This window comes from Morus notabilis, unplaced genomic scaffold (assembly GCF_000414095.1).
Source record: "Morus notabilis unplaced genomic scaffold, ASM41409v2 Scaffold281, whole genome shotgun sequence".
Lineage (NCBI taxonomy): Eukaryota > Viridiplantae > Streptophyta > Magnoliopsida > Rosales > Moraceae > Morus > Morus notabilis.
This window is the reverse complement of record NW_010357693.1, coordinates 203,465-266,670: the sequence shown is the minus strand read 5'-3', so window position 1 is coordinate 266,670 and position 63,206 is coordinate 203,465. Positions and strand designations below refer to the sequence as shown.

Below are 63,206 nucleotides of genomic sequence, written 5' to 3'. Positions count from 1 at the left end.
AAAAAAAAAAAAAAAAAAAAAAAAAAAAAAAATGATAAAGAAAAAAGCTAAATGCTATTAAATGCTCCAAAACTTCTACACCCACGGCCAAAAAATCGTTTGTTTCACAATCACAACTTTGAACTACAATTTAAACCTTTCTATTACAATATTTTCTCTCATAAAATTTTACATTTCTGTTTAAATTTTCTGGTTTCAACCTATGAACCAAATAGTATAATTGTTTCTCTTGTTAGATTGAAAAAAAAGAAAAAAAAAAGAAAAAAAAGACTGAGACTACGTTGATACATCATACATGTATAACAAAATTTATACTTATTTATATGGAGATTTCTACTGTAGTATCCTTAAAGATACTCATGTATATTTCTGAATATTGAATTTGGGGCAACATCATAAGTTCATAACATGAGAAATCAAATACAAAATGCAAAAAAGTGTTCAAAAGATCACAGTTTTAAACAACGTTATTGATACTATGCCGTAGCATTCTTGTATTACTGGAGTATTATCTGAGTCTAACCAGTGGCGGAGCTGCATTAGGCCACTCATTTTACAACTTGGCCACAAATGATATAATTTTTTACATCTTTTCCCTTATTTGTCCTCACTCCAATTTTTTTTTAAAGAAAATTTCAGTTACACCTTGAGTTTTGTTTTCTCAATATATCTTATTTCAAACTTAAGTCTAAAATAAATTAAAAATCAACTACATTATCATATAAAAGCACAAGGTTTTACACTTTAAATATTAAAATTTAACTAAAACAATGAACTCTAGAGGCAGACAATCAATATCATGTATTACTTCCTCTGGCTTAACAAATTGAGTTTATTAAATTAGGGACCACCAAATTCGGTTCTTCACAAACTAGTGTTACGTTGATGTGCATATTCTACTGTTGTGTATGTTAGTTAGTAGGACTTAAAGAGATGTGAGTGAGAATCCCTCAAGCCTATTCTGCTAAAGTTCAGATATCTCATCCACGCGGATCGGTTAAAAGCCATGCTTGCTGCCGAAGAAATTGTATGTGCTTTTTCAAAAAAAAAAAAAAAAAAATTATTTTAAAAAAAAAAAAAAAAAAAAAAAAAAAAAAAAAAAGAGCACAGAAGACTTAAAAGTGAAAAAACACATGGCCTTTCTGATTCAAAGATATATTATGATGATTTCGCCTGTTGTACCTTCTTGAACACACCACTTTGGGGCCATCAGCAAGTTTCCACCAAAACAAAACCATGCAGATCTTTTTTACCAAAAGTTTTGTTGTGTTCCAAAATGTTGACCCACAAACACGCACGCACATATTAATTTACAGATCACTTTCATTCGTCTTCATAAGTTAAAATCCTGCTACTCACATAATATGAGTCCCATTAAAAAAGCGAGTGAGACCTAATCTAATAGGATCCACCTTTTTATAAATGATCAAAGGAATTTATCCCTATAAAGACGAACACCAATGTTCTTATCTATAACTTTATTATAAATCATAATCCATGACTCAACAAGGCAATCTTCCTAATGCATGGCCTTAACAACTAATTAACCATAGTGAGTGATAACCACCCCTCTTCTCTTAATTTATGGAAAGCCGAATCTATTTTAGAGAGGTTAGAGTATCTTGGGTGTCGTGACAAACGATTATGTGTCAATGCTAAAGTCTAACATTTGGGTGCAAAATCTCTTCTCCAAATAGTGTTGTTTTTACAATATTTGACATATGTTATACTTTGGCTTCATACTTGATGTCTAACTCTAATTTGACACCAAATATAGATTATATTTTGAGATTGACTTGTTGACTTTTCAACAATTAAGTGAAGACCAATTATTTTTGTGTCGTTAATTTTTTTTTTTTTTTTTTTGACAAAGTGGTGCATTAACATTGACATATTTGCAATGAAGATGGACTTAATCCTCAACATGAAACTTTGGCTGCGTTTGATTTTATTTTATTTTTTGTATGAAAATGAAAACGTAAACGTTTTCAATCTCAAACAGAAATTATTTTTAAAAATGTATTTAGTAGTTTTATTAAGAGATTATTTTCAGTATAAAAAAACCCATTAATGTCTCTCTCTGCTCGAGAAATGAGAAAACAAAAATAAAAAAGAAAAAATGACCATTTTACACTAAATTAAAAAATTATTTTTATTTTTTTTTATTTTTAATTGTGTCAAACACTATTTTAAAATCGTTTTCATTTTTTTTTCTCAAAAAATATAAAAAACAAAAACAAAAATAATTTTAAACACCGCGTTTGTCTTTTTTCTTTTTCAGAATTCTAAACACACAAGAAACTGAAAAGGTACTGAGAGACAATGTTGATATGAGTACACATTAAGCCATCATTAAGGCAGAGACTATAAAAATGGTGGGCAAGCAAAAGTTATTGGAGTTCTTTCTTCCCTTTTGTTTTTGGCCTTTCTTTCTAGTCCCTACCCTTTTTGTGGTGGTCAAAGTCATGGTGATCTATCATCATTGGGATCTCAACAACTTTTCATGAACTGTTTCACACCAACAGACTGATTTTCTTCCCTTAATCATGTCCATTGTCCACCAAGTTAATTTCAAAGCTTTAAGAAACTTGAGAAGCACGTGGGCAGCACGTGTGTCATCTCTTCTCGTTGGTGCCACAAAATGATAATGAGCCCGCCTAGCTATCTTTCGGTTTGCAACTTCTTTTCCTTTTTAGCAGTGGTGAATAAGCTTCAATTATGAGTCACGTCATATGTTTTTATAGATATTTGTACGTGGTGGAAGGCAATACTCCAATTCAAGTTGTTTGTTCAATGAATGATATTTGTAACTTACAAGATTTTGATGCTATCTAACACATAACATTACATATATATACACACACACACACACACGTATTGGAAATGTCTTCAGTGCGGTCGCTAAATCAGTCCGGCAAATGTAACATTTTATATTCACTTGTGTAAGATTGTGTGCTCGTGTCACACTTATGTATGTGCAGCTGCCTGACTTAGAGTATGTTTGGTAGGAGAGAAAAGTAGAAGGAAGGAAGAAGGTGGAGAGATTTTGGGAGAGAAAATGGAATTATAGGTTGTTTGGTAGAAGAGAAAAGAGAGAGGAAGAGAAAATGGAGTGAAAAATAATACATGTGGGTCCCACTATTTTTCTTCTTTCTACAAATGGGCGGAAAATGGAGTGAAAAATGGGGACAACTAATTAAAGTGGGCAAAGTTACTAAACTACCATTTTCTCCATCAACATCTAAGCAAAAAATTTAAGGGTATAAAAGTAATTTACGAGTAAAATTTTTTCTTTCCTCCCAATTTAACTTCCAATACCAAACAAGTGAAGGTAAGCTCATTTTCTTTTCATCTTCTTGTACCAAACAACATAAAAGAAAATCAATTTCCTTTCTATCATTGTTATTTTCTATCACTTCTATATTTTCTTTCTATCTTATTTTCTTTCATTTCTACCCAACATAAGGACGATGCCATATATATACTATACATATATTCAAGTTGTTTGTTCAATGAATGATATTTGTAACTTACTAGATTTCGCGATGCTATGTAAGACATAATATTACATATGTACTACATATACATAAACATATATATATATATATATTTATGTCTTATTACTGTTGCATGAATTTTAAGAAAAAATCCATCAATCATTAATGAGACGTTTGGCTCATGAGTTCAGAATTATGATTCATGATTCTAATTTTTAAAATTTAAATTTTTTATAAAAGAAAAATACTATAGAAAATAAAAAACTATTATTCAGAACTATAGACGAACCTTTCAACCAAATATCCCATAATAACGAGAAAACGTGCGCCATGCAGATGAACGTTTTGTGAAATTGTGATATAAAAATTATATATAAATATATATTAGAAAAGTTGTAGTTAGTAAACAACATTTAATATCGGAAAATCATGGCAATAGTTGTTACGTATTGTCTCAAATCATAACTTTGACTACAACCACCATAACTACCATAAAAGCAAGGCAATATAAAGAAACGCCAAATTAACGTGTCAAAGGATGGTATATATCTAAATAAATAATAAATACTAGAAGCAAGTGGTATAGGCTTAAGTTACTTGTAGTATATATTTAATTATATGTGTGTGCCAATTGACCTTCGAAACTTCACATGGTACGCTTTATAATAAAAGTAAACGAGCTGCTTTTGCTTAATATCGGGAAGACATATTATTTTCATGAACTGTTTCACACCAACAGACTGATTTTCTTCCCTTAATCATGTCCATTGTCCACCAAGTTAATTTCAAAGCTTTAAGAAACTTGAGAAGCACGTGGGCAGCACGTGTGTCATCTCTTCTCGTTGGTGCCACAAAATGATAATGAGCCCGCCTAGCTATCTTTCGGTTTGCAACTTCTTTTCCTTTTTAGCAGTGGTGAATAAGCTTCAATTATGAGTCACGTCATATGTTTTTATAGATATTTGTACGTGGTGGAAGGCAATACTCCAATTCAAGTTGTTTGTTCAATGAATGATATTTGTAACTTACAAGATTTTGATGCTATCTAACACATAACATTACATATATATACACACACACACACACACGTATTGGAAATGTCTTCAGTGCGGTCGCTAAATCAGTCCGGCAAATGTAACATTTTATATTCACTTGTGTAAGATTGTGTGCTCGTGTCACACTTATGTATGTGCAGCTGCCTGACTTAGAGTATGTTTGGTAGGAGAGAAAAGTAGAAGGAAGGAAGAAGGTGGAGAGATTTTGGGAGAGAAAATGGAATTATAGGTTGTTTGGTAGAAGAGAAAAGAGAGAGGAAGAGAAAATGGAGTGAAAAATAATACATGTGGGTCCCACTATTTTTCTTCTTTCTACAAATGGGCGGAAAATGGAGTGAAAAATGGGGACAACTAATTAAAGTGGGCAAAGTTACTAAACTACCATTTTCTCCATCAACATCTAAGCAAAAAATTTAAGGGTATAAAAGTAATTTACGAGTAAAATTTTTTCTTTCCTCCCAATTTAACTTCCAATACCAAACAAGTGAAGGTAAGCTCATTTTCTTTTCATCTTCTTGTACCAAACAACATAAAAGAAAATCAATTTCCTTTCTATCATTGTTATTTTCTATCACTTCTATATTTTCTTTCTATCTTATTTTCTTTCATTTCTACCCAACATAAGGACGATGCCATATATATACTATACATATATTCAAGTTGTTTGTTCAATGAATGATATTTGTAACTTACTAGATTTCGCGATGCTATGTAAGACATAATATTACATATGTACTACATATACATAAACATATATATATATATATATATATATTTATGTCTTATTACTGTTGCATGAATTTTAAGAAAAAATCCATCAATCATTAATGAGACGTTTGGCTCATGAGTTCAGAATTATGATTCATGATTCTAATTTTTAAAATTTAAATTTTTTATAAAATATATATATATATATATATTTATGTCTTATTACTGTTGCATGAATTTTAAGAAAAAATCCATCAATCATTAATGAGACGTTTGGCTCATGAGTTCAGAATTATGATTCATGATTCTAATTTTTAAAATTTAAATTTTTTATAAAAGAAAAATACTATAGAAAATAAAAAACTATTATTCAGAACTATAGACGAACCTTTCAACCAAATATCCCATAATAACGAGAAAACGTGCGCCATGCAGATGAACGTTTTGTGAAATTGTGATATAAAAATTATATATAAATATATATTAGAAAAGTTGTAGTTAGTAAACAACATTTAATATCGGAAAATCATGGCAATAGTTGTTACGTATTGTCTCAAATCATAACTTTGACTACAACCACCATAACTACCATAAAAGCAAGGCAATATAAAGAAACGCCAAATTAACGTGTCAAAGGATGGTATATATCTAAATAAATAATAAATACTAGAAGCAAGTGGTATAGGCTTAAGTTACTTGTAGTATATATTTAATTATATGTGTGTGCCAATTGACCTTCGAAACTTCACATGGTACGCTTTATAATAAAAGTAAACGAGCTGCTTTTGCTTAATATCGGGAAGACATATTACAGAACACATTTAAGGGACTGTTTGTTCCCCAACAAATATAATTACTGGATGAATGGTAATGGGATTTTTATTTATTCCTATAATTGGGCTGTGGTGGACACGAAAACTGAGAGATCCTTTTATTTTCTTTGTAATCCGTATAGTATTACAATCTACCTCTTAAACTTGTCATATCTTAGAGGCATCAGCAGTGAGTCGGCTCAAGGCGATAGCACTCTTGGAACCAGAAGGGCGACCCAGCTGCTTGCTGATGAAATCCCCTGCCTTCAAGAGCTTTGTCAGATCCACATTAGTCTTCACTCCAAGTCCATTAAGCATGTACACAACATCCTCAGTGGCAACATTCCCTGAAGCTCCTTTCGCGTATGGACAACCCCCTAAGCCCGCGATTGAGGAATCAATCGTGCTGATCCCCATCTGTTCAAGAAATAAAATACGATTACTACTGCTATCATGGTGTAGTTCGTCCAAAATCAAGGTAAATATAAAGTAATTCTGGGTAAACACAAAAGAATTCTCCTAGAGGAATTCTACTGGCCCCAAAACTATCGACTATATGTTGGCTTCTAGTGGAGTTTTAATTTGAATAACTAAGTTTAGGAATGTCTTAGCTAGCCATTTACAAGTTTATGAAGAATTCTTTGAACCATGTGTAGATTTGGATAAAGACGTTGGGCTTCTAAGAAGGCTCACTTGGAGGGATACTAAAATATTTGGAAGAGATTGTCCGTAAGTGTCGTGGAAGTGGACCGCCAGCTTCTCAACAGGAACAACAGCCATTACAGCCTCAAGCATGGGAACAACAGTCCCTGTTTCAAAGCAAGGGAAGAGGAAAACAGACACAAATTAGCCAATAACAAAGCAACCCGTGTGAACAACAGATAAGAAAACGTTTAGGAGCATAGTGAAAGATCTGCCTAGTTTTGGGGAAGAATTTACCAGGTGTTCCAACCCCAATTGTGTCAGCAAGAGAAATTTCAAAGCAACCCATGTCATAGAGTTCTTTTGCCACATATGCGACTTTGGATGGTGCGATTGCTCCTTCCACGGGACATCCAACAACACATGATATGTACCTATAGAAGTCAGCTAATTCATCCATGTCAGACGCTATGTGAGGGAACATATATTCCAACACTATGTACTCATCATGCACGCTAGGGATACAGCCTAAAATAATTGTTAACTACATGACACCCCTAAATCACGGAAGCCAATCATAATAGCTAACTTCAAAAAAGTTTTCAGTTGTCAATACAAAGCCTAATGTACATATGATACAATTTTTTGTCGGCTCAGGAAATTTGAGAGGTAGGGAAAGAGAGTTTAAATGGAAGCATACCCTCGGACAGGAATTGAGAGTTCTTTCGCAGCATGAGTAACAGCGCGATAACGAGCAAGACTTTCTTCAATGCTGCAATTAATGTTTGACTTTGAAAATGACTCAGAAGCAGACGCAAAAACTGCTACTTCCTTTGCACCAGCTGCAACAGCAGCTTCAAAACCCTGGAAGAATTAAGAATTAGATATGGCATGTTAAAAATGCACAAACATATCTTTAAGAACCCTGATTTTCCAAGAGATTCTACCCACTTTCAAGTTGGGTGTCAAAACAGGCAATCTGGCACCCTCCAGATTCTGAACTGCTCCCATTACATCCTTTGCATCTGCCAGCTACAGACAAAAAGGGGACAAAGTTAAAAAAAAATATAATATATATACATATATTATGTAATTATTTAACTCCTAAAACAAAAGGCGGGATGTAGGAGATTTGCACAAATGTACAGCTGAAACAACTAAACAAATTCTGAATGATATTGACAAAGAAATTCAATAAGAATAACAAATCAATGATCTATGACAGAAAAGAGAGAAGAAAGGCTCAACAAAATGACCGGAAAGAAAGTACAAGTTCTTTAACTGAATAACCAAACATGAACACTATAATACGAACCATAGGCTACACTATAAAAGTAAAATGAAGCTCCTTTTATTGCAAGATATCATCAAAGGTCAGCAAATAAGTTGCTCAATTATTATTACCACCATCTTTATGTTTCAAGGTATGCATTTTGAGCATTAGCCACTATTGTCTGCTAAATTAGCAAGCCACCTAAGTTCATTTCCTAGTGATTTCAAAGAAGTCTTATAAAATGAAGATTTGATTCATTCAACAATTAAGTCCGTAAAATTATTCTCCCAACCATCAAAGTTTGGGTTTCAAGAACCTAAGCAATAATAGAAATCCGGCTTCAGAGTTCACAGGTTCAAACCTTTTATTTTTCATAAGAACACAGAAACATTCACACATATATAAAACAAAAGGGAAAGATCACAAATAAAACGGACATGATGTCCACCAACAACCAAAAAAAAAAAACAAAGACTACATCAAAGAAATCCAATCCTTCAATAAAACATAGATCCCTGATATCTTTATCAATATTTGACAGGTCCAACTATTGACAAATTGTGCATATTTTTAAGTATTCATGGAAGCCTCGGGAACAATCTTAACTTTGAGCTTAACAAGTCAAGTACATACAAACAAATTACCTGAGGAACCCATTTTGGTGATACAAAACTTGTGGCTTCGACAACAGGCAATCCACAGGAGACTAGCCTGTGAATCAATTCAATCTTTACAGCCGTAGGCACAATATTCTTCTCATTTTGCAGTCCATCCCTTGGACCAACTTCAACTATCTTCACAAACTTTGGCATACTTTTCAAAAACTGGTATTTTATAAACAAGATTAGACAAGGTAACTGTAATAAGCCAGTGTTGTATCAAAAGTTTTTGTATTAAAAACAATTATAATCTTAGATTTAAAAAATTTCCAGCAGACAGAAACGGTAGTTACCAAACTCTTTAAGCATTCCTTCAGAAAATGTCTTGTTCATAGATAAAACAAAACTACCACTCAATCAAAATGCGTGTGCGGTGTAAAAGCCGAAGGCCTAAATATAGTGTGTAGTGAACTTAACGTAACGTATGCAAAGCTATTCCACAGACGAAGCACATAAAAATTGATAGAAGGAATATATTCTATATAAACGCATATTGTTACAACAGTTGTTGAATGAAAAAAGCATAAGACATATAGTTATATTCGGCCTATTCAATCACCTTATTTGTTACGTCCTGTTTGTCTCTGTCATTGGACTTGGGTTTATATTGATGGTCTGAAGAATACCATGAAGAGCACCCAGTTCCAGTGACTTGATTCCTCCCCAGGCTGGAAGTCCTTCTGTTTAAAGTGTCACCCTGAGAGAAGTCTCTCGTATGCCTTACCCATGGAAATATCTCAGTTTCACGTCCTTCATAATCATCACTGCAAAACAACAAATTTTCAGGTTATATAATCAATTAAAGATAAAATGTAATTTAAAATGTTTACAGAAAACATCGGACAATGAGCCAAAGACGGAATGATGCACATATAATGAAGGTAACTATCAGTTTGCAAAACATGAATAAATTATTTCCATAATTTAAGAAGATCTCAGGGCAAATCCAGGTCGTTGTTACTATTCTTAATTAAAAAGTTTCTGGTGATGCCTTCTTTATAGTTAGCTATAAGAATCAGATCAAGATACTGTAGTGTGTGTGGTAGACCCTTATTTTCGTCTTGTACTGGAATATGACCCAACTAATAATAAAAAAACTGAAAAAAGGAAAAAAAAATAAATCAACTGATGTGACAAAGGCATTACATAGTATATTCAGCACCTACGCTTATGGTTTCTCTCCTTTTCCAAATGTGACATGTTCAATGGATGCTGCAAGCAATAATGGCTCATATAAAGAATAGAAAAGAACATAAGACATAGGAAATTTGATTCAGTTGTCAATGGACTAAAATATGTGCTTAAGAGAAGCGTTCTACCATGTGCAACAACGATCATCGGAATAACCTATGAACAAAAGATCAGAAACATAATGACACCTAACTTACCTGCAACTATTGGATGTGCTACAACTTCTTCCTTCAATCCAGCAGTTGCCGAAGCCCATGTTATCCTCTCTCGGCCGGCAAGCACCAGATGAGAACCTCTGGATCCTATCAATAGTACTCATGCTTGGCACCTTGTCAAAACCAAGTGGCTCCTCCAAACTTGACATGATGAAAAGAAGATGCAAAAGGCTGAAAATAACAAATGCACAACAAAACTAAGTTCTCTGTCACAAACACTTTTTTCACCTTATTTTCTAAAACAAACAATGAAAGGATCCCATACTTGGAGTTTCCACTTCAATAGCCTTCAATTTTATCAATAACATAACTCGCACATGTAAGATAGACCCAAACAGTTTAAACGAACGTTCTATCTGAGGCTATATCTAAACGAACTGTAATACTTTACACAAGCAATCTTCCTTCATCCAATTTCTAAATGGTATTTCTTAGACACAAAATTTGATCTTCTTTTTCCTTTGCATTAGATCCCAACATCCTCATTCAGCAAAAGCAAGCAAACAATCCACGTTTTACTTGATTTATTTAACATTCCAATATTGACGAATGATTCATAATAAAGAACTTCTTCATATCTTCCATTCTTTTTAGCAGGGACTTGTTGATCATAAATGCCTAAAAAATAAGTATTCAATCTCCACTGAATTGTCAGTGCCAAATATTCTTATAATCTGCTGGTCATTCTGGAACTGCTAGTGCAAAAGCAATAATAATCAACTCTGATATATGATCATTTACTTACTACAATGTGTAAAATTGGCGAGCTAAGTTAGAGTTTAGTAAAAGAGAAAAGATGATGAGCAAAAAACTGGCTAATAATTTCCATCATAAACAAGTTATTACCATCTCAAAACTTGAATTTATATATGTAATTCAACAGGCATTGCACAACATAGTCCAGTTACACGCCAACAAAACTTCATTCCAACTTTTCCACCTTTTTTTTTTTTAACCAAACAGCAAAAAATTATCAACATAATTCCACCACAAACAACCAAGAGGAAAAAAAAAGAACCTAAACTAAACTAAGCATAAACATAAAAATTAAACAAAAAAAAAAAAAAAAAAACAGAATTAAACCCAAATTGCACATAAAAAAACTCGTGAGAAAAATTCTAAGCTTTCAACCAAAAATCCCAAAAATTCCTGTTTGTTAGCCAAGGAAAGCAATCAAAAGAAAAGGGTAACAAATTAGGAAGGAGAAGCCAACAGACCTGAAGTGAAATCAGAGAGCTAGGGAATAGAAAGATAATTCCGACAATTTAGGGATTCAAATTTCAAGTTTAGGGCTTTCAGAGAGAAAAAAATAATAAAAAAGGAAATTTTCCGTTGAATAATTAGGAGTTAGAGGGAGAAGAGGAAGAAGGGCAGGTGACAAAAACGTGACGGAAATTTTGTGGGAAAAAGCTTGGCTTGTTTGGTTGGTGGTGTGAATTCTGGAACGCCAAAAGACGTAAATTAATAATAATTAAATAAATAAGAATAATACTAAAAATTGACAATTGAAATTTTTTTTTTTTTGGTTGTTTAATATTTACGATTTATTGTGTTTGATTTTTGTTGTTGGAGGATGGAAAGAAAGTTGAATTAAATTTTTTTTGGTCTGTCACTCTGCGTCTCTTTCTCTCTCTAAAACGCGGTGAGAGAGAGGAAGTGGTAGGAAAGAAGGGTGGTAGGTATTTTTCAGTTGGAAGTTGGTCGTTTTCTTTTCAATTTTTTAATTTAATGCGTCTGTTTTTTTCACGGCGTTCATTAGAATCATATTCTTCTTTTCTTCTTTTCTTCCTTTTTTTTTTTTTTTATCTTCTTAAATTTGGACATATACGGCAATTCATGGTCGTGCTATTTCTTTTTTTTTTTATTACTATTATTTTTATTTTTGTGCAAACAAGACCATAAACTATACAAGCCAATTAAAGGCCGCCACCTGGATATTGGCATTTTATGAGTTTGAAAGTCAAAGTCAAAAGGATTTTGTACTAAAGTAATAAAATTCTTTAAACTGATTAATACAATCGGTCATCGGCCCTAGCAAAACCAAAGAGGGAAAAAGGAAAAACAGGAGCTTCTACAGCCAGAGGTTCGGTTTATTGTTGGGCCTCTAGCCACTAAATTTTATCTACAAGTTAGTCATCAAATATTAAAGTTTGGGATGGGGTTCGTAACACTCGTAGAGGAGAACGGTTACCAGATTAAATCTAAGGTGGGGGAAAGGGTCGTCGTTGATCTTGAGGCGTTTTTGGACACATTGGTCTTCATTTCGACCTACCCTAAGAAAGATTTGGTCTTAGAGATTAATTGAGTCATCTTGTGATGCACACGTCATCTTTTATCATTATTGCATGCGTGTGTTTACCAACCACCATTCTTTTCTACCTTTTTGTTTTGTTGGTGTTGAATGGCCTCGCTCTTCTTAGTGTTTTGATGTTCTTGCTTGTAAATTTTTTTCATTTTTGTTTGCAATAACAGTGGTTTTTACCCTGATTAACTTAGTTCTTATTTTGTTTGTTTAGTACTTGGTTGTTTGTTTCATCCACATGATATATATATATATATATATATATATATATATATTGCAGTTTTTGTCTAGTCTTCATGCTATGAATTTCTCATGAAATTGAATTTTTTCCATCGATTGTATATAATTTGTTTAAGAGCCATATGTGTGGTCGAATTTTAGTGTACCTTTTTGGATGATTTTCGTTTGTGAAGTCTAGTACACACTATCTTCTCTTGAGATTTATTCGAGTTTTAATGACAGAACCAGTTATATGTTAGTGTCGTGTTTCCTATGGTAGAGAATATGTGTATGCATTGGTGTTTGTAATGCCTTTTCATGCTTTAAAATATATAATCCATTTCAAAAAAAAAAAAAAACAAAGTTAAATTATGATTGGCTTAAATTATAATTGGCTTAGACAAAAGGTCAGTACGTGGATATTGGCTTCTTTGGGAAACAACCGATAAAAGAGTTATAAAAGAAAGCAGTTGCCCCCTGATAGACACACGATGCTATCATTTGAATGGTGGTGTGTGATCCCATATGCTGCAATCAACATGGCCAGAAAACGACATCGCCACCACTATAGAATCCTCACCACCGTGTAGGTCGAAACTTGAAGGATCTCGACTACAGGACGTCAAGCACATCAAGAATAACACTCTAAATCAATAGCCTCCATTGTTCATCACCCTTTCGATCTACACTGAGACTTCTCAACACACTCTATCACCGTCACTAGGCGCACATAACCAAACATGTATGGGGACTAAATTTTAGTGTCGGGAGCCCCATGACACGCCAGAAGGCGACCTTAGAATTCTGACCTGACTAATCGTCTCTTTTTAGACCTCTCAACCTCTCTCTCTTATTTCTCTCTAGGGTCGACACACTTTTTTGATTCTGTTTTTTCAATCACTGTTACGTCATATTATTTTAGCAATTACTATAGTCACTACAAGTTAATAATGTGCATACTCTAACGGTCGTCAGTAATTATTAACGTAAAGTGAGTAAAACAAAATAATCAAGACCAATGTTATTTGTGAATTACAATTAACCGTATATTCTTATATGGCCTATATATGGTGACGATCACCTAATCATATTTGACCGTTTTCCACAATTGTTTTTTGTAATACATAAGTTTCCAACATTTTAGTAATGATAACTATGTGACTTATGAGTCATCAATATCTTTACTCCATTTAATAGTAACAACAACCGTCTACATATTAATTCTTAAAAAAGAAAGAAAAAAGTAAACAAGGGTCTATATTGAGGTCATAATCTATAATTAATCCCCAACCCAAAAAGGGGAAAACAAAAACACTAACCTTAATCTCCGAAGTTGTCTAATTATATTAGTCAAAATCGAGATCTTTATTTTGCTGATTATATCTAGCGAAGAGAAATGAATGAGACATTTACAATAACCTCATGTCAATTGGTCATTAAACCCCGAAAATGATTGGCGGGGAGGCAAAATTACATTGCGTGGGACATTTAGTCTTTTATAAGTTTAGAGGTGAGAGTTGCCCCGTCAATTTTGGGTTCGGTCAAGTGGTTGGCAGCTTCTAAGGACTGAGGTTAGACCTTGACGTTATACCTATTAGTTATCCATCAATGATAATAAATGAGAGAGTTTAAATAAATAATATAATAGTAATTAAGTTTTGAATAAAATCATCTTGCTAAATTGATGTGCCAAAGTCAATTTTTTTTTTTTTTTTTTTATATTTAAAAGGGGAAAGATTACTTTAAAATACAATTATTCTTATGTCAAATTTGACAAATGCTACACATAGTAAAAAATTTAGCACCAATCTAACAAATGCATATGGACTATGACCAGGATTTCTTTTTCATGACCTTATTGTTCTTGTTGTGATTTTGTGAATTTTGTGGATTTTTATATTTTTTTGTATACTTTTGTGATAGGTGATTTCTAAGTTTGTGTGTGAAGAAGCTTGAGGTAGTAGGGTTTGACATGGTCGATAATGATGGTTTCATTATCAACCCTTGAATGCATAGTGTCATAGTAAATACGGTCGTGTCACATAGATTATTTGATATTTTAAATATAGTGTATGATATAACATGATACTCCCTGCAAATACTTTTCTCTCATAGCATAAGTCAATCGGGTAAATACATTATTCACGAATGAAGGGTAAATAACATATTTTAAAGACCGTTCTTAAGTAAATAACATATTTTTGAGATCATTGAAATAAATATGTATCTATTTACTTGATGAGAATACAATATTTACGTTGAGTATTTGCTATTAAATATGATATTTATGATGGATAAATAAATATTTATTAGTAAATATATTTTTTATTTTAAACATTTCAAAAATATGTTATTTACTTAAAAATTGGTTTAAAAAATTATGCTTCTTAACCATTTTTGTATGTGATATTTTAGGTTGTAGACATTTATGACACTTATTTTGAGCTGAAAAAAATAGAGAATTTATCCTTAAAAATATATGAGTCTGAACTTTTATTATTTATTTTTAATAATTTTTTTTATTGATGTAATTATTTAACTAAAAAATTATAAATTAAGAATGAAAAGTAAAAATTCTTACCCATAAATTTTAAAAAATATTTTATCATGATTACCTTCACGGGTTCAACTCAAGGGGACACAAAGCCCACCGAAATAGCCATCTTAGTTGAGAAGCCCAAAGCCCAAAACCAAAAATGCTTCGAATACGAAGCTCTCTCATATTCTCTCACTGGAGTTCGAGAAGTTGGAAAAAGAAACGACACAAATATACAACCTAACAACACAATGAGGCAGATTCCGCATTTTTGAAAGAAAAAAAAAAAAAAAAAAAAAAAACATGGGAACCGAAGAAGAAGAAGAAGAAATAGTGTGCTTAGACGAATCTTTCTTCATCAACGACAAGTAATGTTCTCTCTATCTCTCTCTCTCTCTTTTAATTTATTTTAGAGGGTTTGAATGCAAGAACAATGAAGAGAATGTTATTTTCGTCATACTTTTTCAGTTACCAGCTGACCAAATTCACATTCGGGTCTGAAGTTATTGAGCTTCTATGTCTCCAATCTGCTTCTAGTAAGCTTCTTTCTTTCATCTGGTCAATGCCCATTTTATCTTATTGCCAATAGAGTTTGCTTGAGAGCTATGTTATTTATTTATTTATTTATGCCTCCGTCCAATTTTTGTCACTATTGTTGCGTATAAGTTTATGTTTTTAATGGATATGTAGAAGAAATCTTTTTTTTTTTTAATGTACTATGATAATCTAGGAGTGTTTCGCCAATCTGTTCCAGAGTCAAATTATTCTTCTAAATATTTGGTAATGGTGAATTAAGGACAAGTTTTAAGTATCAAAATTCAATAGAAGAACTTCCTGAAGTTGAAAGGAACCATCGTTAAGAAATGCTTAGGCCCCAGATAGAGGAAAAGCTAATTCTTAAATGTCTACTGAAATGAGTTTTCGTTTATGTGATGATGGGTATGAAACATCAGTATTGTTATGCCCACTGGGATTATAGATTGGAAGGAGAATGCTTAATATAAATGGGAATTAAATTTTGGATGATTTTTTCATGCAAAGATCCTATAAAAATTCAATCTTGATATGGATAAATCGTCAGAAATGAAATAGTTATTGGCTTCACGTCGGCATTTGAGCACAAAAATGGCGGGGTTTGTTGGGGTCTTGACCTTCTGATTTCCTTCCAAAGGCTGAAGAAGTGATTAGAGTTTTTGATCCTTTTGGGAGTGTCAGGGTAGATTTCCGCACTTAACCTTCTGTTTATACTGTCTTGCACATTTGTAATTTTTAGTGAACCATCCGCTGAATGATTTGTTTGAAAATAAGAAGATACATAAAAGAATTCATGTCAGAAGGAACTCCTTGTAATTTGTCTTGCTGTCATACATTTTCTAACATGGGAATTGCCACCTTTTACACAGCTGATTTTGATCTCACTGGGCAATTGGTATGGCCTGGAGCTATGCTTTTGAATGATTACCTGTCGAAGAATGCAGATCTGCTAAAAGGGTGCTCTGTCATTGAGTTAGGTTCTGGTGTTGGTAAGTGCCACAGCTAGAGAAACTTTCTTTTACCACAACCACTTCATCGAAAATTGCAACTGCTTATTTAGTGGTTTCTGGAGGAAATTTGATTCTTGTACTACGTTTGTATATTCTGTAACTGTAGTTTCATTTTCCGCGACTTGTTAACAAAATATAGTCAAGCATTGACTATGATTCAAAACTGCCATATATGTTCTGTGTTGAACAAATATTCATAGGAAAGACTGGGCTGTAGCTTAGCCTTAAAGATTTTCTTTCCATTGTAGGGTCGAGCTAGAACATGTAGGACATATTATAGTTGCGCTGCAGTAGAAAAAATAAAATCAATGATTGTTTTGAAGAATATCTTTAGGTTTAGGCAGTTGCAGATGGTAGAACTAGTAAATATGTTCTTCATGTCAACGTATTTTCTAGGAGTATGTATCTTACAATAAATGGATATTTAAAAGGAAAAAAAAATTGACCGCAACCCCCCCCCCCCCCCCCCCCCCTCCTCTCTCTATTTTTTTTTTCTTTTTCTGAATGCTTATTCCTCTTTACTTTTTATATTTTCTTCTTTCTTCTCTTAGCTTTTGTCCCTGAATGTTTGACCCCACTTCCGCAGCTTTGTTTTTGTCTTTTCATATGCAGGTATTACTGGAATACTTTGTAGCAGATTTTGCCGTCAAGTTGTACTAACAGACCATAACGAAGAAGTGCTCAAGGCAAGGTCATAAAATTCTTATTCATTGCAGATACATCTGATACATTCTCTCTGGCATTCATGTATTCTGACTGTACATATTCTGTCTCAGATACTGAAGAAAAATGTGGAGCTGCACTCATCTTCTGAGAATTATAATTGTTGTGCTGGTGAGCATGAGACAAATTTATATAGAGGAACATGCATGCTATAGTTAGTTTAGTCCTGTTTTTCACCTTATAAACTTCTCTTTTGCAGGATTAGCAGTAGAAAAACTAGAATGGGGACATTCTGAGGAGATTTGCCGTATTTTAGAAAATTACTCGGGAGGATTTGATCTTATTCTCGGAGCTGATATCTATATCCATAAAATTTCACTTCCTTTTTTTTTTTTTTTTTTTTTTTTTTTCCTGCTATCATTTTGTAGCTGCAAATACACAACACATCCACACCCACACACACACAAAACGACTACTTAATACCGGGTGCACAAGTACATGCGCCAAGAGATTGATTGGACTAGTCTAGTAATATGTTCAAATGGAAAATAAAACGTGCGACTAGAAAATTCCAACTAACCTCTACCTTAGCCTTATTATTTGCAAAATGACAATGAAATTGTTAGTTTTGTATAAATACAGGATGCAGGATTTTTTTGGTCTGAAATATAGGATGTAGGATCAGTAAGTTTTAGTACTGTTGTCCTCTGAATGCATTTTCACTAAGGTCTCTAAAAGTAAATTTTGAGGAAGAATTACTTTTCTTGTATCTTTTAGGAGTAATACAACACATATATATACATAGGCCTCCTCAATAGAAACGGGAAACTAGCCTACAGAAAAGGAAACTAGAAACTAACATCCCTAAAATATTAGGGAAATATAATAAGTCAATTATTCCAAATATGGAATAATTGATATTGGGTAATAACCGAATATTCCTACACTCCCCCTCAAGCTGGAATGTAAATATTTGTCATTCCTAGCTTGTTCACTAGGTCTTCAAAATTCGGTTTGTGGAGACTTTTTGTCAAGATATCAGCAGTCTGTTCCTTGGTTGGGATGTACGTCATGCAGAAGCTCCCATTGTCAATTTTCTCTCTGATGAAATGACGGTCCACCTCTACATGTTTCGTTCGATCGTGATGAACTGGATTGTGGGCAATACTGACAGCTGCCTTATTGTCACATTAGAGCTTTATGGGAGAACTAATAGAGATCTTTAGTTCTTCCAGTAGTCTTTTAAGCCAAGTTCCCTCACATATATCATGTGCTAATGACCGAAACTCTGCCTCCGCACTGCTCCTTGCTACCACGGGTTGCTTTTTGCTTCTCCATGTCACTAAGTTCCCCCAAACATAAGTACAATACCTTGATGTCGACTTTCTGTCCACTGAAGAACCTGCCCAGTCAGCATCAGTATAGACTTCCACAGCCTTGTGATCTCCCTTTCTGAAGAACAATCCCTTTCCAGGAGTTTTTTTCAAATATCTCAGGATCCTAAAGACTGCCTTGAGGTGTCTTTCTTTGGGTGAGTGCATAAATCGACTAACAACACTCACAGGAAAGGCTATATCCGAACGGGTATGTGACAGGTAGATAAGCTTGCCTACTAGTCGTTGATACTGCTCTTGATCAATCTCCTTCTCGCCTTCGAGTCCAAGTTTGGCATTAGGCTCCATAGGTGTCTCGGCTGGCTTGCAGCCCAACATGCCTGTATCTTGAAGAAGGTCAAGAACATACTTCCTCTGAGAAACAACAATTCCAGAACTGTTCCTGGCAACTTCCATGCCCAAGAAATACTTGAGAGCACCTAGATCCTTTAACTCAAATTTGCTAGCAAGATACCTTTTTAATGATTCCAACTCGGGTTGATCATCTCCAGTAACAATTATATCATCTACATATACTATAAGGATTGCTCTTTTATCATCCTTAGAGTGTTTGTAGAAGATAGTGTGGTCGGATTGTGCTTGTGTAAAACCCCGTTCCTTCACAGCTTGAGTGAACTTCTCGAACCACTCCCTCGGAGACTACTTCAAGCCATACAGTGATTTTTTCAGTTTACACACTAGTTTTCCTTTCTTCTCAAACCCTAGAGGCGGATCCATATACACTTCTTCATGCAAATCTCCATTTAGAAAAGCATTCTTTACATCTAGCTGCTGAAGTGGCCAATCAAGATTTGTAGCCAGAGATAAGAGTACCCTTACGGAGTTGAGTTTGGCTACGGAGGCAAACGTTTCCTTGTAGTCTATACCATATGCTTGAGTAAAGCCTTTGGCAACCAGCCTTGCTTTGTATCGGTTGACACTACAATCTGCATTAAACTTGACTGTAAATACCGACTTGCATCCCACAGTTTTTTTCTTGCTAGGCAACTCCACAATCTCCCATGTACCATTTTTTTTCAAGGCTCCCATTTCTTCCTGAACTGCTAATCTCCACTTTGGATCTGCAAGAGCCTCCTTAATATCTCTTGGTATCTTAACATTTGTTAGAGCCGTAGTGAAGGCTGAAAAATTTGGAGACAATTTCTCATATGAGATAAATTTTGAAATTGGATGCTGTGTGCATGATCTTGTACCTTTCCTGAGAGCAATAGGCTGATACAGATCTGAAGTGTTGCTCAAGTCTATATCAACAGGACTACTAGTGGACTCGGAACCAAGAAGAGGAACCGGTTCAGACGTCTGACCTTGCTAGGCATCAGGCTTGCTACTACCTTGAGAACGATTCCTGCGTGAATAAACAAGCAACTGGGGTTGTGTGGAGTTTTGAGAGTTATCTCCCCCTGTTTCCAATTGTGGCATAATAGGCTCAGTAGGTATAATAGGCTCGGTAGGCTCGGGTAGACTAGGTAAAGTAGGTGGTGGCAAAGGCATAGGTGTTTGCGGATCAAATTCTTCCCAAGATCCATCTTCTTCTAGAGTCTCCCCCTGAAGATGGGACATAGGAAAATATGGTTGAGTTTCATGAAAGGTAACATCCATTGACACATACACTCGACGAAGGGTAGGTGAGTAGCATTTATACCCACGCTGTGTGGAAGAGTACCCAATGAAAACACACTTGGTTGCTTTTGGGTCAAGTTTTGAATTTTGAGAGTGAATATGAACAAATGCTGTGCAACTGAAGATTCTAAGGGGAACTGAGGAAAAAAAACGAAACATTGGGTAGGTTTGTAGAAGAACAGACATAGGGGTTTGGAATTGGAGAATCTTTGACGGCATACGATTTATAAGATGAGAGGCTGTTAAGATGGCTTCTCCCCAGAGATATTTTGGAACATGCATTGTGAACATTAGGGCTCTAGCAACTTCAAGTAGATGACGATTTTTCCTTTCTGCTACACCATTTTGTTGTGGTGTATCAGTGCAGGAACTCTGATGAATAATACCATTAGTTGCTAGATAATCACTTAAGATGGATTTATAATACTCTGTTCCATTGTCGGTTCTCAAGACTTTAATTGAGGTTTGGAATTGATTTTTTATCATGGAGTGAAAGTTTTGGAAGATTCTTGAGACCTCAGTTTTTTCTTTAAAGAGATAGACCCAACATACTTTGGTATGATCATCGATAAACGTAATGAACCATCTAGTTCCCGTGACATTTTTTATATGGGAGGGCCCCCAAAGATCACTATGAATTAAGGTGAATGGATGTGACTCTATGTATGGTTTGGCTGGATGTGAGGTACGTGTGTGTTTGGCCAATTGACAAGTATCACAATGAAAGGAACTGGGATTTTATTAATGAATAAGTTGGGAAACAAACGTTTGAGATAATGAAAATTGGGGTGGCCTAACCTACGATGCCACATCATTACATCATTATTGGAAGCAGAAGAAATATTCTCAGCTATTGTAGCTTGTTTATCCACGGTTTCATCATTCTTAAAGTAGTAGAGTCCGCCATTCTCCTCAGCAATGCCAATCATCTTCTCCGATCCCTGCTCCTGTATTTGACAAGAAGTAACAGAAAAATTAGCAGTACAATTAAGGTTTTGAGTGAGCTTGCTAATAGACCACCAGATTGCATGCTAAGTTTGGAACATGGAGTACAGAATGAAGTACAAGTTGTCGGATAAGCCGATAGATCCTTTTCCAGCAACAGAAGAGAAGGTTCCATCTGCTATTTTTACTCTTGAGCTCCCATGGCATGGAGTATAGAAGTAAAAAAGAGATTGGTTACCTGTCATGTGATCGGAAGCGCCAGAATCAAATATCCAAGGAATTTGATTTTCTACATGAAGAGCAGTACCTTGATGAGCAAAACTGCTTGTTGCTGTGCTAGGATTAGTCATGGTTTGCTGACTCAAAAGCTTGAACAATTGTTCGAATTGATTCTTGTTTAAGAAGACTCCAGTTGACTCACTGTTACTGTTGTTGGTGTCCTCTGATTTTTCTTCTGTAGCAGCCTGAAATCCCTTGCTTTGAGGCTGTTTCCTTGGCTTTGCATCGGCAAGTCTTCCATGGAGGTCCCAACAGCGTTCTCGGGTATGGCCAAGTTTGTTACAGTGAGAGCATCGTGGGCGCTGATTCGACTTTTGGTCACCATATGGTCTGTTAGGCGTACCTTTCGTGGAAAAGGCTGTGTTCTCAGCAGGTTTTTCTCCTATAGAGACCACAGATGAGTCCTTTTTTTCCCCAAGCATCACTTGGCGTCTGCTCTCTTCACGACATACCTCTGCAAAAGCTTCACCAATGGAAGGTAGTGGTCTCCGGCCTAGAATTCGTCCTCGTACCTCATCAAGTTCTTTGTTTAGCCCAGCCAGAAAATCATACAACCGTTCCTTTTCTAAATGTCTTTTAAACTTTACGTTGCCTTCAAGATCACCCCAGTCTGCTTCATAGTGCATATCCAATTCTTGCCATAGGGTTTGCAACATATTGTAATATTCGGTGATATCCAAACTTCCTTGCCGAATATCCTTGAGTTTATTCTTTATCTCAAAAACATGCGAGGCATTTTCGAGATCCGAATAATTCTCTTTGACAGCATCCCATATGGCCTTAGCAGTGCGAAGAAATAAATATGTGCGGCTGATATGTGGCTCTATTGAGTTAATCAGCCACGCCATAACAATGGAATTATTGAGTTCCCAATTTCCATAGGTCGGATCCGTCACATCGGGATGCCGAACCTCACCTGTGATATACCCAATTTTTCCTCTCCCTCAGATCACCATCAAGACCGATTGGGACCACTGGAGGAAATTCTTGCCGTTCAACTTGTGATTCGTGATTTGCAGTGACGATCCTTCTCCAAAGGACTGCGCAACCACGGACGATGTGACTGGGTCGGATGTGGTAGATGACAACACATCCTTAACACTCCCCCTCACGTGTAGGCTGGACAATGGGCAATTGTGTGGGTAAATTAATTAGAAAGCCCAACACGTGAATATTTAAGCCCGAGATATATTAAAGACCCAACACATGACAATTTTAAATGGGGATAAAGAGTGCAATTACGGGGGTTTGAACTCAGGACCTCCCGCTCTGATACCATAAAAGTAAATTTTGAGGAAGAATTACTTTTCTTGTATCTTTTAGGAGTAATACAACACACATATATATACATAGGCCTCCTCAATAGAAACGGGAAACTAGCCTACAGAAAAGGAAACTAGAAACTAACATCCCTAAAAATCTGCTATACATCAAGATTCTATTAACTACCTAAAATATTAGGGAAATATAATAAGTCAATTATTCCAAATATGGAATAATTGATATTGGGTAATAACCGAATATTCCTACAGTCTCTTTATAATATTTAGCACTGCTGTTATACACGTTGATGCTAATACCTAATTCCCATTTTGGCATGATCTAAGTAACCAACTTGTAGTTCGACAACCTTTCTTGGTTAGCATGACAAGATTTCTTTACAATGTCATCGATCAGTCACTATTATATTTCTTAAGTAGCAAAGCAAACATGTATTATAGTCCTTTCATATCTTCACATTTCATCCCTGTTTGAAAGGAGAACCTTGACAATACACAAGCTTTCAACAGTCAAGCGTTCCTTTGCTGTTTGACACAGTGGAAAAACTCCTCCGAGTCAGAGGGCGAGGTCAATGCAAATTCATACTAGCCTATGTATCCCGTGCTAAAATGTAAGATTGAATTTTTATTTTCTCCCAACTTCTAAAACAAGGATTGGAGTTTGGATTGTTATAGTTATATTCTACTTATGCAGTGCCCTTTATGTTGTGATTCCCGTGTTCAGTGCGATTCTCTTTTAAGTCCAATGTTTTAACCGATTGCTGAAATTACGCTGCTTCTGATAAAATTGAAGGAAAATTTAAACAAAGTCTATGGCTGTCTTATTCAAACTTTGTCCACAACCTTTCTGTGAAAAATAGATGGAGAAATGGAGAAATTTGGAGATTTCGCCTATTTGATATCTCATCATTTGAGTTTTGGGCACAAAAGGAGAGAGTAACGTATAGCTTCTTGTGAGAGAGACATTCTCATAATAATAGTTCATTATTTTTGAGGAGGGCTTCCTACTTGACTTTTGCTCCCATCTGCAGATATTTTGTTTCTTTTTATATTTTCTTATAATTTATTTAATACCAAATAGCTAACAACAAAAATCACCTAAATATTGTTCAAACTAGCATTTCATTACTTTTTTCTTTCTTCCAATTGTTGTCCTTCTAGTTCTATGAACTGATTGACCTTATAGTCTTTTACATTGGTCAAATTTATTTCATATTGTTCTTGGTAAATTAGAATAACTCATTAGGCACTAGTAAAAATGATAAGCGTTAAACATATATTGAACTAATGAAAGCAAAAGTGCATAAAAAATAAAGGACTAGCGTGCAAAAACTGAAGAATAGTAAACAAGACCAGCTAACTGGAATTAGATAGAAATTTAAACAATAGGACCAAGTAACTGGATCAACTTGGAGGTAGAATGAAAGGACCTGATAACTGAATTAATTAGGAAATAAAATAACAGGGCCAGATAATTGGATTAATCAACTAGAGTATATGAAAATAAAACATGGACTAGATAACTAGATTATAAATAAAGTAAGTGACAGAAAATAAATTGCATAAGATGTAAAATAATGAAATAAAATAAAAAGATTAGAGCTAAATAACACAAGCAAATATTAAACTATGGATGACTTTATTAGAAAAAATTATATTTTAAGTGTACATCTAATTCCACAAAGAGAGCTCAAAATTTTAAGGTTCATAGCTCAATAGCTCTTAGATTAAGTTCTTGATCTTGTTTGATTGCTATAGGGACTTTTTTTTAGTTGTTTAGGACAAGTTTTCTTAAAAAATTCAGAAACCCTGAATTTTTTTTAGTTGTTTAGGACTTTTTTTAGTCGTTCGTTTGATTGCTCTTAGATTAAGTTCTTGATCTCGTCTGATAGGGTCTTGAAAAATTATGTTTTCTGCAGCTACCAATACTTTAAAACCCTCCTCTGGCTGCCCTCTTAGAGACAACATTTTAGTTATCTGATTCTTAAACTAATGTTAGTCATAAAACATGTTTTTAACCCCAAAACACATATATAAACCATTATACTTCCAATATTTGTGAAATTGAACATCCCTGTTATGAGCAGGTGATTTTCACTGTGATTTTCTTCCAGTTATCAGTTTTCTTCTTTCTGACATATTTTCATTTATTTTTCTTCCTCAATAGCATGGATTCAATGGTGGTTAATGATGCTAAGCTGCACGGGTTGCAGATAAACGATGTTGTTGGGACTCGGCGTATCGTTGGTAATCTGGAAGGAGTCATCTTTGAGGTGACCCTTTAGAGCAAATGTTTGAGCCAGTACATGATGGATTTGGCTGCCATAGTTTTGACTTGGTGTTTATTCGGATGAGAGAATAGAAATGTCCAATTTTACGTGTTTCTGTTGAATTTGATGGTCTCGTTGCAGTTTTGTCTCTCTATTGTGGCTTGAAAGGAATAAGAATTTTTGTGTGTGCATTTCATTAAAATAGGTCATTGTAGGGTGAGATTTCGCTGTTTTATTGTCATAATTTCTAGTTTAATGAGAAAGAACAATTTTATTTATTCATTTGTTACCATTATCATATTTTTAACATCTAGGTTGAACGGGCTATACTGAACTCAATTTGACACAAAGTCTTATTTCTTTTTTTTTCCTTTTTTATTTAAATTTTACTTTTTTACGCTTGTGCTCCTTGAGTTGTATTAAAAAAAGTTGTGGGGATTTAGTTCGTTCATGTCCTTTCATTCAACCACCAGATTACTGTTCAGTGTTCTAGTGTGCAATTCAATTAATTTGAGATCAATAAAAAAATGCAATTAATTCAAGAACATTTGTAACTTTTCCATGAACTCTAGTTTGGAATGAGATTAATTATCCAATCCTGGTATATCAAATAATGTATAATTAATGATATTACCTGAAGTTTTTTTTTTTCTTTGCTGATCAAATAACCTGACATTTGATAGACTCAACATTAAAACATGTAGGTTTCGTTCACTTTGCAGATTTGAGTTTTCGATTCGACTTGAAATGTGACATTTTATGAGAGCTTTTCACTGTAGCAGAAAAAGTTAGTTGTAACATTTTCTGAGAGTTTTTTACTGTAGAAATTTAAAACTGAAAACTCGAATCGGTGAAATCAACGAGGCTGTAAAAAGTAAAAATTGGATTAAAAAGCATTGTGATTGTTTGAAATGACGTAGTTTGAGTTTTTTTAATTCGTTGATTCGAGTTTTTAATTCGTTGATTTGAGTTTTTAATTTGAGATTAAATGTGACTTTATGTGAGTTTTAATATGACTTTATGTTGGTTAAATGAATGATGACTAATTTATTAGACACAATTTAAGACTTAAAAATTGGATAGATCTTCCATCTCAACGATAATTGTAATAAAAGTCATCTTTTACAAATTAGTTGTAGTTATATTAGCAGCTTTTTTAAAATTAAAAAATGTCAGCTTTTGTTCAAACAAATTTTAAAATTCCAAAAATGTCCTATCATCTTCTTCATCCTCCACCTTCCGTCTTCCCTGCAAGTCTGCCCCATCCCGGCAACCTCTCGTCGTCCACCCCTTCCCGGCGGCACCAAACTTGAAACAAACAGCAAACAAGCCACATAGAGAAAGAGAGACGAGAAAAGGCTCGTCGCCTTTGTTGCTCGGTCTGCCAAGGAGAGAGAGACGGATAAACCGCCGTCTACACAATCTTCGCGGTGGCTGTCTTTTCAGTCAGGTCGTTGTCTATGCAATCTGCTCGAGGAGAGAGAGAGAGAGAGAGAGAGGGACGTGGGAAGAAGAGAGAGAGGGGAGAGAGAGAGGGGACAGTGGGAAGAGAGAGAAACGCGGAGAAGATGAAAGATAGATACATACATTATTGGGGTATTTTTGGTATTTTGATGTATGTGAAAATGCCTAATGCATCTTTTCTGCTATTTACTAAACCTTTTCCCCAATTCTGCTATTAATTATAATCCCTCCACAAAAATATGCTATTTCGCTCTTTTGTCCCTAATCTCAATCGTAGTGTTTTAGCCCATCGCCTTTATCTAAGAAAAAGCATTTTGGACTAAATTCTCGGCAATTCAACAAACTTCATTGTTGATTTTTTAGATGAAAAATTATATTGTCTTTCTTAAAAGGTAGGGTTGTGTATGGTTTAAGTAGTCAAACCGCCTTGTCCGTAGTCTTTAGATCGTCAATTCGGTTTTGCATTGACACTGTTGCAAAAAGTTTAAAATCAGAACTAGAACATTAATGAGTTCTATCTTAAGGTTTAGAGGACGTTTGGTATGCAGAAATCAGTAGGAATTATATTCTCAAAAAAGTGATAGAGGGTAATATAATTCTTAAGAATAATACATTACTATATTTAGTTCTATACATGAATCTTTTTCAAATTCCTAAAAATATTACATTACTGTGTTTAGTTGTTCGCATGGAAGAATATCTATAATAATAATAATAATATTATTATTATTATTAATAAATATAATAATAATAATAAAACTAATAATAATAATAAAACTAATAATAATAATAAAACTAATAATAATAATAAAACTAATAATAATAATAAAACTAATAATAATAATAAAACTAATAATAATAATAAAACTAATAATAATAATAAAACTAATAATAATAATAAAACTAATAATAATAATAAAACTAATAATAATAATAAAACTAATAATAATAATAAAACTAATAATAATAATAAAACTAATAATAATAATAATAATAAGATTCTCATGATTTTGAGATTCCTGAGAATTTGAATAACACCATGTTGGGTGGTATTCAAATTACCTCAAAAATGAGGGAAAGTGAATCCCATGGTAATCACTTTCCTGAAAATCTAAAAATTATAATTCTTATACCAAACATGGTAATATTGCAGATTCTCATTCCCATCCTTAAGATTACTACATACCAAATGCCCCCTAGAGTTTAATCCTCTATTTTTAATAAGAAAGAATTTTGGGCCCGTTTGACATTAGTTTTAGAAGTTGTTTTTAGTTTTTTTTTTTTTAAAAGCTACTACAAGTTAGAATATTTAGGCCTTGTTCACTTCACCGATTCGAGTTTAAAATTTGAGTTTTGCTACAGTAAAAATTTCTCAGAAACAGTCATATCTAACTTTTTTGCTATTGTAAAAAGCTCTTATATAAAATCACATCTCAACTCGAATTACAAACTCGAATCAGCGAAGTGAACAGGCCCTTAGTAAATCATATTTTTATCTAATAGCTTTTAAAAACTATATAATTTAGAAAACAGTTAGGGTTATTTTTGTATAGCATGCTTCTGCTGCTAATGTCTAAATTTATTAAAATAACCTTCATAATAAAACCTAATTTTTTATCTACTCATTTTATTTTGTCCATACAAAATTTAAAAAACAAACATTCTTTCGATATTTATTTAAAAATTTAAAATCTTTAATAAGTTAGTGCTGAATTTTACTCAAATATTTTTTATAATTATCAAAATATTTTAAAACAACAACAATAAATAAGAAATTTGGTGATTTATTTTCAGAAATATTTTAAATAATAAATTAAAATAATGTATATTTTTATAGTATTTTTGTGTAAAAATATTATGAATATTGAACTTAGAAATATAAATAAAATTAACTAAAAATTTGTGTAATAAAGTATGTATATTTTAATTATTATACATCTTCATTGTATCTTTATACATAATTTATCAAACACTAAAATTTTTAATTTTAGTATTCACAACAATTTAAAAAAAAAATTACTAAACACTTGTATACTTCTAGTTACAACAACTTTTGACTAATGGTACAACAAGAACAAAAACTTTCAACAATACAATAATGCCAAACTTGTCCTTTTTCTTTTTTGAAAACATAACTTGAGAATGAAGTTGAAAGATAAATATTTCTTTTTTGTAAAATATTTTAGGAACAATAAGTTAGATAGTACCAATTATAATATAAAATTAAGGAAACTATTTAATTATTAATTTTTGCTATTTACACGACAAAATAAGATTTTTGTTATATGACTAACTTTCTCTCCCTTCTTTTTATCAAGGTAAAAAGAACTTTCATCAACCAAACCAAAGTAAAAAAATCCCTGAAAAAGGGAAGGGAGAGCGAAAAGGCCAAAGCCCAGACAGACAGAGCGCAGAATTACCCATCTAGTCAGGATCAATTCAAATGTTTTCTGAGACCTAGAGAGAGAAAGTTCACTTTTAGAGAGAGAGAGAGAGAGAGAGAAGAAGCTCCCTCCCAATAAAACCCGCTTCCTGTCCGGCTCTGAAGATGCAGAGAAGTGCTTCAAAAGCGAAGTTCACTTCCAACCCTGCTCTGGGGTTTTGCTATTTTGCCTTTGGAATTGGAGGTACGTTTTCTCTTTCTCTGTTAAACACTTTGTTCATAGCTCGCAATCACTCTCAAGCTTCTCCAAACGATTTCCATAGAATCATCAATCAGATTGAGAATCTCAAAGCTGATTACACAAAACCCAACGCAGAAAATCTCCAAAATGCTTTGAATTTGTTTGAGGAAATGCTCCATATGCGTCCTCTGCCTTCTGTTGTTCGTTTCACTCAGTTGTTGGGCCAAATTGTCAAATTGAAACATTATTCGACCGTCGTTTCTTTGTACAAGAAAATGGGTACTCTAGGAATCATGCCTACTGATTATACTCTAAGCATTGTGATTAATTGTTTCTGTCATTTAAACCAGATGGCATTTAGTTTATCTGTATTGGGAAAATTCATTAAATCTGGTTATCAACCCGACACTGTGACCATGAGTACTTTAATGAACGGGTTTTTGCTTGAGGGAAAGGTCGATGAAGCAGCCGAATGCTTTCACAAAATAGTGGAGGGAGGGTGTAAGCCTGATATAATTACTTACAGCACATTACTGAATGGTTTTCGTAAAACGGGCAACACCAATGCAGCCGTTCAGTTGCTAAGGAAGATGGAAACAGAAAGGAACTGCAAGGCTAATGTAGTTGCATATAGTACGGTTATTGACTGCCTTTGCAAGGGCGGGCTAGTTGCTGATGCCTTGAACCTTTTCTCAGAAATGATCATTAAAGGTGTTGCTCCAAATGTCGTTACTTACACGTCCTTAATTCATGGAGCGTGCAAGTTAGGCGATAGAAATGAAGCTATGAGATTATTAGATGAAATGATTGGTCGAGAAATCACTCCCAATGTTCGAACTTTCAGTGTCTTGGTGGATATGCTTTGCAAAAAGGGGAAGGTTGCGGATGCACAAGTTGTGTGGGAGATTATGATACAGAGAGGCGTTAAACCTGATGTGGTAACCTATACCTCGCTTATGGACGGTTATTGTTTGCAAGGAGAAGTAGATGAGGCAAGAAAATTATTTGATATGATGATTGACAAGGGTTGTGAAGCTAATCTACATTGTTATAATATTTTAAGCAACGGATATTGCAAGAATAAGAGGATTGGTGAGGCTCGGAGATTGCTCGAAGAAATGACATCTAAGGGCATTATTCCGGATGTTGTTACGTACAGCTCTATTATCGGTGGCTTTTGTAAAGTAGGGAGAACTCAAACTGCTCGAGAGCTACTTTGCAAGATGGAAGATTGTGGGCAGCTAGCAAATATTCAAACATATGCTATTTTACTCGACGGGTTATGCAAAAATGGAGAACTTGAAGAGGCAATGGCATTATTTCAAGATATGAAAGAGAAGAAGTTACCGCTTGATATCGTTATCTACACTATCCTGATTGGAGGAATGTGTAAAGCTGGAAATATGGTAGCTGCAAAGGATCTCTTTTCCCAATTATTATCAATAGGCCTACAACCTAATGTTAGAACATATAGCGTAATGATCAATGGACTTCTTGACAGAGGCCTTATTGATGAAGCTACAAACTTGCACAGCAAAATGGAAGAGAATGGATGCCCTCCAAACAGTTGTACTTATAATTTAATGATCCGAGGATTTGTTACGAATTGTGAGATTTCAAAAGCATTGCAACTTACTAATGAAATGCGGGAAAGAGGTTTCTGTGCAGATGATTCAACTGTAAAGTTGTTAGATGAGTTGGTGTCTAACGGTAAACTAGATTCTTCTTTGCAGTCATTGGTACAAAACGTTGAGAAAACAAAAATTGTGGAATCTTTGGTAAAAATTCTGTGCAACTCAAGCAAAGAGGTAGATGATGGTTGTGGAGCATCAATGGTTGGAGAGGGGACTTGTTGTGCGCGACTCTGAAACTGATTGAGTGGCAGGGATCTAGAGTAAAGGCAAATATTTCACTTTAGCCGGTCAAGATCAAATCTTAACATGTATATCTGTTTGTTTTAAGGATGTATTTGTTATTGTATGAAATGATGATAGAAAGTGTAGGTTAATCATAATATCTGTACATATGTATTTAAAAAATCACTGACATTTCGTGCTAGGAGCAATGTGTTCTTGTTCCTTTAATGTGGTGCATTTTTGTTTTACTAGTCAATTTTTATAACTTAAACCTGTAATTGACAGAGATGTCTTTAGTTGAACTGTTCATTTATTACTCAATTGCAAAATGTTGAATGCGTGAGTCAACCTTTTGGTTATATTGTGATGTGTATGTGGCATAATCGATATTTGATCGAGTGCTATAATGGGATCATAGTATTTTGCATACAAGTTCAACCAGCAATGTATCAGCTATCTGCTGGCATCTTTGTTTCATAACTTTATGAGGGATTTTTTCTCGTTAACTTGGGCAATAACCGAGGACTTGAAGAGGCAACGACATTATTTCAAGGTATGGAAGAAAAGAAGTTACCGCTCAATATCATGATCTATTATAACTAATTGGGGGTTATGTAATATGTAAAGCTTGAGATTTGACATTTTCTCTTTTGTGGCTTATGGTCCAACGGCATGTATTCTCATGTGAGGATTTCTAATATTTAACGATCAATGGATTTCGTAGATGAAGACATAAATTTTTGTACAGAAATGATTTATCCAGATTGTTGCGTACTTATAGTTTAATGGTCTGAGATTTTGTCCTTAACCACGACATAGCAAGGGCCATGCACCTTACTAATGAGAATGGTGGGAAATTCATTCTTTTTCATGTTCGTTTCTTTGGAGCTCTTGATCTAGTTGACTATAGAATTAGCTATTATTTTTCTTATTGTATCTTTTGAATTAGCTATTATTGGAGAAAGAGGTCTTCTGGATCCAGCAGGAAATAAATCGGAGATATGAAGATGAAGAGGACGAAAAGAAAGATAGCAAAAAGTAGAGGTGTATGGCTGATGATTATCTATTACTAGGCCAAAATTAGTGATAGATTGCTTTTCCTTTATTAGTAGAATAGGTGGTACTTGTATCATCATTTCTTAAACAAAAAAAAACCAAGGACAATTCATTTGATCTCAAAACTTTTCACTTCTATAATTTTCTTTTAATTTTGTGTGATCAACGTCCTTCCAATCGATTTTTGATGGGAAAAAATAATTCTGGTGTCTTTTAGTTTAGCAATTTATCAACTTTGACAAAAAAAATAATAATAATAATAAAAAAAAAATAAACCGTCTTTGTACCTTAAAGGTTGTTTTTTTAGACATGACATGTGTTTCTAAGTACTTACTAAAAAATTTAAAAGTAATTTTTATTTAGAAAAGAAGAGCTTAAATATAGAACGCAATAAAACAAAACAAAATTATCTAATAAAAAAAAAGAGGTATGAGAACACAAATATCTTGTCTCAAGTATCGTCACAAATCTCATCAAACAAAAATAATATAAAACTTCAAAATTCAAACAATAAACAAAATAACAAAAACAATAAGGAAGCATTTTTTCTTTTATACGGGGTTGAACTCGCAACCCTCCACCTACACCCCACCTCACTCAAACCTTCAGTGTCACTAGACCAACAGGTCTTAGACATAAGAAAGCTTTTATAGTGCGGATAAGCATTTTCATTTTACACTAAATAAATCAAATTACACTTCACTTTCATTAAAAGAAGACCGTTATCTAAAAAATAAAAATAAAAAATACTAAATAAATCAAAATTTAAGATTGACTTAAAAAATGGGAAAATTTTATATTGGTATGTTGTATTAGTATAATCATTTTTTAGTACCATGTGTTTTTGATAATTTTAAATTGATATCTAACGTTTTAAGAAATTATATTTTTGTATCCCGAGGTCTTTTTTTGATATGTAAAATGTCATTTCTCCCCTCAAAGTTAATTTTTCAACAATTTATTTTTTAAAACAAATTAATGATTACTGAACAAATTTGTTTCAAGAAGTGAAAAATTTGGTTTTAATCTGCACTTGTAGAACTGGAGATGATGAAAATTTTCAGTTTTTTTCCTCTTCTTTCGAGTTTTTTTAATTTTTGAATTTTTTGAAGTGAAGTATTTTTATATTTTGCAATATTTAATCACTTTCATTAATTCAATTAGAATTCAATGTCATATTAGTTTTTAATGACATGTTACATCAGTAAAATTATTATTTTATTATGTTTTCCGTAGATTAGAGACATTTTGATGTGTTTTGATAGATCATGGGGTATTTTAAAATATAGTATATACTTCATAAGACATTTATGTAAATAATTCATTAAATTGCCCCTCCAATAATTGTGACGTCATCAAATCTATTAGTCAAACAAATAGATCCGAGGATGCGATGATGGCTGCCATGGCTCGTAATCACAGCGGTTCTATCTCGTGGGCAGCCTCTATATTGTTTTATACTCGCGAAGTTCTCGTCACGGAAGCGGAGGTTTGTCATTTGGCAGCGTCTTGGCGTATTTTCATCACCTTGATGAGGTAAGAATAGAAAGTAAAGGGTTAGCAGGGAAGATGGAAGCCTGTCTGTGGTGTATTCAGAGTATTAAAACAGACTGTGATCTTATTTGTAATAGCTTTGTTGCTAAGGATTTCTCTTGGGTGAGTCGAAAATGTAATTTTGTGGCACACAACTTCGCAAAATGGGCTAGGTGGAATCAAGTCGCAGGAGTCATTCCTTTAGATAATAGAGTCCCTATAGAAGTGTTCAAAGACAATGAGGAGTGATTCCTTCTAAAGGCCTCTTTGTCTTTGTTTTATTTTATTTTATTTTAATTTCGATGTTTCCGCTTGTCTTGTCGGAGACTAGCGGCATGTGGTGTCTGTTGTCTTTGCTGTTTGCTTCTTTGTTTGTTCTGGAATGAATGAAAAATTCAGCCAAAAAAAAGGTCCTCTATTCCTCAATTTCTTGTACCTTCTCTGTTTGCTCGTCGAGGATAAGGCCTCATATCTTCTTGTTTGAATTTCTAACCAAAGGCAGTTAGATGTAGCGATAAATTTGTATAGAGGATTGAAAGAAAATGAGCCGAGGATTCGTCCATAATTGTTAGATACCAAAATTAGTTCAGTTTGCTAGTGAAATGGTAAAACCGATGGCTCAACTGTGGAATTGTTTCTTCATTTCGTAACTATATATTATCTTATCTTATCTAATGCTAAGTTTCATTTTGTATGATTAACTTCGTTCCAATCAATTTTTAATGGGAAAATATAATTATGATCTCCTATAGTTTAGCAATTTATTGACGTTGTACCCTGTAAGTCTTAAAAAAAAGAAAAATATCTACGTGCCATAAGTCTTTTTTAGACATGACATGTATTTTTAAAAACTTACTGAAAAAATTAAAAGCGACTTTCATTTAGAAAACAAGAGCTGATATATAAAACACAACAAAACAAAACAAAGCAAAACCATATTCACTTAAAAACAAGAAGATGAGAATACAAATATCTTGTCTCGAGTATAACCACAAATCTCATCAAACAAATAATAAAAAGCTTCAAACCTCAAACAATGAACAATATAAAACACAAACAATAAGGGAGCCTTTATTGTGCAGACAAACATTTTTGTTCCATCAACAGAGCAAGTAAAGACATAGTAACATGGAGTAAAATCCTAACTGCAGCATATTAGTGCAACATATAAATGATGTGAAAAGTCTAAATAAATCAAATCCACTTAACCCTTTCATTAAAAGAAGACCGTTATCATAAGTAATAAAAAATACAATAATTCCTAACAAATAAAAAATGCTAAATAAATCAAAATTTTAGATTTTTTTCTTTAAAAAAAATTCTGTTCTCCTCTCTCTCTCTCTCTCTCTCTCTCTCTCTCTCTCTCTCTCTCTCTCTCTCTCTCTCTCTCTCTCTCTCTCTCTCTCTAACATATCTGGTTTGGATGTTTCACTCATATTTGAGAATTCCGGCATAAATGTTGCCTATATCTTCAACTGTGAACTCGACCTAAGCTTCTCTCGCAGCCATCCCTCGCTCCTCCTCCTCCGATTTCGACACCAGCGTCTGTCCCGACCAACAGTTTGTCTTCTTCAACACCTAGTGATCACGACGAAGAACTTGCAGTTGATTGGTTTGGTAGCAACTCATAAGTCTTTTTGGTAGATATTTGAACTTAGAAATGTTAACATCAGTCTTTCTTTTATTATTTTTGTCATTTTATGCATTTTCACTGTAAATATGTGGACTTTACAATCTTATTTTTATTTAAATAATAATATATCATATTAATAGAGTTTACATGTTAAATAATAAATACATAAAGTGATAAAAAAGTGTTAAATAATCCACTTAACATCTTTCATCAAACTTAGGAGTTTCAAAAGAAGAGAAGGTGTCATCTCTCTCCATGTGTATAGTGAGAAAAGATAGATTGCTTTTTAGTTTTCTTAAAATTATTTAGTGAGTTTCCACCCTATATTGAAGTCTGTCAGCATAAATCTTATGGGAACCTTTACTGTGCGACCCCTTGTTTTGCTCCACCGGAGGAGCAGGTTTACCACAGCTCTTGGATTATAATTGAACGGTTTACCAATGTTTAGTTGTTGAATATTTTGATGCCACGCTAACCAAATCGCCACGTTTAGTTATTACTGGAAGCTACTACTTGGCGTGTATCTCCAATACTTGTCTTAGAAAATTGCTGTAAGATGAAATGGCCAACCTGTTCACTTTTAATGATTATGGGTTTGGATGGTGTTAGAGCTTTAAGATGAACTGTTGTTCACTTTTATAATTATTATTATGATTTTCCTTTTTTCTTCTCCGGTTAGATACAAAACTTGTATGGTTTCAGTAAAATTTTATTATCAATTGTATTGAAACTTAGAGGTCTGCTTTAAACTTGAAGAAAATGACAGTTGAAAGAAAGAAAGAAGACGCCAGACGAGAAGGTGATGAGGGCAGGTGGGGTTTAAACTTTTTTTCTTCGAAGAATCATTTGACCATTTTTTAAACAGCAGTCGGTCCCACAGAACCCCCACGTTACCATCACATTTCACAAAACGACATGCGTATTGAATGAACAACAATACAAATTTTTATTTCGCTAACATGCGACCTCCCAGCGCTTGGGGAAAGAGATCTAGACAGAGAGAGTGTGTTCTGGGTTTTCTGAAAGAGAGAAAATAATCGCAGAGACTGAAATTTCTGAGGTTAGATAGAGAGAGAGATGCAGAGAGTTGGTTCGCAAACGAATTGGGTTTTCTTGAAGAGAGGTGCTGCTGGGATTTCTTATGGCCTTGGTGGTATGTCTTCTTCTTCTTCTCCTCCTCTGCCTAGTTTTGCTCTGTTGCGTTGAATTTAATATCTCAAAACCATTCTAAAGCCTCTTCGAAAGAGTTTTCTCGAGGCAAACATGGCAGAGAGCACGATAAAATTGAAACTCTTGAAGATGCTTTGAAGATGTTTGATGAAATGCTCCGAATCCGTCCTCTTCCTTCTGTTGTTTGTTTCAATCAGTTGTTGGGCCAAATTGCCAAAATGAAACATTATTCCGTTGTGATTTCTCGATACAAGCAAATGGGTCTTTGTGGAATATCTCCTGATGATTATACTCTCAGCATTGTGATTAATTGTTTCTGTCATCTAAACTCCATGGGCTTCAGTTCATCTGTGTTGGGAAAACTCATTAAATCCGGTTATGAACCAGACACTGTGACCCTAAATAGTCTAATAAAAGGGTTCGTGCTTGAAGGAAAGGTAGATGAGGCAGCTGAATACTACCGCAAAATGACTAGTGGAGGCTGTAAGCCTAATATCATTACTTGCAACACATTACTGAATGGTTTGTGTAAATTGGGCAACACAATTGCTGCTCTTCAGTTGCTAAGGAACATGGAAAGAGCAAGGAACTTTAAGCCTGACATAGTTTCCTACAGTACAGTTATCGACAGCCTTTGCAAGGGCGGGCAAGTTATTGATGCCCTCAACCTCTTCTCAGAAATTACCCGTAAAGGTGTCGTTCCAAATGTCGTTACGTACAATTCCTTAATACACGGAGCATGCATGTTAAGTCAATTGAAAGAGGCTATAAGGTTATTTCATGAAATGGTTGCTCGGAAAATCACTCCGGATGTTCAAACTTTCAATATTTTGGTGGATATGCTTTGCAAAGAGGGCATGGCTACAGATGCACAACGTATGTTGGATATTATGGTAAATAGAGGCGTCAAACCTAATGTGGTAACATATAATTCGCTTGTGGACGGTTATTGCTTGAGAGGAGAAATGGATGAGGCAAGGAAAGTATTTGATAAAATGATTGCCAAGGGTTGTGAAGCTGATCTGCGTAGTCATACCATTTTGATCAATGGATATTGTAAGAATGAGGGGATGGATGTGGCACTTGGATTGATTGAAGAAATGAAATCTAAGGGATTAATTCCAAATGTTGTCACTTACAATTGTCTCATTGACGGTCTGTGTAGAGTTGGGCGAGTTCTGGATGCTCAGGAGATACTTTCCAAGATGCAAGATTGTGGTAGCTTCCAGATATTCAAACGTATACTATTTTACTCAGTGGCTTATGCAAAAATGGACGACTTGAAGAGGCAGTCTCATTATTTCGAAGTATGGACGAGAAGAAGTTACCGCTTAATATTATAATCTACAATATCCTCATTAGAGGAATGTGTAAAGCTGGAAATTTGGTAGCTGCGAAGGATCTCTTTTCGCAATTATCATCCAAAGGCCTACAACCTAACATGTGGACATATAATATTATGATTGATGGACTTCTTGGAGAAGGCCTCATTGATGAAGCCTCTAACTTGCACGGAGAAATGCAGGAGAATGGAGAGCATCCGGACAGTTGCACTTATAATTTGATGATCCGAGGACTTATTGCCAATCATGAGATATCAAAAGCGCTGCAACTTACTAATGAAATGTTGGATAGGGGATTCTCTGCGGACGTTTCCACTGTAAAGTTGTTTGTTGATTTGGTGGCTAATGGTGTTTTAGATTCTTCTTTGCAACCGCTGCTACAAAAGCTTAAAGAAACAGAAACAAGGGAAACTTTGGCAGAAATCTCGCGTAACTCTAGCGAAGAGATTGAGTAGTTCTGATGAATTAAAAACTACATGAGTGGCATGATTGTTATAAATACAACTACCTTAATTTTGTCAGTCTTGCTCAAATCTTTTGAGGTATATTTGTTTCTTTTAAAGGTATCTGATGAATTAAAAAGGATAAAAGCTAATGTATTTAAATGTCCTAGCACCTTTCACGGCAACTTTTCATGTTTCACATTTTAACTTTCCTATCAATTTATGTACTGAACAACATATGAACTTAAACTTGTACTTGAAAGATATTTCTCATTTTTGAATTATTCATTTATTACCAATTGCGAAATGTTGAAGTCATTTAAGGATCATTGGCTAATCACATTCTATGGCATTGTAAGACATTTGATGACGTGGATAAAATGGGAATAGTATAGTATTTGCAGACATCAACAACCAGCAATTAATCAGCCGTTGTTTGGACCTTCTCTGTTTATCAAGGCTTGTACTCCGATCCTGATGTACGGGAGGGTAAGTTGATTTGACACTTATCAAAGTGTGACTGTTTCCCATCTATCCTTATGCATGGTAAATTTCATAACGTAAAAAAAGTAGTTGTTTTGTAGGTCCAGGTAAGCTTATTTAATTGGATGAAATTCTTGTGTTTGGTTGTCTGTTTGTTATCGAGGTTCGCATGAAACTGTTGTTTGTCTAAATTGTTTGTTTGGGTCCATGGTTGTCAGTTTGTTGTTTTAGTCTCTCTATGTAGTCTATGTGGACTTAGTAGTTTTTTTTTTTTTTTGGTTGTTCTGCTTGGTTGTATCAAAACGTTTTGAAACGTTTCATTATGGAGTTCAGAGAAACCTGAATTCCAAAAAAAAAAAAAAAAAGATTTGGTTTTGTCAACAGATCTTATCAATTGTCTAATAGGTAGTCAACTAATACAAAACCATATCAGTAGGAACACAAAAGAGGTACAATATCTCTCATACTTTTCAGTCAATATCTTGTTTACTTACAACATAAAAGGAACAAAGAATGGCGAAGAATGAGACCAAGACAAATGTAGTCCTCATGACTATGGCAACAACTTTGATCTTTTGAGACTTACTAGTCCAAATAATAATTTCCGTTGTTCAGCTCATAAGTCTTGTGAGTTGAGTCTCGACTTGAGAGATCGAGTGGATGGAGAGAAGCAAATCGATAGAGGGAGATCGAGGTTGAAATTTGAAATTTTGAGGAGGATGAGGATATTGATATCTTAGGGGACATGGAGCTCAATTGGTTTCAGTTCCAAACTATGTACTATCTTGGCTAAAAATTGCGATTTACTTATAGGTATCTTTTTCTACCATATCAAAGAAATCCTCTTAAATGAAAGAAAATACGAAAATTTTCAATTTACACCCTGACTATGCAGCTCATTCCGTTTTCCCTAGTTTTAAAACATTACAAATTGCACACTGATCTAAAAATAAATTGTTAAAAACTCAAAACCATGTGCTCACATGACTAATTATTGAATAGTAACATTTATATGGACGTTTTAGATATTTGTAGAGAACAAAGACAAACATGATATTTTGAAATAATAAGATAGATATTTAAACCATTTTCTCTAGGATACAAGATTGCTGAAAAGGTCAGTGAAATACTTCAACGTCCTTATTAAAAAAAAAAAATTTGAAGTAGAGGTTTATACACAACAGACCATGTAGGAAAAAAGAAAAAAAATACAAAGAATTTAGTTTTGAGATAATACATATAGTTGGATTTAGATTTAACGGTTGAGGAAAGTCAAATATTGCTTTGGTAAAATAAGTTCAGTTGTAGATGATCTTTCCTAACAACCTATTGATACCCGTCCTACTGCATAACCAGCAAAACCAATTGTCTCTCTTGAGTTCGAGCACACTCATCAAAGTTTGTATTCTTATCAGAATTGTTCCAGCATACAATTATCGTCTTTAATTCTTAGAGGGGTTATTACTACGATTGGTCCTTCAATTATGAGTTGTCCGTGAATTAATTTCAAATTTTGAGATATCGAATGCGCTACAACTTACTAATGAAATGAAGGAAACGAGTTTAAAAGTAGTATTTGGGCAAAAAAAAAAAGAAGAAAAGAAAAGAAAGAAAGAAAGAAAAAAGAGAGGTGTTTGTATATTATCCTTGAAAATTAGTTATGAGTTTGTTTTTTTTTCCTTCTTTTTTTTTTAAATGATTTTCTTTTAGTTCTAATTTTTGAATTTTTTTATATGAAACTTTTAATTTTTAAATTGAATAAATGAAAAAAAGAAAATTAAATTTTCTTTTAAAATTAAACCTTAAAATTCAATGTGAAATCAAGATTGTTCCTTTTATTGAATATCGTCCATTCTATTAAAGTGGTTTGAGTTAATCTATTTAAATAAAAGGACAACTATGATCAAGGCTATTTATTGGTGAATGGGGAAGAGAAAATCAACAGTAAATAATCTATTTTCCACAAGTTGTGGGATGGAGGCCAATTTAGAGGTCCCTAACTCTATTCTCTGTTTACCCGTTCCGTTTAATTATATCATATTTTTAAATTAGATATCTTATGTGTAATATGCTAATATGTAGTTTTAAATATAATCTATTACATAATACATATAGAAATTTAAAAGTACATTTCTTTTATTTTTAATTTAATGTTTCATATTTTGAATGGTTGTATTCTTTATTTATTTAACCAGCAAAACCCATTGTCTGTCTTGAGTTTGAGCACACTTAGTAAAGTTTGTGTTCCTATGAGACTTGTTCCAGCATAAAATTCATCGCCTTTAATTCTTAGAGGGGTTATTACTACTATTGGTCTTTCAATTATGAGTTGTCCGTGAATTAATTTCAAATCTTGAGATATCGAATGCGCTACAACTTACTGATGAAATCCGTGGGTATGATGAATGTTTTATTTTCCGCGAAATGGTTTGGTAAAAAGACCACTCTGTCTCAAATCCGCCTCGTAGAAATGAGAATTGTTTTGCAAATTTCCTAATTTTCCTAAGTCCATTGAAAGAGGCTACAAGGTTATTTCATGAAGTGGTTGCTCGAAAAATCACTCCGAATGTTTGGACCTTCAGTGTATTGGTGGATATGCTTTGCAAAGAGGGCATGGCTACAGATGCACAACGTATGTTGGATATTATGGTAAAGAGAGGCATCAAACCTAATGTGGTAACATATAATACGCTTGTGGACGGTTATTGCTTGAGAGGAAAAATGGATGAGGCAAGGAAAGTATTTGATATGATGATTGCCAAGGGTTGTGAAGCTGATCTGCATAGTCATAACATTTTGATTAATGGATATTGCAAGAATGAGTGGATGGACGTGGCCCTTGGATTGTTTGAAGAAATGAGATCTAAGGGATTAATTCCAAATGTTGTCACTTACAGTTGTCTTATTGATGGTCTGTGTAGAGATGGGCGAGTTCTGGATGCTCAGGAGCTACTTTCCAAGATGCAAGATTATGGTATGCTTCCAAATATTCAAACGTATGGTAGTTTACTCAATAGCTTATGCAACAATGGATGACTTGAAGAGGCAGTCTTATTATTTTGAAATATGGAAGAGAAGAAGTTACAGCTCGATATTGTGATCTACACTATCCTCATTAGAGGGATGTGTAAAGCTTAAAATTTGGTAGCTGCAAAGGATCTATTTTCGCAATTATCATCCATAGGCCTACAACTAACTTGTGGACATATAATAGTATGATTGATGGACTACTTGGAGAAGGCTTCATTGATGAAGCCTCAAACTTGCACGGAGAAATTCAGGAGAATGGAAAGCATCCGGACAGTTGCACTTATAATTTGATGATCCGAGGACTTATTGCCAATCATGAGATATCAGCTGTAACTTAATAATGAAATGTTGGATAAGGGATTCTCTGCAGACGCTTCAACTGTAAAGTTTGTTGATTTGGTCGCTAATGGTGTTTTAGATTCTTCTTTGCAACCAGTCCTACAAAAGCATAAAGAAACAGAAACTGGGGAAACTCTAGCAGAAATCCCGCGCAACTCCGGCAAAGAGACTGACTAGTTCTGATGATGGTTGCAGAGCAACAATGGTACAAAATGGGGCCTATTGTAAACGAAATAAAAACTAAATGAGTGGCAGGATTGTTATAAAAATAACTACCTTAATTCAGTCAGTCTTGCTCAAATCTTTTGAGGTATATCTGTTCTTTTAAAAGTGTTTTTTTTTTTTTTTTGGATGAAATGACAAAATGGATAAAAGCTAATGTATTTAAATTTCCTAGCATCTTTCACGGTAACTTCATGTTTGACATTTTAACTTTCCTATCAATTTATGTACTGAACTGCATATGAACTTAAACTTGTACTTGAAAGATATTCCTCATATTTTAATCATTCATTTATTACCAATTGTGAAATATTGAACGCATTTAAGGATCATTGGCTAATATAGTGATTTCTATGGCATTGTAAGACATTTGATGACGTGGATAAAATGGGAATGACACAGTATTTGCGGACATGGACAAGTAGCGATCAATCCGCCGTTGTTCGGACCTTCTCTGTTTATCAAGGCTTGATTGTCACTTATCAAAGTGATTGTTTTTCGTCTATCTTTGTGCTTGGTAAATTTCTAAAGACATAATGTAAAAAAGGTTGTTGCTCTATAGATATAGGTAAGCTTATTTAAATGGACGAAATCATTGTGTTTGGTTGTCGGTCTGTTATTGAGGTTCTCATGAAAGTGTTGCTTGTCTAAATTTTTTGGGTCCATGGTCGTCAGTTTGTTGTTTTATTCAATCTTTGTAGTCTACGTGGACGTAGTCTTATTATTATTATTTTTTTTCTGCTTGTTTGTATCAAAACATTTCGTTATGGAGTTCGAAAAAATCTGGATTACAAAAAAAAAAAAAAAAAAAAAAAAAAAAAAAAAAAAAAAAAAAAAAACTAGTTTTGGTCTTGTCAACAGTTCTTGTCAATTGTCTAATAGGTAGTCAACCAATATGAAACTATATTAGTAGAAATGCGGCTCGTACAATATTTCTCATAGTTTTCACTCAATATCTTGTTTTCTTACAACACAAAAGGAACAGAGAACGACGAAGAAAGTGACCAAGACAAATATTATTGTCATGACTATGGCAACAACTTTGATCTTTTGAGACTTACTGCTCCAAGTAAATTAATAATTTCAGATGTTCAACTCACAAGTCCTGTGAGTTGAGTTTCAACTTGAGAGATCGAGATGCAGAGATGCATATCGACAGAGGGAGATCGAGATTTAGATTTGAGATTCTTTGGAGGATGAAGATATCGGTATCTAAGGGGACTTAGGGCTCAATTGGTTTAGGTTCCAAACATTGTACAATTATGGAAAAAAATTGTGACTTACTTATAGGTATCTTTTTCTACCACAACAAATAAATCTTCTTAAATGACTATGCATCTCGTTCCATTTTTCCTCGTTTAAAACGTTACAAATTGCACACTAATTTAAAAAAAAAGATTGTTAAAGACTCAAAACCATACGCGGGAAATTAACCATGTGCTCACATGACTAATTATTGAATAGTTACATTTATATGGACATCTTAGATATTTACAGAGAACAAAGACAAATTTGATATTTTGAAATGATAAAGAGCAATATTAAAGTATTTTCTGTAGCAAAAAAGATTGCAGAAAAGGTTTGTAAAGATTGCAGAAAAGTATTTTCTGATGTGATTTCTTTGTACAAGCAAATGGGTCTTGTAGGAATCAAGGATGATCATTTTACTCTTAGTATTATGATCAATTGCTTCTGTCATTTGAATCAGATGCATTCTAGTTTGTCTGTGTTGGGGAAATTCGTTAAATCTGGTAATGAACCCAACACTGTGGAACTAAATACTATACTAAAGGGGTTTTTGCTCCAAGAAAAGGTCAATGAGGCAGCTGAATTCTACCGCAAAATGACAAGGGGAGGTCGAAAGCCTTATATCATTACTTACACCACATTACTGAATGGTTTTTGTAAATTGGGCAACACTACAGCAGCTGTTCAGTTGCTTAGGAATATGGAAAAACATTGCAGCTGCAAGCCTGACATAGTTGCCTATAATACAGTTATCCACGGCCTTTGCAAGGACGGCCTAGTTGCTTATGCTCTCAACCTCTTCTCAAAAATGACCAATAAAGGTGTTGCTCCAAATGTTGTTACTTACACATCCTTAGTACACGGAGCATGCATGTTGAGTCAATCGAAAGAGACTGTGCGGTTATTTCATGAAATGGTAGATTTTTTTTTTTTTTTATGTAATTCTCTGAATTATGATTGCCTCATCATAAATCTATGTATCCATATATTTTGTTCTCTTCCTTTGGCCATGCATCACACCTTTTTTCTTTTGCTATTTGTTTTTGTTTTTTTCGTATCTTTTTTCTTTTTAGCTGTTTCCCCAAATGCTCCTTAGTAGTTCTCTTTTTTTTTTTTTTTTTTTTTTTTTTTTTGGTTGGCTTAATGCGCTTCTTTCAAACCATTCTAATGTATTTGAGATAACATTTTGCATCTCGTGACGTTTCTATTTAATTTATGAAAAACATGCTCATTGCTCAATCTCTTAGTTGACACATTGAGAGGAGAATCGCATGCATTTCAGGTTTGGCGAAGGGAAATAAATAATCACATCAGAAGTTGGGAAAGAAGTTAAAAAGGGAGGTCATTTTCTAGAAAGTTAGTAGCCTACAAATCCATTTGATTATAGGGGCTTTGCAACATCAGTGATTGACAATACTTGTTGGAAAGGAACTTGAAGAATGATGCAATACACAAGAATATGCATCCAGTTCAACCCAAGTGATTACAAATGCTCAATTAATCGTAAATTAACCTCAATCACTCATTCTTTTACAATTTTGTAAAAATAACCCTTACCCCGCGGGAAGCTAATATAAGAGGACAACTACCTAAGTTCCTAAGTCCTAACTATGGATTTTGACGAATTTGTAAATAATTGAACTCATTGAACAATATCATATATCTGCTAAATAAGTAGGAATGAATCTAGCTCGACCAAACCAACTCCGAAAAAATTCAATGCTATATAATACCGCCAAGAACAAGCATTTTCCATCCACAGTTGGCCATCAGGCAAGGAGCAAAACCCAAAAGGAAGAACTGACCTTTTTTCTCCTACTTCAATGTCTTCATAAGCTTTAGTTTTGTCAATCCTTCTTTGACACTGTTTTCTTCCCATTTTTCATCGCCACCTGTGTATTGCTCGGATACATTCCTTAAAGTCCAGAACAACTTTCAAAGACCTTTCAACTCCTAACATGCTACTTTCACTTTTATCATGTCTCTTCTCTTGAATAGGTCGATTTGTACCTTCCTGCTCTTTATCGATTTATCTTTGAGAAATACCTTTTTGTCTCTCTAATGAAAACAATAATAATAAACAAGCTCCCTTTTTTCTCCCTCTCAAGAAATTGGACAGCTAGCAGCATAATTAACGAATCTCCTACAGTTACTATGATTGGAAGGCCCCTAATAACTTGAGCCACTTTTACCCTTAACTGTCTGTTCTGACATTCTTAAAAATGTAGCATGAAGTTAGGAACAAGTAAGGCTGACGTGCCCATTCTGAGAAACCAATTCCTTTACCTGAAGTGAGGAGTCCAACTCCATCTTTAGGCTTCTCCCGTATGCAGCAATGAGTAGAGCGTCCGCTCTCCCTAACCATACAAAAAATATCAAACAAATTGTAAGGCTATTGGAAAATCGATACATGAACAAAGAAGAATGTACATAACTTGAGTAATATATTTCGGAGTCTTGGGGACGAAAAACCTTATCAAATTAAATTCTTTCCAGAACTTTTGCAACACAACTCTCTCCATTGGTATCAAAGCCAAATCTTAAAGCAGTTATCTGAGTGGTCCTACAAGAATTGTTCAGTTTATCTTGCTAGAATCTATATTTTCCCTAAATACCATTGATTCTTTCTAGCTTGACTTTTTATAACAACAGAAAACAAAATATCAACAATAATAAATCATGGAATAGAATCGAGAGAAAAGAATAGGTACCATGATCCTTTTTTCTCTTCAATAGCTCACTCAGTGCAGGAAACATTGTTGATGCAACTCTCCTGCTATCATCCTATCATGTAAAATTTCAGTACTGGTAATAAATGAAAGGTGAATACTAGAATCACCGATGCAATAACAATGACTATAAAAAAAACATTTTTTCACAGGCAGCATGTTCTGCAGAAAGTGATGGAGCAATGTCTTGAAGGCAAGAAAAAGAAAGGTGTGTTTGTTAGACATTATTTAAAAAAAAAAAAAATTTTAAAAAATTTAAAAAAAAAAACTGTTAGGATCCGTTAATGACTTGAGAACTTGTTTGGTTAGTGGGCTGGTAGAGTTAGTAGGAATTAGTATAAATAAAGAGCATAGTGGCTCACTAGAGGTAGGCTGTGATTTTGAGAGTTTTGGGAGACTGAGTTAGGAGTTCTCCAGAGTTCTCGAATACTCTAGTCTATCCTAAGCTTTCTTTACATTTTTCTTAGTTTGGTTGTAAATTTTATGAGCTAGTGTTGGTGATGATCAATAAAACCACTCTGATTGCCTTCTATTCTTGTTGTTCTGTGTGAAAATTGAGCTGTGATAACCAGGTTCCTAACATTTTGGTATCAAAGCATCGAGCTTTGGCATCATTGTTACAAAAAAAAAAAAATCTGTGGAAAAAAATATATTACAAAAAAAACGGTGAGAAGAGTCTAGAATCGTGGGGTTTCGAGAACCAGAGCCGCCGACCGCCGCCGGTGGTGAAGCGTTCAGAACCGTACAACAAGCAGAGGACAAAGAATCCTCCTGTAAGGCTATAACATAACAAAACATGACATAAAACATCTATAATAGCAATCACACATCCCCATTCCTGTGACATCACTGATAAAACCGTCGCAAAATCATTTCCCATTCCCTCAATAAATCTGAAAACGTCACAGTACATAGAAAACACATTTTGCAACAAACAGTACTGTTTGGGACATAGTAAGTAAAAAATCTGTTGATTCTTGAACATAAAGATTGCTTTATTTTCCCATAAAACACAAGTATTAATACAGGAGACAGATTCTCATACATGATAAAACGTGAATAGATGATGCAGCAAATCTTTAACATGCTATACACCAAGCATAATACAAATGATTACAAGAAGTTACATATGTGCATGAAAAATGTAGCGTAAGAAACAACCAAACCTTTGTAGGCGTGCTGCCAAAGATTTCAATTTTCCTTTTCCAAGCAAACGATGGCACTGGGACAACAGAGAAGCCCAAGGCAACTAAGATCCCTATCCATAGTCCATACCCGAATCCACCACTCCACCACCCCTTCATTGAAAACAAGAAAATACTCTCACCAAGCATGTAAAAATTAAATCAATTTTGTAATTATTTTAATAGTTGCAAGAACAAATGAAAATTATTTTTAAACAAGCTATCATCTATGAACATTCATGATTCATCACAAAAAGTTCCACCCTAGGAAAGTAGGAAAATATTGGATATGAAAGAAAAGGGAATGATAATGCAAAGAGAGAGTAATAGACATATAAAAACTAGCTCCATTGAAGTCAACTTGATATACAAAACTCTCCGGTAAAAGTTAGAGAAATTGGGAACGATGGGTGAACTAAAACATAATAACAACAGAACTGAAACGTAAGAACAAAAAGAATAGTAATATCTTGGGAAAGTAAATCTAGAAGCTACATCCTTTCATCTCATTCTAAACATCAAAACATATTTTAACATGTGGACAATAGGCAAATCTAATATTAAATGCCACACTATATTCTTTCTCTGAGCCACTGAATCCCGCCGATAAAAAACAAACCCCTCTGCTATCATTATCAGGATATCTAGGCTCAGGGTCTCTAACTACGAATCAAAGCGCTCTTTAATTAATCGGGGCTGAGAGATACCCTTTTTCGTATATAAATCTATTTTCCTCATTTCTTTGTTTTTTTTCCCCAAAAAGGATACGCAAATAAACCTTTCCATAATCAAAGATGTGGAATTTTTTCTCTGTAACCTAAAAACTAAGTTTTGAGAAGAACAGATGTGATAAGATTATAGAACAATCAAGTGAACAAGGAACTGACAGCATATTGTTATGAAGCAGCCCAAAAAGAAAAAAACAAAAAAAAAAAAGAACAGCTTTATCATTCAGAGGGAATTACAGCAAGAATTATCTTCTACCCAGAGATAACAATTTACCTGCTTTCCATCTTTTGGAAAAGGGATTGATTGCTCTATATATGCAGTAGTGCCTGAAGCAAGAAGTAGATAACTTATAATGGAGGGAATTCCAGACTAAAATTAAAAAGAACACATTAGAACAAAACAGATGATCAGCATAAGGGAAAAATAACGACAAGTTGCGCGTATGAGACGTGACAAGTGGAAACAATATTTATCAGAAATAAATCTCAAGGAACAAGAAAATAAATAAAAAGTATAACCATCACCAGCAATCAAGACAACAGAGGACCATCATAAAATGATATGCAGGACATTACCTGCTAATTTATGTGCACAGTAGGGAAAATGTAAACAATGAACAAAAGAAGAAAACAGTGAATTAAAGAAATATGTTAGTATTAAAGAAACAGAAAAAAAAAATGCAATATTGCATTACCAGGCGAACTGACACTAACAACTAGGAAATATAGTTGTTAATTATTTAACTTTTTCCTTAATACTTTAGCACAAGAAAGACAAGTATCAACCATGCCTTTAAAGCTACAAGCATTGAACAATCTGTTTCACAAGGGAAAATTGCTAAGGCAAAAACAAGGCTCCATAGGGATCAATGGTTGAAACTAGTTCATGACAAACTTAGAATATCCTTTTAAACTATAAGTTAGCAACCCCTCTATGCCTAGCTTTTTCTTTGTCACACAAAAAAACTTTGGAGAAAATGAAGGGATTGATCCGACAAGTATGACAGCCCACAATCACATGGTGCTAAATCTATCTTCGTCATCCTATGCAGAACTGCAGAACACTGAAGGTATTGACGCTTCATTATTTAAAAGTGTCTCAAGTCTCAAAGATAAGGAATATGAGAGAATTCAGCACCAACATATTACATACCAATGGGAGCATCAAAACTGCGGAGCAACTGAATGATAGATTTAGCATCTAGGCGTTTCCGAACTCTTCCACCAATTGATACTGGCAAGTTTGGAGAGTCAAATACCTGAAAAGTAAAAGAAGAAAAATACAATGAACAATGAAAATTTTTTGTCCAATGTCCATCTAATAACACCAGTGAGTTATAGGGAGTGACAAACGGTTGAATTTGGTACTGACTACTGAGGAAATGTTTGCTGATAAACAGAGATACAAGTGTCAACTTAAACAAACCAAGAAAAAATAAAAAAAAAATGACAGAAAACTGAGAAGCAAACATCCCTAGTCAAATCATTACAAAGTCTAAGTTCAATCATTTCACGGTGACATAATTTGAATTTTGCTACATTAAAAAGCTCTCAGAAACAGTCACTCTAACTTTTTATTACAGTCAAAAGCTCTCACATAAAATACATCTCAACTCGAATTAAAAACTCAAAGCAGCAAATTAAACGAGCCTGTGATCAAAAGCTGTAACCCTTGAATAGGTAAAAAGTCACATTGTCGAAGATCCTGAAACTTCGATTAGATTTTTCTTTTTAAATCAGCAGAAATAAATTACCATTCATATCATAACAACTATGAGGACATTCTAAATTGCTCTATCATCATATCCAAATTGATTAATCTTACGAAAACTTACTAATTTAATGCAAAATTGGAACTCCTTAAACCCCAAACTCAACCTTTAAAATTCTGTATCAGCCCCAAAAGCAGATTCAGTAAATGAGAATTAAGCCACAAAAATACTGAGTGCTTCAAAATAGCTTTCTTAGATTACAGCTAAATGAAAAATATCAAACGGAATTTCTCCAGCTAATTAAAGAATTAACTCTGTGAAAGCCCCCAAATTACCTGAGCAGAACAGTCGGGGCCGTTCCCTTTCAAGACCGCCAATGCACCGTGAGTATCCGGGTCGATTCCGATAACCCAATCGGAACCCGCAATCGCTATATCTGATTCCTCCCCATCGCCGCCGAGGCCTCCAAATCTTTTAGGCAAAGGGCAAGAAAGAGAGGCTAACCAGTTCTCTTTCAGCTCAGCTTCGGAAGCCTTAACACCAACCTTAACCCTATTTCTGACGCCACTTTTGGAAGCGGGAACCGGTTTCGTCGCCGGACTGGGAATGTCGTCGGCGAGGGTCAAAGACGATGCGGAGAAGGCTCTGAGATGGGAAGAGAAGAGGCGCGAGGGATTGGCTCTGAATTTGGAGGAGAGAGAAAGTGGGAGAGAGAGAGGGAGGGAATTCATGGCGTGGTCTGGAATTGAAAGAAACGGAGTGGTGGTGGTGGTGGTAGGCGTAGCCATCCAAATTGTGGGAAATTGAAAGCGGGAGAGGAAGGCTTTACGAAATCAGAACTTAAATAACAGAAACTACGGAAAAAAAATGTTTGTAATTTATTACCTTTTAAAAAAAAAAAAAAACAAATTCATTTATTGTAATTATTAGGAACGTGCAAATTAAACAGACCGTTTATTTTAAGTAAAATATAAATTAAATCATTTATTAAAGTCTCATTCATTTTATTAATTTAAGTTTAAAATTTAAATTTTATTATAGTAAAAAATTCTTAAAAATAGTTATATTTAATTTTTTTATTACAGTAAAAAATTCTCATATAAAGTCACATCTCAATTCGAATCAGTAAACTAAACGTGCCCTAAATAATCTAAAATTTTTTAAATCAAACAATTAAAAGATATAACACAATTTAAACTGTAAGTGGTTTCGTTTTTCTCTTTTATTTGAACTAATATTTAAAAAACATTTTCTCAAGTCTCAACTATCACTAGTACTAATATTTTATGTGTTTTTTTTTTTTTTTTTGTGAGGATGACCTTTTGTGTGATAATATTTCGTAGCACCACTCGAAACAAGTATGATCACATTTGAAAAATATATATTTAATTAGATAAATGAGAGAAAAAAAAAGTTAAAATTAAGGTTAAGAATAAAGAATACAAAATTTTAGAGGGACATATTTATAGAAATTTATTTTAATGGGACAATTAGAAAAGACATTATGAGAATAACTTTTAGTGCAATAATATTTTAGAAGACGCCGTTGAGAAGAAATATCTAAGTAGGATCACATTTGGAATAAAAAATTTTAATCGGGACAAATGAGAGGGAAAAAAAGTTAAAAGAAGGGCAATGATCAAAAATAAAAAGTTTTTAGGAAGAAAAGTAGAAGGAAAAAGAAAAGGTGGAAAGAAAAAAAAAATAAGGGAAAAGCTGAAAATGAAAAATTGAACATTTTAGTGGAAAAAAAAAAAAGAGGGATTCGACCAAAACAACATTTTGAACTTTCTATATAATTATAGATTTATAGATTAGACATTGAATTAGGAGTATTGTGTTACTTTGATGTTTGAATTTTTAGTTTTAGTTAGTTGAGACAAGTGCTATGTACATTTGGAAATGCGTCAAAACACAAAAATAAATTGCAAAAAAACTTACAAATTAAGAAAAATAAAAAACGACAAAACATTTAAAAAAAAATGTAAAGAAAAAAAAAGGAAGGGAGAAGGTCTGCCGCAGGGAGAAAAAGGACTTGGCTCTTTCAATAGTTAATAAATTATTATATGTAGATTATATATTAGATTAAAAATTAACAACGAGTGACACAGAATTGTTTACTCCAGATTAGTCTATTGAAAAGCTAATCTAATAGCTAAAACATTAGTTTTTACCAATAGAACAAAAATACATGTCTTATCATAAATTTTGCCTGAAAAATAATCACAATGTAAAGGTTATTTTAATGAAAATGAAAAAAAAAATGAATAAGTTCACATTTGAAATAAATTATTTTTATATAAGTAAAATGAGGAAAAAATATTACAAAAAACACGTTGTAATAAATAAACTGTAGAAGAGTCTTCAAAAGAAAGAATTAGAAAATGTAAAATAAAAAAATAAATAAGTGAGAGTTGACATGTGACAAATGGAGAAGGAGGGATGGAAAAATAACTCTTTTATGTATGTTATAGATTATAGATAAATTATTCTCTGAATTTTGATTTTTTTAGTCATTTCATATCCTCACAATGAAATTGACACATGATTTCTAAAATTTCTTTGAGATAAATCGTGTCTCAATCGTCTAATAATTGAAATTATTACACAAATATCTACCTTAAATTCAAAATGGTCTAGTTTTTAAGAGTCCTTTAACAATGGTGAGGGAATATTTTACGTAATGTAATTATTTTTAGAATAGTTTTCTATTATTTGTGATTAAGACATGATTCTCTTTGTGAAATTTCATAAATCCTTTTTCAATTTTATTGTAAAGGATTAAAGTGGTTAAAAAAATAAAAGTTCAGAAAGTAATTTGTGAAAGCGTCTTAATGTTCATAATTTAAGGACAAATTGTGCTAGTAACCATATTATTAACTAGGTGGAAATATGAATTTTGAGTTACGTTATTCTTGTCATCACGCAATAAATTATTGTCAAACTAAAGTACTTAAACTTCTAAATTTAAAATTGTAGAAATTAAATTATGAAGGAGATCCTTTAAAAACAAAAAGAAAGAGTAATTTTTGTGCAGAGTATTGTTACTATTGTAGAATACAAATTTGCAATCTCAATATTGAATATTGATATAATTACGTTGATTGATTTTTGCACAAAAAATGAGAATGCAAATTTGACACCACAATGCTGAATATGGTTGTCATCATTGTTTTCTTTTTTGTCCCAAGTTAAAAAACGTATCTGATTAAAAAAAAATACCACATCAATACATTAGTATAAAGAACCAAAAGAGGTTTAAGGGCCAAAAACTAAAGCAAATATAGCAAAAGGAAAAAAAAAAAAAAAAAAAAAAAAAGGAAGAGAGATCCATTAAACAAAGAATTGTTGTTATATAAATGATGGAGATTATTTACTTAGGCACACATATAAAATATATTTGAGATGGTTTCATAAAAAAAAAAAGTATAGATAGGGACATAAATGAAAAAATATATTTTTAGAGGATTATTAGGGAAAAAATATTTATAAGGACCACATTTACAAAGAAGGAAAGAAAAAAACAAGAATGTATAGTGAGAAAAAATAATAAGATTAAATAAGGATGTATAGTGAAAAAAATGATAAGATTAAATAAGGGGATAAAAAAATAAAAATGAGGGACTGGAAAAAAAAGGAGGACCCAAAAAAACCAAAGGAAAGAAAAGTAAAAGAGTCATATAGAGAAAAACATTTAATAACATAATACGAACGTATTAAAGAAAAATTACCTCAACAATTATCAATTAGAAAAAATGTTTTTACCCAAAAGAAAAAAAAAACAAAAAGTTGCAAGTGTTGCGCAAAAAAGCAGTCTAAAAAGAAACATATTTGAGAAAATATTGGGTGCGTTTGGAACTCGTTCCAAAATTATTTTATTTTTTGTATGAAAATGAAAATGAAAACATTTTCATTTTCATTTTAGAATCATTTCTGCAAATTCGTTTGGTAATTTTATTCCGAGATTGATTTTAGTTTAAAAAAAAACTGAAATTGTGTTTGGTGGTTTAATTTTAAAAACATGTAATAATATTTAAAATTAAAATATATTAAATAAATAATAGTATTAAATATCTGCAAATAAGATCCGCTGCCGCCACCTCCACATCTCAGCTCTAACGAGCCCACGCAAATCCCGCTACCACCTCCACGGCCAAGTTCTGACGAGCCCAGGGAATCGCGCTGCCACCTCCGCGGTCGTGATTATGTGAAAACTTGCACATCTCCGACTCGCGACAATCTTCGGTGGAGCACGAACCACTAGCTGTCGTCGTCCACATCGGATTTGGTGCAGATATTTGAGAGAGAACAGAGCAGAGGGAGGGGAGAGAGAGCACGGCGTGGATGATAACTGAGTCGAGTTCGCCGATTCTCCAGCGCGATTCAGAGGAGGGAAAAGGAGCAAAAACAACAGCGATGAGATCGACTTCTTTGTCTTCACTCGCGAGGTCGGAGATCGGCGAGATCGAAAACTCTGACGAGAACCATATATGAGTACTCCCAATCAGTGTCTACGTCTTCCCTCACAAGATCGGAGTCACGAGTCCGAGAACGGCGTCCTGAGTTCAGGGAAAAGAGAGAAACGTGGGGAGATGAGAGAGATATCGGAGAAGAGAGCCAGAGCGAAAGAGAGAGTTGTCTGAAGATTAGGGAAGAGAGAGAAAGGACCGTGGGGGATAAATGGGAAGAAGAGAGAGAGAGAGAGAGATCAGTCTGTTTTCATTTTTTATCCTCGAAGAGTTCACAGCAGAAAAAAAATTTAGAGAGAAGAGAGAAAACGGTCTTAAATCGTTTTCAGATTTTTAAAAAAGGACAAAAACATTTTTGTTTTCAATTTTTAGAAAATTGTTGCACCAAACGCGTTTTATCTATCCGTTTTCATTTGTTATCATCGAAAAACGTGAAAAACGTTTTTAAAAATGAAAATAAACGGGCACATTGTTTTAGTGGGTTTTGATATATAAAAAATAGAATTATTTTCATAATTATCCTTTAACTATCTACCTCGATTTAAAGTGTCTTAAATTTTTTAAAAGAGTTCAAAACATTTTCAGATATACAAAAAATGATTCAAAATATCATTTTCGTCTAATTTCATCTATAAACTGATTGTCTAATTTCATCTATAATACTAACTGATTATCTAACGTGGCATCATATTAAAATATTAAAATTTAACTAAACTAAAAATAATATAAATTAATCTCTAAAAAATGAATTAATTACTAAAAAATTAAAATTATTTTTTAAAACTAATTCAGAATACTAAAAAATAAAAATCATTTAAGAAACAAAATTTAAAAAAAAAAATTTTCTCGGATATGAGATATGAGAAAATCAACCCCCCCCCCCCCCCCCCCCCCCCAACATCCTCCGGCTCCACCAGTTCGAAATCGTCGCCGAGCTGCTTCTTCACCAATCGCCTCTGCCATCCATCTCCAAGATCTGTTCTCAATCGAGCCACACCACAACCTTCAAGATTTCCTTCATATCTCTCGGAAATCCTCCCCGGCGTCCTTGAAAGCCAAGACTCCGACGTTACGTTTTCGCCCACTCCACAAGCTCTCTGCCGCGCTGACCCTCTTGAGAATCCATCCAAATCACACCATGAGCCAATTGACCCCGTCGCAAACAAACGCCAGCAAGTCAGTCCTCATCGCCGTAGTCACACCTGGCCAAATCCGATGACAATCTCTAGAAGGTATGATCTTGTAACAGTTTCAGCGAGAGAGAAAAGAGGAAAAGACGGAGGGGCAATATGCTAGAATGACTATCCAACAAAGTGAAATTAGCAAAATGACTTTCTTCATTTTTTATGAAGAAGGATCACCTGCTCATTCTTTGTAAAAAGTTGTCATTTTACAAATAAAAATTTTTAAAAAATTATTTTACTAATAAAACTTTTCTATTGAGTTATTTTTACAAAGCCCTCGAGAGGGAGACACACAAAGAGAGAGAGAGAGAGAAAGAGAGAGAGAGGTTTTTTATTTGAAATAAAATTTTTGTATTGTTATTTTTTAATATTTAATTATTTTGGCTAATTAAATCAAAATTTGACAATTTTAATTAATATTTAAGACGTGACACGACAACACATCTTTTAATGTTATAGACAAAATTAGATGGAGGTGACATTTTGAACTATTTTTTTTTTTATAGATTAGAGGTGTTTCGAATCGTTTTAAAAAATTAGAGGGTATTTTGAATCGAGGTACATAGTTTGGGGGGTAATTATAAAAGTAATCCTAAAAAATATTACACAAAAAAATTAAGTAGAGACTTATTTGTAACAAATTATTTAAGTGGAGCCCGAGAGGAAAAGAAACTATTTCAAAAAATTACATCGAAAAACAATTACAATGTACAAAAACCGTTGGAAAAAAAAATGAAGGATACATTTGAAAGAAATTATATTTAAAAATAAAGTAGGGAAAAAAATGTTTCGAAAAGATACATCATAAAAATGAAGTGTAACCTTTCAACTCTCTCTCTCTCTCTCAAGAGATGTGTCTAGGGTTTTGAATTTGAGATCTTTTCTTAGGGACGGAGTTTGGCACTGTTGATGGCTAGTCACAGGATTATCGCTCCTTAATCCGGTGGCTAAGGTCATACGGGTCCCATTGGCTATTGATAGGTGTGGTCTAGGGGCGATGGAGGTGTAGATTTGGTGAGTTGGAGTATAGTGGCGCCATTGTTATAAGGTCTCGGCTCCCTTGTCGATATAGCTCGGGGGAGGGGCGATGGCTGTATTAAGGCAAATTAGTGTTGGAGTTGGAGGCATGACAGATTCCGCTGGTGCGAGGACCGGGAGGTTTTCGACCAATCTCTAGTGTGGAGGCTTCATTTGAGTTGCTTTCGCTTTCGTTTTCGTCGTAGATAGTCGTGATTCTTTTGTGATGACTCTGCTCAAATCTAGTTTTTTTGACCTTCGTATCGTAGTGGTTGACTTGTTGCCGACTTTTCTTCTCGTTTAGCTGAGGTCATTTATAGTTTTCTTAATATTTTATTAATTTTAATAAAGACATTGTTTTCACCATATTAATTTATGTATTATAATAATGGTTATCGTTTTCTTTTTAGGAATGATTCTCTGCAAATTCAGCATCTTTCTTCTTCTAAGACTCAGAAACTCAATACGAAGAAGAACGGACAAGTTTCTACTCTGGCTCTCTCGTTTTAATTTTACTAGTAATGAGGGGACGTGCTAAAGCACGTGCCTTTATGTTTTATATGTTTTCTATTGAAGTTAGAAGAGAGATTTTAGGTTTGTTTGGTTCAAGAACATAAATTATAGAGATTTGAATATTTTTTTGTTATAATTATAAAATTTAAACTGCGGTGATTTAAATTTTGATTCGAACTGTTGTTTCGATATACAAATAAATTGTAATTTAAATTGGGAGTAAAATCCAAATTGTGTTTTGATTAAGTGTTGAAAATTGTCATTAGAGTTTTGTAACAAATCTTATAAAATCTCATTATAAATGACATTAAACAATATGCAATATGTGTGAGGATTTGTTCCTCTCTTTATTATGAACACATTTAAAAAAATATATCTCAATTGGAATTAAAACGAAAGAAGTTATAATAGTTTTAAGATTGAAATTGAAGAGAGAGAAAAAATGAAATCTGAAACTATTAGATTGTTGACAATAATTCGGATTGTTAGAATTTAGGGGGGAGGTGAATTCTAAAATCAATAATTTGAGTTGTTCTTGAATTATTGTTAATAGTTTGAATTGTTCTTGAATTTTCCTCTCTCAAATATCAGTTTGAATCTTAAACTAAGATTTGAATCCTAAATAACACTTTAAGTTGTTGAAACAAATAGGGGCTTTAAAATACAAGAAAGAAAGTGCTTTAACAATTATAATTTCTTATAATAGATTCTTGTTCATCATAATTTCTTGCAAGTATAATTTGTTTTCCTTCATTTTTTTTTAAATTTTGCTTCAAATTGTCCATGATAAATTTGTCCAGAATACCTTTTTAAAATGCACTTTAGGCTCTTGCTCATTAGAAGAGAGAGAATTACCAACCAATATATGAACTACAATTTAATTATTATAATTAAAATATTATATGAACACGAAAGATACAAAAAAAATTAAAGCACCAGACAACGAAAAAAGAAGAATAAGAATTAACACTCCTCATCAATTAGTAAAAAAATACAGAACTCAAAACCATCAAAATCATCTATATTACAAAAACTCAAATTAAAATTTATTCTGTCTTTTTATATATTTGTACTTTATATAGGATTTTTATTTACTTATTATTTATTTATTTGCGCTAGTTTTTTCTTTAGGAAGCTGGGAGCGTTTTGTTTGTATTTTATTTTTTTATTTCTCGCTTTAAAAATTTCGTTTGCATAATGAAATTCTCAGTTGCTATTTTTCCTTGACCAATCGTACAAAATCATTAGGACTCGTTTAGTTTTTTAGAAACTATAATAGGTCTGGATGTTTGATAAATCTTATTTTTGTCCAATAATTTTTAAAAATTGATGCCAAACAACAGAATTTAAAAAGCATGTTTTGATTTACTTTTACATAGTTTCTTCTGTTGTTATTATCCAAATTTACTAAAAAAATATTTAACAATAAAAATTAATTCTCTATTAATTCATTTTATTTTCATACCAAATAAAAAAATTAAATATTTACTTAAGAATTAAAATATTTTATAAATATACTATCTTAAATTTTACTCAAATATGTTTTATAATTATCAAAATGTTTAAAAGTAACAATAATAAATAACCAATTAAACAATTTGTTTTTTATAAATGTTTTGAATAAGAAATTAAAATCATATATTTTTTTTAGTATTTTGGTGTAAAGATATTATGAATATTGACCTTAAAAATGGAAATGTAAATAACTCTAAATATGTGTGCTAAATTATGTTTGTTTTAGTCATTAATATCTCTACATCAATTTTATACATAGTTTACTAAATCATAAATTTCTACTTCTAGTCTTCACAGCAATTTAAAAAAAAAAAAATAAATTTACCAAACACCTATATACTTCTGGTAATAATGACATCTAACTAACAACATAATAACAACAAAAATTTTCAATAGTACAATAACGCCAAACTGGCCCTAAGAAGAGGCAAAATTAATTTATGAAGATTGAAAAATATCTTAGATCAACTAAACGAGTTTTTTTTTTTTTTTTTTTCTATTTTACTCTATTCAGTTTTTTTGAGACATAAAATCGAGATATTGCGTGAAAAATAATACTCAAGTAGAAAAAATAGAAAAATAATATGGCACCACTTATAATTATTTTTGTACTCTTGTACTTTAGTATCATCTTGATCAATCTGTACCTCAAATTTCAAAAACTTCTATTTCATTCTCTAAATTTTAAATTAGTCCCATGTAATTCTATTTTGTTAGAATTTCAGTTAAAAAATAATAATAAAAAAAGAGATTAAGTGTGGTCATATAATTTTTATTTGTTTATTTTTTTTTAAAAAAAAATTCTAAGGAGGAAAGCATATTCCTTATTAAAACGAATCCGTATTCCCCACCATATAGCCATATGGTAGCTACCTTCCCAAGTTGACTCCTGTTATTTGCACCTGCACCAAAGGATAGTTCTCCCAACTCTACTGCTCTTTCGTACCACCCAAATGGAACCTGTCTGCTTAAGAAAAAAGCACCATAAATTATATGCAAATAGACAAGAAATATAGGTGATCACTCCACTTTCTTTGCAAAGCACACACCAACCTGGAGAAGATCAGAGAAACGGATTCCTTGACTGCAAAGAATCATGAGTGTTCAGTTTACCAAGTAATATGGAAAGGATTACTTGGCACAAAGTTAACTTGGCACAAAGAATCATGAGTACTTAAGCCTCGTTTGCTTTAGCTTTACAGATTCGAATTTTCAATTTGAATTGATATGTAACATTTTTTAAGAGTTTTTAAATGTAGTAGAAAAAGTTAGATGTGACATTTTCTTAGAGTTTTTAATTGTAGAAACCTAAAACTTAAAACTCGAATCGGTAAAATGTGTTAGTTTACCAATCCATCCCAAAAGTTTAAGCTATTAGGAGGTGGGCCAACAATAGTTTTATCCTTTAACACTCCCCCTCACGTGTGGGCTGGACAATGAGCAATCGTGTGGGTAAATTAATTGGAAAGCTCAACACGTGAATATTTAAGCCCGAGATATTAAAGACCCAACACATGATAATTTTAAATGAGAATAAAGAGTGCAATTACAGGGGTTTGAACTCAGGACCTCCCGCTCTGATACCATATTAGTTTACCAATCCATCTCAAAATCTTAAACTATTAGGAGGTGGGTCAACAATAGTTTTATCCTTTAACAAAATGAAGGAAACCTTAATTTACCAGGTTTTTTCATCATTCATTTAAACATTCATTTATTTGGCAGAGAGTCTAGAAATTTCCATTCGACCCAGTCATAAGCCTCTTCGAAATCAATCTTGAAAACAACTCTTCCCTTTCTTCCGGATATGTAGTCCTCCACCACTCTAATAGTAAGTTTAACAATTATCTCTTAGAAAGATTGATGTGTCGAGAGCCCTCGATCAACATGTGAGCGCTCTCGAGGACACAATGAGCACATCGAGGCACTAGAAGGTGCAGTGCAGAACTTACAAAACACCGTCTTATGACATAACAAAGGACTTTATTGACTCCATCAAGACGAACGTTCAAAAATGAATTCACTAGAGATCAACACTAAAGCTCAATCATACTAGTCGTGTGGTGAAGAACCTAGTAACTATCCCTAGTTCATATCGCTTCGAATTTAAACGGCACCTAATAACAATCTATCCTTATGTGTAAACAATTATCAGATTGTGAATATGAGTTGGAGACCATGTGGAATTGCGAGAAAATAATTGTTAAAATTACTTTGCGTTGTGAATTCATGAGAGTACTGGAGGTGAAATATAACAATTTCTTTTGAAATATTTTAGGAATATTTTATAATGATATTTACGTTTTATTCTTAAAAAAAGTACGTAATTATTTTAATGATTTCATTTTTTTCTCTGTTTATAGAATATTCTTTTTTTTTTTTTTTCTATTTTTCAACACTAGTAAAATTTTCTCTATGATTCTGCCGGCCTTGTTTGGGCCTGAGTTTGATGATTATACCTACCTCTGATATATGTTGTTGTGCTTAGTGTACAAATCCACGCGCATCTAAATCGTTAGACTTTGGGCTTCTACTGCATTCCAAGGTTAGGACGCCTGAGAAGTAAGAGTTTTGATCTATATTAATGTCATTAAGGGAAATGACACCAATAAATATATTGTTAAACTTACGATGACAAAATTTACACAAGTCACAACATCACTCATACAAATTCACCATCCTCTTTCCAATAAACTTTTAGATGCTCCAAAGATCGCTGTTAACATCCATGGTTTACGGAGGATCTGAACTGATTATTCTGCAATTAATTGAGCTTGAATTCCACTTCCTAAGTTCTAAAGAGAATATATCCTTTTATTCTGAGATTTTTTTTTTCTCCTTTCGAAAATAAGATATAAATATGGCTGTTCATGGGTTGGGTTGGTGCGGGATAGGGTTTTTTTCTCCCGCCCCATAGGGTGCGGGTTACACATATTTAGCCCCAACGATGTTAAAAATTTTTTACAACCCAACGATGTTTGGGTTGGGTTGGGGCGGTGTGGGGTGGGTTGGGTGGTCGGTTTCAACATTCAAAAAATTAAAGACTTAAAGTTCAATCTAACATTCAAAGTTCATAATCAAATAAAAATAGCAACCATTCTTATGAGTCCATCTAACATCAAACATGTAGCAAAGTAATCCATCCAACATCAAATATAAAGTAAACATAAATTATTCACACTCATAAATTAGTCTTAACATAAAGCAAACATAGATGCTTAATTCAAATCCATCTAAAGCAAGCATTACAACAACAACAATCCTTATCAGTCCACACCCATAGGCTCCTCAATGGTTGTAGTAGGACATGAAGTTGAGTTATCTACAAGAGAAATGAAAATAGCTTAAGTAATAATTTGGATAGTTAGTTTAGACATGTGTTGTGCGGGTTGGGTTGGGGATTGCGGGTTGTTATGGGCCCAACCCACAACCCGCCCCAAACACTTCGGGTTAGAGGTATAATGGACCGAAAATTAAAAAATAATGATGCGGGTTGCTTTTTTCGAGTTAGATTGGGGCGGTGCGGGGTGGGTTGCGGGTTGTTCGGGTTTATGAACACCCCTAGATATAAAGCGTTCACTTTTAGATCAAAATATTACATCTAAGAGAACTATTAGAGAGGCTTGTTTCTACATGGCATTGAGCCAACGTAGGCTATATATGTCAAAAAAAAAAAAAAAAAAAAATTAAACCACAAGCTCACCATGGTATTCCATTAGCGCTCGGCCACCACACTCGGTGGTTTACAGTCACGAGTGCAAAGTTATTCCTTTTTGGTATTAAATGTGAAGGCTTATATACTGCTAGCCTAGTACTCGATTGAGAGTGCTTGTAACCACACCGCTACGTGTTCTTGCCGTTAGCACATACGGTAGGGCTGGGGTGACGCGATCTTCGCCCGAGGAGTAGGTGTCCATACGTAAAAGAGCCTTCAATGAGTATTTTTGTCAGCGTCTTCTTTAGTGATGCTCAGGAAGGATATGTTAACGTTGGTCGCCTCCTCCATAGATTTTGTGTAAAGAAATTCATGAGCCACTCCAAAGGAAATTAAATTTAGCAATGAATTAATTAGACCTCACCACCTTAAAGAAAGTCTATATCTACAGATAATAGTTTATCTAGTTTAGTTCTAATTTTAATTTTGAAGAATGCCATAGATATGCTTTAGTTCATGAGTCATGTTAATGCCATAAAAGTAGTAGTTTAAAGAGCTTTCCATCTACTTCTGTATACACGGCCTTCGATGAATTTTTCTATTTGCCTTACAGAGGTTGGCCCATGTTGTTGCCTTTCCTAGGGTGAAAGTAGAGACATATTCCTCTCTCTCTAAAGCATTTTTTGTCTTTCCATCCACCCATAACCAAAGAGCTAGCATCTTTTTCACTTTTTATCTTCTTCAATAAATTTTACATAAAAAGTACTTAATAAATATAACATTATTGCTGCATCTGACCACTATCACGATACTCTCACGCATCTTGATCAAACACACTTTTAAATAAAAATAAAGTAGAAATTAACCCCAAAAAAAAAATCAAGATATGCTTGAATATACCACTCATTTGTAGGACCCTGATGAGAGAGAGAGAGAGAGAGAGAGAGAGAAA

At 33.5% G+C, this 63,206-nt stretch overlaps 6 protein-coding genes across 7 annotated transcripts; 4 read left to right on the top strand and 2 right to left on the bottom strand.

Moving 5' to 3' along the window:
• Positions 1-5,950: 5,950 nt before the first annotated feature.
• Positions 5,951-11,568, bottom strand: LOC21396719 (hydroxymethylglutaryl-CoA lyase, mitochondrial). Its single transcript, XM_010090666.2, has 9 exons — positions 11,270-11,568; positions 10,035-10,223; positions 9,206-9,410; positions 8,632-8,811; positions 7,666-7,746; positions 7,415-7,578; positions 7,012-7,148; positions 6,766-6,881; positions 5,951-6,489 (listed from the first exon to the last, which is right to left on the bottom strand). The coding sequence occupies exons 2-9, from the start codon at positions 10,199-10,201 to the stop codon at positions 6,241-6,243; spliced, it is 1,299 nt and encodes a 432-aa protein (XP_010088968.1). The 5' UTR covers positions 10,202-10,223; positions 11,270-11,568; the 3' UTR covers positions 5,951-6,240.
• Positions 11,569-15,321: 3,753 nt separating this feature from the next.
• LOC21396717 (protein N-lysine methyltransferase METTL21A) lies at positions 15,322-25,445 on the top strand. The gene is made up of 8 exons (XM_024174688.1): positions 15,322-15,477; positions 15,578-15,645; positions 16,513-16,632; positions 17,266-17,339; positions 17,430-17,487; positions 17,576-17,677; positions 23,334-23,445; positions 25,002-25,445. The coding sequence occupies exons 1-8, from the start codon at positions 15,413-15,415 to the stop codon at positions 25,117-25,119; spliced, it is 717 nt and encodes a 238-aa protein (XP_024030456.1). The 5' UTR covers positions 15,322-15,412; the 3' UTR covers positions 25,120-25,445.
• Positions 25,446-29,001: 3,556 nt separating this feature from the next.
• On the top strand, positions 29,002-31,241 carry LOC112094244 (putative pentatricopeptide repeat-containing protein At1g12700, mitochondrial). Its single transcript, XM_024174660.1, has one exon. It carries the CDS (start codon positions 29,117-29,119, stop codon positions 31,058-31,060), a length of 1,944 nt encoding a protein of 647 aa, XP_024030428.1. The 5' UTR covers positions 29,002-29,116; the 3' UTR covers positions 31,061-31,241.
• A 5,221-nt stretch (positions 31,242-36,462) lies between these two features.
• On the top strand, positions 36,463-38,321 carry LOC112094246 (putative pentatricopeptide repeat-containing protein At1g12700, mitochondrial). Its single transcript, XM_024174665.1, is given in 2 exon segments — positions 36,463-37,658; positions 37,661-38,321. Coding segments are annotated over 2 exon segments (1,656 nt in total). The 5' UTR covers positions 36,463-36,580; the 3' UTR covers positions 38,239-38,321.
• Positions 38,322-41,074: 2,753 nt separating this feature from the next.
• On the top strand, positions 41,075-45,031 carry LOC112094293 (putative pentatricopeptide repeat-containing protein At1g12700, mitochondrial). Its single transcript, XM_024174849.1, is given in 7 exon segments — positions 41,075-41,105; positions 41,228-41,836; positions 41,950-42,068; positions 42,667-42,817; positions 43,280-43,407; positions 44,009-44,448; positions 44,977-45,031. Coding segments are annotated over 7 exon segments (1,533 nt in total).
• Positions 44,917-50,730, bottom strand: LOC21396715 (Holliday junction resolvase MOC1, chloroplastic). 2 transcript variants are annotated; one of them, XM_024174741.1, is made up of 7 exons: positions 50,237-50,730; positions 49,343-49,448; positions 48,464-48,516; positions 47,444-47,575; positions 46,260-46,332; positions 45,835-45,905; positions 44,917-45,440 (listed from the first exon to the last, which is right to left on the bottom strand). In XM_024174741.1, the coding sequence occupies exons 1-7, from the start codon at positions 50,687-50,689 to the stop codon at positions 45,396-45,398; spliced, it is 933 nt and encodes a 310-aa protein (XP_024030509.1). In that variant the 5' UTR covers positions 50,690-50,730; the 3' UTR covers positions 44,917-45,395. The 2 variants fall into 2 exon arrangements, with proteins under 2 accessions (XP_024030509.1, XP_024030505.1); XM_024174737.1 differs by having other exon boundaries at positions 44,917-45,905.
• Positions 50,731-63,206: the final 12,476 nt, after the last annotated feature.

What these genes read in the sequence shown, in the direction of transcription:
- LOC21396719 (XM_010090666.2), bottom strand. Translation starts at nt 10,201, where the DNA reads ATGTCAAGTTTGGAGGAGCCACTTGGTTTTGACAAGGTGCCAAGCATG. An exon ending in AGCACATCCAATAGTTGCAG is followed by an intron (nt 9,411 to 10,034) that starts GTAAGTTAGGTG and finishes GTTGTTTTGCAG; the next exon opens with TGATGATTATGAAGGACGTG. An exon ending in TTTTGACACCCAACTTGAAA is followed by an intron (nt 7,579 to 7,665) that starts GTGGGTAGAATC and finishes TAATTCTTCCAG; the next exon opens with GGTTTTGAAGCTGCTGTTGC.
- LOC21396717 (XM_024174688.1), top strand. Translation starts at nt 15,413, where the DNA reads ATGGGAACCGAAGAAGAAGAAGAAGAAATAGTGTGCTTAGACGAATCT. An exon ending in TGAGTTAGGTTCTGGTGTTG is followed by an intron (nt 16,633 to 17,265) that starts GTAAGTGCCACA and finishes TTTCATATGCAG; the next exon opens with GTATTACTGGAATACTTTGT. An exon ending in ATAACGAAGAAGTGCTCAAG is followed by an intron (nt 17,340 to 17,429) that starts GCAAGGTCATAA and finishes ATTCTGTCTCAG; the next exon opens with ATACTGAAGAAAAATGTGGA.
- LOC112094244 (XM_024174660.1), top strand. Translation starts at nt 29,117, where the DNA reads ATGCAGAGAAGTGCTTCAAAAGCGAAGTTCACTTCCAACCCTGCTCTG.
- LOC21396715 (XM_024174737.1), bottom strand. Translation starts at nt 50,689, where the DNA reads ATGGCTACGCCTACCACCACCACCACCACTCCGTTTCTTTCAATTCCA. An exon ending in CAGTTTTGATGCTCCCATTG is followed by an intron (nt 48,517 to 49,342) that starts GTATGTAATATG and finishes TTCTTGCTTCAG; the next exon opens with GCACTACTGCATATATAGAG. An exon ending in GAAGAGAAAAAAGGATCATG is followed by an intron (nt 45,906 to 46,259) that starts GTACCTATTCTT and finishes TTGTATGGTTAG; the next exon opens with GGAGAGCGGACGCTCTACTC.